Source organism: Chenopodium quinoa, unplaced genomic scaffold, assembly GCF_001683475.1.
Source record: "Chenopodium quinoa cultivar QQ74 unplaced genomic scaffold, ASM168347v1, whole genome shotgun sequence".
Lineage (NCBI taxonomy): Eukaryota > Viridiplantae > Streptophyta > Magnoliopsida > Caryophyllales > Amaranthaceae > Chenopodium > Chenopodium quinoa.
The window spans coordinates 3,700,493-3,772,152 of NW_018742630.1; the positions used below are offsets into that span (position 1 = coordinate 3,700,493).

The 71,660-nt window shown below is 34.5% G+C and overlaps 6 protein-coding genes and 1 pseudogene across 7 annotated transcripts; 5 read left to right on the top strand and 2 right to left on the bottom strand.

The window, feature by feature from the left end:
* The first annotated feature begins 1,683 nt into the window (after positions 1 to 1,683).
* Positions 1,684 to 6,171, top strand: LOC110721926 (protein FLX-like 4). Its single transcript, XM_021901161.1, has 4 exons — positions 1,684 to 1,823; positions 3,910 to 4,407; positions 5,230 to 5,369; positions 5,673 to 6,171. The coding sequence occupies exons 2-4, from the start codon at positions 3,947 to 3,949 to the stop codon at positions 5,894 to 5,896; spliced, it is 825 nt and encodes a 274-aa protein (XP_021756853.1). The 5' UTR covers positions 1,684 to 1,823; positions 3,910 to 3,946; the 3' UTR covers positions 5,897 to 6,171.
* A 14,196-nt stretch (positions 6,172 to 20,367) lies between these two features.
* On the top strand, positions 20,368 to 26,006 carry LOC110721927 (cyclin-dependent kinase C-2-like). Of its 2 annotated transcripts, XM_021901162.1 has the most exons (13): positions 20,368 to 20,585; positions 20,669 to 20,850; positions 21,718 to 21,799; positions 21,918 to 22,008; positions 22,094 to 22,123; positions 22,259 to 22,368; positions 22,471 to 22,543; positions 22,628 to 22,748; positions 22,881 to 22,998; positions 23,758 to 23,897; positions 23,997 to 24,054; positions 24,564 to 24,634; positions 24,759 to 26,006. In XM_021901162.1, exons 2-13 carry the CDS (start codon positions 20,741 to 20,743, stop codon positions 25,291 to 25,293), a joined length of 1,539 nt encoding a protein of 512 aa, XP_021756854.1. In that variant the 5' UTR covers positions 20,368 to 20,585; positions 20,669 to 20,740; the 3' UTR covers positions 25,294 to 26,006. The 2 variants fall into 2 exon arrangements, with proteins under 2 accessions (XP_021756854.1, XP_021756855.1); XM_021901163.1 differs by lacking the exon at positions 20,368 to 20,585 and having other exon boundaries at positions 20,602 to 20,850.
* A 1,260-nt stretch (positions 26,007 to 27,266) lies between these two features.
* Positions 27,267 to 33,756, top strand: LOC110721928 (cytochrome c oxidase subunit 6b-2). The gene is made up of 4 exons (XM_021901164.1): positions 27,267 to 27,423; positions 31,031 to 31,119; positions 31,262 to 31,343; positions 33,245 to 33,756. The coding sequence occupies exons 1-4, from the start codon at positions 27,415 to 27,417 to the stop codon at positions 33,296 to 33,298; spliced, it is 234 nt and encodes a 77-aa protein (XP_021756856.1). The 5' UTR covers positions 27,267 to 27,414; the 3' UTR covers positions 33,299 to 33,756.
* A 10,691-nt stretch (positions 33,757 to 44,447) lies between these two features.
* On the top strand, positions 44,448 to 46,958 carry LOC110721931 (tetraspanin-8-like). The gene is made up of 2 exons (XM_021901166.1): positions 44,448 to 45,190; positions 46,399 to 46,958. The coding sequence occupies exons 1-2, from the start codon at positions 44,690 to 44,692 to the stop codon at positions 46,705 to 46,707; spliced, it is 810 nt and encodes a 269-aa protein (XP_021756858.1). The 5' UTR covers positions 44,448 to 44,689; the 3' UTR covers positions 46,708 to 46,958.
* A 226-nt stretch (positions 46,959 to 47,184) lies between these two features.
* LOC110721929 (WAT1-related protein At4g30420-like) lies at positions 47,185 to 49,880 on the bottom strand. Its single transcript, XM_021901165.1, has 7 exons — positions 49,620 to 49,880; positions 49,109 to 49,180; positions 48,862 to 48,978; positions 48,162 to 48,399; positions 47,923 to 48,081; positions 47,652 to 47,803; positions 47,185 to 47,531 (listed from the first exon to the last, which is right to left on the bottom strand). Exons 1-7 carry the CDS (start codon positions 49,799 to 49,801, stop codon positions 47,330 to 47,332), a joined length of 1,122 nt encoding a protein of 373 aa, XP_021756857.1. The 5' UTR covers positions 49,802 to 49,880; the 3' UTR covers positions 47,185 to 47,329.
* Positions 49,881 to 52,980: 3,100 nt separating this feature from the next.
* LOC110721930 lies at positions 52,981 to 56,469 on the bottom strand (annotated as a pseudogene).
* An 11,517-nt stretch (positions 56,470 to 67,986) lies between these two features.
* On the top strand, positions 67,987 to 69,289 carry LOC110721944. The gene is made up of 2 exons (XM_021901180.1): positions 67,987 to 68,449; positions 68,556 to 69,289. Exons 1-2 carry the CDS (start codon positions 67,987 to 67,989, stop codon positions 69,287 to 69,289), a joined length of 1,197 nt encoding a protein of 398 aa, XP_021756872.1.
* Positions 69,290 to 71,660: the final 2,371 nt, after the last annotated feature.

A 71,660-nucleotide genomic window follows, 5' to 3' on the forward strand; every position in this document is an offset into this window, starting at 1 on the left:
GGGCTGCTATAGAGTGCGCGAAGTGCAGGGGTTGCGAATTGGTGTTGGTGGCTGCCGGGTGCGCGAGATGGTTAATTGTTGTGGTGGTTGGAATTGGTGGTTTGGTGGATGCTTTAACGGTGGAATAGGTGGTTGTGCGTTGCTTGGTGCGAGAGGCTGCAAGGAGTAGGTGCTTGGTGTGTTACTGGGGTTACTAGGTCGGTTAGGGTAACTAGGTCGATCAGTGTGTGTTAGTTGGCCACACGGGCTGGCCAGCCAGCCACACACAAAATATACTGATTATTTATATTTAAAAAATTATAATGATCCAAAATCAATATAATTTTTTCTAACTACATATAGAAAATTTAGTAGGTTATAAAATAATCATATTTTTTTTAATGAAATGAACTTTATTATATATTTTTATAAAGAGAATAGATTTGTAAAAAAAATTATTGAACTACATACAAATTATTGTAAATCTTTATAAATTTTGGTAAAACCGTATTTTGCACGGGATTTAAACTAGTTAGTATTTATAACGGAGTAACTATTACCAAAACAAAATATGCTTACATAATTAAAGGGTACATGTCAACTTTTTATGATTTTTTTTTTCACCAAAATTATTTTTGACATCATCATTTTTTTCTCTATTTTTTTCCTCATAAATTCTAAGACTAAATAAATACAAGTATTCTTTCAAAATTAATAATGAGATTATGATTACACTCTTTCAAATAAAGAATGTTGACAACTATTTTAAACAAATAATACTCCCTCTGTATTTCTTAAAAACTAGAATTAGGATTATGGCGAAATTTTATGAGATTTAATAAAATACTCACTAATATATTAGTGGGGACCATTGAAGGAGTGAGAAATGACAAAGTAAAAGAGAGTGGGATCATTAATAGGTAAAGATATATTATTAAATTGTAAGGGGTTTCCAAAAGAGGAAGTGTAATTTAAAAAAAAAAAAAAAATCGGACGAAAATAACAAGTGTAACTTTTTTTTCAAAAAAAAAGGAGAGAGTACCTCTTTAATCTGTGTGTTGCGCGGACTACCTCAACATTATCACATACATTTTTATTTTTATATTTTTATTCTCTTACATCTCTTTTTTTTCATAAACTATTTCTAGAGGTTCTAATCGAGTGAGTTGAGATCACGAGTTGCTCGTTTAAAGGTTTGGCATCTTGAATTTAAAACATTTGTTGATTATATTTTCTTCTCTTTATATAAATTTTTCCTAGTTAAGTGTATTATTTTGAAATTATTAAGTGTCAAGATAAAATTTATTTTTGAAGATATAAGAACAGAAAAATATTAAATTTTTTGTACATTTAACGAGTTTCAAGCTGATTCAAACGAGCACGAGCCAACTCGAGTCGAATTTGAGATGTTCGCGAGTTATGCTGCTCAATACTATCTATTATTTTTGGTGTTCTACCCGATTCATCTTTTGGGTTAATCCGAATTCGAGAATCAGTTCAGCACAGTTCTGGGTGATTATATTCTATTCTCCACCTAATTGATATTGCGAGAATCGAACACGCAATCCTCACTGGTCTTTACCGAGTGTTCCCAATCGTCACTACACCAACAGGCGATTGGGTGCTCAATACAGCCAACAAACCTCACCCCGTAACATTTGTCGTTGTATTTAGTAATTAAATATATTTTTTTTCTTTTTTGACACCAATTAAAGAAAATTAAAAGAAAAAAAGAAAAAAGACGTCACGCATTGGTCTCATTCCAAAGAGGCCGATTAAAGCTTTCGAGGCTCCGAGCAGGGCATCCCGGCTTCCGTCGACGGGAACATCTAACCCATTTATTCGTAAGTGCTCTTCTCTCCCCTATTCTTTTTTATCTGAATTTCTTGATTGTTTTAAGGGCTACTGAAAATTTGTCAATAATTTACATTTTGTGATATAAAGTTTGAATCTTTGAACGCTCTTTAGCATTTTATAGTTTGGGTGAATTACTGGAGATAATTGGGTGCATGTTAAATTTGAATGATAATTTATTTGATTCAATTCTTGTGTTTGTTTGTTTGTTGATGGGTTTGAACTGGATTTCGTTTAAGATGCTGGAAGGGTTAATAAATTAATGAACTAATTAACTTAATTTGATGGCTTTTTGCTCATCTTTATGATAATTTGTAAATGTGGATTGATTGATTGCTGTGGCACTTTCTTGATTGTGATCAAGAAATGTGAAATGATGGTTTTATGAAGATTTTATTATTTTGTTTTTTCACATTATATGTTAATTAAATGATAATTTTTGGAAAATGTCTATTACTGTTGCTAGTGATTAACACAAATTGGTGACTGATGAACCGGGGGTGTAAATGTCAATGGAAAATCGACCCGAGCTTAGATGTTTAATGTTTTAGTCGTGTTGAAATGAAAACATAATACAAGTATGTGCTTTAGTAAATGATATCTGGGGATAATATTTCCCCGTTCCTTAATGTTCTTGATGCTTACTACGGAGTATTTGCACAAGATTTAAGAAACGAAGAAAGAGAGTGAAAAATTTGGGTTGCAAGTGGCAAAACTAGGCTCTTTAGTTGTGGGTTATGGAGGTAAAAGATTGTTAAGTCACAAGTGTAAAGAACAAAAAGGAATGGACTTATGGTGAAAGCTTAAAGAGCAAAAAGGAGCGGAAGTAGTACTTTCTTTGTACATTATTGTTGCAAATGGTACATGCCAAATGTTTCTTATAAGATAAAGGCCTTTTGGAAGGCAGACAAATCCTTTGGACTCACATACAACCCTCAATTTTGATTGGAAAAAAAAAAAAGAAAAAAAAACATAATTTTGATTGATAATTAGTAGATTTTCTAACATGGGACGAGTGGAGGGTAATAACTTGTCATTGTAATAACTGACTGTTTAGATTTTTGGGAGGCTTTATCTCTTAGAGAGGAGTGTGTGAGGAAAGGATGATTTTCAAGGGTTATGCGAGGGTTAAGAGGCCTTTGTTGCTGTGACTCATATATACTTTAAATAGAGTCCTCTCCCTCCTCCTCAATTTGTTTGAGAGATAAGAGTTTAAGGTGCTAGGTTTAGGCTGTGAGCTTTCTCTGTCTCCAGTTATTGCCATTGTTTTTCAAGTAGCACAAAGATTGAACAGAATTCTTCTGTTTATTCATCTAAATGTAATGATGGTTTGCTACAGAAATTCTTTAAAGTCCAGGTTATATTTTTGTAGTTCAAAAATTCATTGATGGAATTTGATACTCATTATACTTCTTTGATAATAGCTGATTGGATATCATTAGTTGGAGAGATGAGAGTAATGAAAGGGCCTTTCATTCATAAGTCTGAAGGGCAGTTCTGATTAATTGATTATGGTATGAGGTTTTGTCGTATTGGTTGCCTGTTCAATATGTTTTCTTATGTAGATAAAAGAACTACGAATCAATAATAATTGGTTTCTTGGCTTTCTTCTTTTTGTATGATCCCAAGTTTATCGAAATTATATGATTTAATTCTTGTTTGAACCGGAGGTACTCCTGATCGATTGTTCTGTACACGGCCCATATTGTGTATGCAGTTGCTTTATCAGTTTAATTAGAAGACTGCAAGAATATTTGAGGTAGGAGGCTTATATTTTGAATCTGCCTTGGATTTAAGAAACAATGTGATATAAAGTGGGACTAAAACCTGTTATACATAAATGTGCTTAAGCCTTGTTCTCAGCTGCATGTTCTGAATATCTTTTGCTAATTCAAAATACGAAAAAGGTTCACTATACCTGGGATTTTGGCCACTTGCCAACTCTTTTTTTGAACACAGAACTGTGCATTGGTCAAATGTCATTTCTGAGTTTTGCTTTGACAGAAAACTCTCTAGAGGATTGATGATATTATTTCTTGTGTTGATGAATATGTGCTTTTTGTGCTGGCGCTGCAGGCAGGAGCACTTGTTTTAGCCTGAGTTTTACTTGGAGATGTCAGGAAGAGGTCATCTCACGGTGCCTGGGATGATGCAGCATGGACCACCACCTGGAAATGGCACACAGATTGATGAGATAGATCATCTTGTAATGGAAAATAAGAGATTGGCAACATCAATAGCAGCTATGAGACAAGATCGTGCCATGGTTGATGACGAAATACGTAGACTTAAGGCTCACATTAGAAGTATTGAGACGGAAAGTGATATTCAAATTCGGGTTTTGCTTGAGAAGATTGCAAGAATGGAGTTAGGCCTTAAAGCTGGAGAGAGTGTGAAGAAGGACCTCCAACAGGCCCACAAGGATGCACAGAGCTTAGTGGCAGCTAGACAAGAGCTGACATTGAAAATTAAGCAAGCAAGTCAAGATCTTGACAAGTGGCATACTGACATTAAGAGGATTCCTGAATTGCTCTCTAAATTGGACAGTATGAAGCTGGAACACCAACGTCTACGGTGAGTGTTGTCTGTGTTTGTGTTTTAACATTGCGAATCAATTTGTAATTTTCTTGACCAAGTAGTATCGGCAATGCAGTAAACCAATAAAGCCAGCAAGTTCTTCAAAACATGTGCATGCGTTTGTACGTTTATGAGTTTACAAGTGCAAGCAATGTCATTTAAAATCTGGCTTTCCTATTGGATATTAATTCATTTAATTGTTAGTTTATTTATTTATTGGAGGGTTGCTGGACTTGCTCCTGCAGTCTGTGGACTGTGGAATATGGCAATGGTTCTGCTTCGCTGAAGTATATTTTCCATATAGTTCTCTCTTTGCATCTTCTTTGTTCCTTTTTTTTTTAACTAGCAAAAGTTTTAGGTTAGATCTAACATTCTGGATTGGACTTCATGCAATAAAAGGTAAATAGCCATTACTTGGACATAGTCTAGTGAAAGTGAGTAGAATTATTAAACTCCCGAGGTTCTTTTAGATCTCTGTGAGCGGAGTAACTGAGATACTTCTATGATAGCATACTACAGTGATCGATTAGGAAAGTACAAGTTGATTTTCTCTTCAAAAAAAAAAAGTACAAGTTGATTTTAGCTTTGGACCATTTAGTTCAATCATATAATTTTTGGGTTGTTGGCTTTTTAGCTTGATGTTTGTTGTTTTAGAGGCTGAATTTGTTTGTTGTTGTACTCTGTGTATCAATTATCTCATTATCATCTTCTCTTTGAATTTATCTCCTCAATTTCATTGTAACTCTTATGTCATCTCTTGTTGTATTCACATTGACTTTGGAATTGATTCTAAACCTAGTGACTTTGTTTCTTTTGAAGTTTGGCCTTTGAACATGAAAAACACATGAATCTTGATCTTGTGGAACATATGCAAATGAAGGAGAAAAATCTGATCAGCATGGATAGGGAGGTAGAAACCCTACAAGCCAAAATACTGGATGTGGAGAAGAGAGTGCAAGGTTATTCTTTTTGGTTTTATATTGTATACTTTACATTTTTGGTGGAAATTTTGTTTCGGCTTTTTAGGAATGTCTTTCTTGGCTTATATGTATATATATGTACAAGTATCTAATTTAAGGAAACAAACAATGAATATCCTATCTCAATGAATCTTACTGGATATACAACATACCCTAAAAAAGAAGCAAAAAAAGGATGATTTAGGTTTCCACAGGGGTTAAAAGATATTATGTTGTTTTAGTTCTTTGGTGGGAAACTTCTGCATTTGCTGACAGTTCTCTCGTCTTTGTGTGTACTCCCAGAACCCTATGACAGCACACACCCAAATCAAGATGCACAATACCCTTCTCTATACCAGAGCAATGATCTGTATTATGATCCATATAGAAGAGCAGCAATGGAAGGAACGGTTTCTCATAGCAATTCTGGTGAACCATCACCTGCAGTTGGCGCCTTCTCCAATCCGCATAGGCATTGGGTGGCTTATGATCCAAAGTTCCAATCTTTGCCCGGCAATAGAGATTGAAGCTATGAAACTGAAGTTTTCACACGAATGTATTGTTTGAGCCAGGTTTAGTGTTCGCTGCATTTACAACCCCAGTATGTAGATCTAGGGACGTGGGGTTCTTAGCCAACAATGGTAGAGACAAAATGTCAGCTGTACTCAGCAACCACCATTTTTGAAACGGTAGATTGAATTAATGAGCAGCTGAGCTTATGCTGTTAGAGAAATCTTGCTAACAATTTGTGAGTTTGAGTGTTTGACTGTGTATGTGTATATATCTTTCACTTTATTTCTCATTCTCCCCTTAATTGCAGCATTTGCATGTCTTGTAATAGTATACACTATAGCATACACGAATCTCGCATTTTCACCTGTGAAGGTACTACTAACAAGAGCGACAGGGACAGATACGCCGATACGGGGACAAAGACAGAGTTCAGGGTCCTCTACAGAATTCTTATCCTCCTCGCCCCTCCCATCTCTCACCCCTCCCAGCCCCAGCCCCAACCCCAACCCCAACCCCAACCCGACACCCCACCCACACCCGCACTCCTATACCCCATCACTCCTCCCGGTCATCACAGTCCCCTGTCCTTTACCCAACCAGCTAACTTTTGGCACTAATTCAAGTCAGAATTGATAAGATGTAATTGCAGGCAAAATATGTTATATGTTTCAATTAGATCTAAGGGAAGCAAACATCTGGAAACTGGAATCTGAGTAATAGATACATCTGCCTGTTTACAAGGTTGAAAACTAATAATGGCCAACTACGTTGCCCTTCCTAACAATGAAAGGCCAAACACAAATAAAAAAAATTCTGTACACCCGAGAATATCTTGATTAGACCACCCGTTGTTGACTCTAACAGCGCCCCAGGTTCTGCATCAGAAGTAACTTTCCAGCATCAATTGCTTGGAGGCAGCCCCGAAGAGCAGCTCCCTTAGGCCCTTGCACAGTTACACTCCTATTGCTCCCGCAACTTACAAGTCTTATACTCCGTAGCAATTACTAAATTTACAGGCTCGATACCAAGGCACAGCCCATCATTCTTACGGTAGTCTAGGAGGATCTGAACTAGTATGTACACGTAGGAGCATCTTGCTCATTGAATATGATTAATCCTCAACAGAATGATATATAAATCAGTAAAAGTGAGAAAATTTTGAGATAATTGTGATCACTTTCACCCAATTAAAGGCTTAAAAAACAGTGTCACAGTGTCAATATTGATTACTCTCATACTAGCCTCCGCGATGGTTGCTAATGAGAGTGGCGACACCACACATTTACACACATTAGAAACGAGCAAAACCACACCGCCACACACAAACTAATTGTAAAACCTTTAAGAAAATGATGTTGTAGTGGAAAGAAACAAATCAACCAAACAACATTCTAAACAAATAAACTCACACAAAATTCATAACAAAACATAATTAATACTACTTCAATTCATAATAAAAAAATTTATTTACTTGTGGTAAACCTCTTCATGCATCATCTCTTTTATCTAATTCAGCTTCACCTACACCTTCATGGCTGGACATCCTCCATACACTGGAACAAGACTTCCGCGGGTCAATGCTAGAACCTTATGACGAAGAGGAGCCTCAGTGAATTTCAAAACCTCTTCATTGTTTCATTGTTTTATCTTCAATGTCATACCATACACTACTTTTAATGTCTAGTGTATGACCATCACGAGGCACGAATAATCTCTCTGTAGACTGCAAATTATTTTTCCTAAGCAAAATTTCTCCTCTTGTACCACAACCATTAGGAAAAACAACAAAACATCTACGTAAAGAGATACTTAGAAACATCATCCACGATTTCGTGTTTACCCTTAAACTTAAGGGCCGGGTAAAACACAAACACCCACCATAAACCCCTAGGTAAAATTTTGTACAATCAAGGTCGTCAACATGGTAAGGATATGGTAAACTTACATTGGGCAATGGTAATTCATCATCAACCCATTTTTCGGTGTCAAGATTGAGGACCCCTATACTCGTCTCTTTGTTGGTTGGATAGCAATACAACCAATGGACTAAATGGTTGTTTATAAGAACACCATTGTTACAAAGCTCGTAATAATAATCCGGATGTCTCATCAATGTAGCCGAGGTTTCCTCAACACATCACCAAGAATCGGCCTTTAAACTATGAATGACAAGAAAGTCCGTGTAGTTTAAGTGCGAGTGATGGAAATCTAGATCAAACCATTGGTGTTCGTCGTTGTAGTAATCCACAACAACAATCTTATAATCATCATTCACACGGTCGTACCCAAATCCAACACTTGTGCCGATCATATTTGTACGGTAACACAAGTCTGAGAATGTCAACGAGATGTTAGACTTAAACATATCAGTACATGGATTAAAAATCATCAAGTTTAACGCGATCTTACTATTATTGTTTTTTCATCCAACCAGTAATAATCATGGCGACGATAGGATCTAACCATTGGAACATCCCACAACATGAATGTCGGATTTGCCAATGAATGGTTTAGGAAGGTCGATACATTTGTCTCTATTTTGTTGACACATTTTGACCGGCCGTAATATGAAAATTGAGGTTATTTTATTTTTACTTTAGGTTGAGTTTTCAATCTAATCTAATATCATATTCACTAATAAATAAAGCCGGTCAGGCCACAAGACAGCGATACTTGGCATTTCAAGTGTCGCGCCATGTAGGTGATAAATAGATATTATTGTGACACATATGATGATAAGTAAGCGATTTTTGGATAGTTTTTTTAAGATAAAATTGTTGTATAGAGTTTTATTATCGATAAAATTTGTTGTATAGAGTTTTATTATCGATAAAATTCTAATATTTCAAATATACATAATTAATCCTAACTTTTAATAAATATCCTATAACTCAATTTTATTTCCATCATCAAATTCATTTTAAAAAGTTAAGATCATTTATAATATATTTAATTTATTATTTTAAAAAAATAGAGAATTAGTAAAAATAAGTTTTAATCCGTAAAAATAATTTCATTTTAGTAAAAATAATTTAAGTTTAGTAAAAATAATTTAAGTTTAATAAAAATAATATGATATTTATTTATAAACAAAACTACAAAAATACACTATTATATAAATATAAGAGATATGGAATCATAATCTTAAATATCCTGCATTATCAAAAGGGATTATATGATCGTATTTAACATTCAAGACAAAAAAATTTATCCGAAAGTTTTATCAAGCACAATTTGTATAAACTGTTGTATCGTGGACTTGCATTTATCATTTAAAATAATAATCTCATAATAAAAATAAAAATAAAAATAATTTTTCTTTAACAGCGACACTTGGCATTCCACTTTTTTCACCAAGTTTCGAACTACGTAGACGATAAATAGGTTTTATTGTGACACATGATACTAAGTAAGCGAAATTTGGATAATTTTTTTAAGATAAAATTGTTGTTTATAGTTTTATTATCGATATACTTCTAATATTTCATATGTACAAAATTAATAATAACTTTTAATAAATATCCTATAACCATCCTGATAATAATTTTAAAAAGTACTTTAAAATAAGATCCATTTAATATATTTAATTTATTTAAAAAAATAATATAGAATTAGTAAAAAAAACAATTTAAGTTTAATAAAAATAATTTCAAGTCAATAATAACATAGAAATCTATTCATAAACAAAACTACAAAAAGTACACTACTATTTAATTAAATAAGCAATATGGCATCATATGTATAAAATATCCTATATTATCAAAAGGGATTGTAGGACCGTATTTAACATTCAAGCCAAAAAGTTTATACTGAAATTTTATCAACAATTTGGGCATCCTCTTTTAGAATTAAATAATTCAAATGCCATGTAAGTAAAATTGGCGAATGAGATTTTTAAGTTTAATTTAATTAAATATAAAATATTATCTGATCTTTTGATATTAGGAAATTTATCTAAATATATAACAAATTTTAGCACATAAATACCAAAAAAAAAAATGTTTTAAAAAATTCAAACAAATCGTGCATCGCACGGGTTTCATCTAGTATTTATTATATAACAAAATGATTTTGTTCACATAAATGTTGTGTATAATCCTAAGATTTATATGAAGTATGCTACTGTTGATGATAATCAGTTAGAAGGCTCATGTGATGAAGACACGTGCCTATAATTCAGTTGTAACAGATTTCCTAAACTTGAGGATAGTTAGTTATTAGCTCAACAAACTGCTGTATAAATATTTTGTATTCTTCTTACAGAAATTTAATTCATTCAATATGCAATAATATCTTCTCCTTTCTCTCTACTCCATTTTCTCTATTTTCTCAAGTTCACTGCGAAAACTTCAATATGGTATCAAAGCGGGTTAATCAAAATACTTCGATCTTGTGATTTTTGCAGTGAAATCTAGTTCGTAACAAAATTCTATTTCATATTCTTGAATTGTTAATCTGAATTCAAAGGATTAACAGAATTATTTTCTTGAATTGTTAATCCGAATTCAAAGGATTAACAGAATTGTTTGTTTGATCCAAATTTCTGCGATTCTAATCAAGGTTTTTGAGAGTTTGGGTGAAATTCATTAATCTGAAGCTTCAAATTCTAGCTGAAAATGGCAGCGAATTTGATTGCAGTCACCTCTGATCCTACATCACCTTACTATGTAAATCCTTCTGAGAATACTGCATTACCTATAGTTTCTGAGAAATTTTCTGGAGAAGCTTATGGAGAATGGAAGAGAAGTGTGGTGATAGCTTTGGCCACGAAAAATAAGCTTGGATTTGTAGATGGAGTCTACCTAAACCAGCAGAAGATGATCCGAACTATGGTGCTTGGAAGAGATGTGATGCAATTATCATATCATATATTCTGAGGTCTCTTGATACTTCAATTACAAGAAGTGTGCTATTCTTGAGTACTTCTCAAGAAATCTGGAAAGATCTAGAAGAAAGATTTTCACAAACTTCTGGACCTCAACTGTATTCCTTACAACAGTCTTTAACAGACTTGAATCAAGGATCAGAAACTTTTATTACAGTGTTTTTTACTCAGATCAAGGCAATATGGGATCAAATCAATCAGATGAATCCTTTGCCTTCTTGTTCTAGTCCTGGTTGTACCTGTATACAAGTTTTTCTGAAGCAGCAACAGGAGGAGAGACTGGTGCAGCTATTAATGAAGCTAGACAACAAGTTTACAGCAGTAAGGACTAATATTCTTATGATGCAACCTTTGCCAACGATTTCTATGGCATATAAACTACTTATTCAAGAAGAGAAACAGAGACAAGCTAGTCAGATTGATGAAGATTTAAACAATAGATCTATGGTATTTGCAGCAGATTACAGAAAGAATTATAAGAATCATTTTTAGGGTTCCAAGATGACATTTCAGTCAGCAAATGACAATAAGTTGGTCATGGCTGGAAGAAGGCCTTATTGTGAGCATTGCAGGATTCCTGGTCATACTGTTGGGAAATGCTACAAGTTACATGGTTATCGATATGATTTTTCTAAAGAAAAAGGGAAGAAGATTGCAGCAGTGGCTCATATTGAAGAAGAAGAAGAATCTGCTGGGCATATTACTCACATTTCAGCTGATCAGTTTGATAGTATTCTCAAGGCATTACAGAATCAAGATGCTAACTCAGTTGCAGATTCACAGGCTCATGCAGCAGGTACATGTCTGTTAACTTGTTCAAATGCAAAGTGGATAGTTGATAGTGGTGCTACAGACCACATTTGTTCAAGTTTACAGTTATTTGAGTCATATAAGACCTTTGATAAGTGTCCTAACACTATAACAATTGCTGATGGTAAACATGTGGTGGTTGAACACATAGGGACTATAACCTTTGATAATGGTATAGTTTTGCCAAATGTGTTACATGTACCAGGGTTAAAATTCAATCTGATTTCTACTCATAAATTGTGTAGAGATCTGAACTGTGAAATAGTATTTACTCATGATAAATGCTTGATTTAGGGGTCAACTTTGAATCAGTCAGTGGTTCTTGGTAATCTGGTATCAGGATTGTATGCTGTTAATGAAAAAACAGCAGGGAAACAAGAGCAACAATTACAAGAAGTAGCAGTAGCTGACTCTGGATTAGCAAACAAGACTGTTGATGATGCAAAACTCTGGCATTTAAGGATGGGACACATGCCCTTCAATAAATTGTGTCTAATAGATTCTACTTTTGATAATAAGGCAGGCTGTGAAATAGTGTGTCAAATTTGTCATAAAGCTAGGCAGACTAGGAAACCTTTTCCTATTAGTGTGTCTAAGTCTGAAAGTTGTTTTGATTTACTACATATAGATACTTGGGGGCCATATAAAACTAAAACTCATGATGGTTTTAGTTACTTTTTCACTGTTGTAGATGATTTCTCAAGAAATACATGGACATTTCTTATGAAAAGTAAGAGTGATGCTGTTAAAATTTTTACTGATTTGCTTGTTTTTGTCAAAACACAATACAAAAGGAATGTTTTATGTGTAAGGACAGATAATGCCAAGGAATTGTGTGAAGGTGATATTGTTCATGTTTACAAGAAAAATGGGATAAATCATCAGAAGTCTTGTGCTGATACACCACAGCAAAATGGAATAGTGGAAAGAAAACACAGGCACTTGCTAGAAACTGCAAGAGCATTGTATTTTCAATCAAGGGTACCAGTGAGGTTTTGGGGAGAATGTTTACTGACAGCAACACATGTGATAAACAGAATGCCTTTGAGTTTTGTGAATTTCATGTCACCATATCAGCTGTTGAATGAAAAAAGCCTGATTTAACACATCTAAAAGTGTTTGGTTGTCTATGCTACATATCTTCTTTAAAATTTGGGCGATCAAAGTTTGATTCAAGATCTTCATCCTGTGTGCTAATGGGATATCCACCCAACCAGAAAGCTTACAAGGTGTTTGATCTAGAATCAAAGAAAATGATTATATCAAGAGATATAACATTCTATGAAAAACATTTACCCTTTCACTTTGAAACAAAGAATAAACCCACAGATCACCCTATTTTCTTACCTATAAACACTGAGTTTGACCTTGACACATAATTTATCATACCAGAACCTTTCCTTATAAACACTGAAACACAAAATATACCTGAAGACACCTCAAACACAAACCCTGAAGCTCCACAAAATATACCTCACAATGTTACAGTCCCTCAACCAAGACATTCAGACAGGCCTAGGAAGAAACCTAGCTACTTGAATAACTACATTTGTGTAGCTGATTCTTTTTCTGGTCATTGGTGCAATATTATACATTTTGATGAGCTTCCAGTTTCTCAGAGAGTGTTGATAAGCAAGGCTGATCAGGTCACTGAACCAACAAGTTTTTTTGAAGCATCTCATGATGCAGGATGGGTGGAAGCTATGCAAAAAGAAATAAAAGCATTGAATGATAATGGCACATGGGATTTGGTTTGTTTGCCTAAGGATAAAAAGGCTATAGGATGCAAATGGGTGTATAAGGGGAAACTTAAAGCAGATGGTAGTGTTGTAAGACTGAAAGCAAGATTAGTTGCTCAAGGTTTCACACAGAGATATGGAATAGACTACTTGGAGACTTTCTCACCAGTTGTTAAAATGACAACTGTAAGATGTTTGTTGGCTATAGCAGCACATAAAAAATGGAAATTATTTCAACTTGATATCAACAATGCTTTTTTGCATGGTGATCTCACAGAGGAAGTGTATATGAAGGTCCATCAAGGAATTCCAAATCCGGATAACTTGGTGTGCAAGCTGAAAAAATCCCTTTATGGTCTTAAACAAGCATCAAGACAATGGTTTGCAAAGCTGAACACTGAGCTGAAGCAGATGCAATACATTCAATCAAAGAATGATTATTCCTTGTTCATAAAGAAAGTGGATGGGAAGATTACAATTGTTGTGGTTTATGTTGATGATATAATTGTCACAGGGTCAGATGAGAAGGAAATTCACTGGTTCAAGGAGCATTTGCATTCAGTATTCAACATTAAAGACTTGGGAGTTCTGAATTACTTCTTGGGAAATGAAGTTTCTTATCTGCAGAATGGCATAATAATGACACAGAGGAAATTCACAAAAGAGCTCTTGCAAGAATGCAATATGGATGTATCCAAGGTTGCAAAAACACCATTGCCAGCAAACATAAAACTTCTAGATGATGGAGATTTGTATCCTGATCCAGAACATTATAGGAAGATGGTTGGGAAGCTGAATTTTTTATCTCATACCAGACCAGATTTATCCTTCTCTGTTCAGACTTTAAGTCAGTTTATGCAGCAACCAAGATCATCACATGCAAAGGCTCTACAACATGTCTTAAGATATGTAGCACATTCTGTGGGACAAGGTATTATGTTACATGTTACTGATCAGCTTTCTTTAGTGGCTTACTCAGATTCAAACTGGGCAGCTTGTCCAAATACAAGGAGGTCAGTCACAGGCTATGTTTTGCTGTTAGGCAATTCTCCAGTTTCTTGGAAGTCAAAGAAACAGTCAACAATATCAAAAATCTCTAGTGAAGCAGAGTATAGAGCTATGGCAGCAACAGCTTCAGAGACAACTTGGTTAGTGAGATTGTTAACTGAGTTAGAGGTTCTGAACCTACAGCTTGTTATACTGCATTGTGACAATCAGAGTGCAATTAATATAGGGAAGAACCCTGTGTTTCATGAGCGGACAAAGCACATTGAACTAGATTGTCATTTCACAAGGGATAAGGTGCTAGAAGGTTTGATTGTATTGACCTACACTCCTACTGCAGAACAACTGGCAGATATTATGACTAAGGCTTTAGGGTCACTCCAGTATGACAAACTCAAGTCCAAGCTAGGAATGTATATTGATACGATTCCCAGCTTGCGGGGGGATGTTGATGATAATCAGTTAGAAGGCTCATGTGATGAAGACACGTGCCTATAATTTAGTTGTAACAGATTTCCTAAACTCGAGGATAATTAGTTATTAGCTCAATAAACTGCTGTATAAATATTCTGTATTCTTCTTACAGAAAATTAATTCATTCAATATGCAATAATATCTTCTCCTTTCTCTCTACTCCATTTTCTCTATTTTCTCAAGTTCACTGCGAAAACTTCAATACTAACAAAATGAATTTTCTTTTTTGATTAAAATAAATTTTATAATCAATGATAAAAGTTGGAGAAAAAAAATGATATTATAATAAACTTGGATAAAAATATTATTCAAATACCTTTTTTAAAATCTTTATTACTCTGTAGTATTTTTTGTAACTAAAAGTTTCCTAATGTATATAGAAGATATGTAACAAAAAGTTTAGTATATTTGGATTAAATATGTTGTCAAAATGGAAATCTGTTGAGTATATTTGGATTATATATGTTTTCAAAATGAAAATTAATATTATTGTGGGTTATTAAATTGATGCCATTAAAATTTGGTCAAAAAAAAAGAAAGAAGAAAAGGGTGGGAAAATTTTAGCCAAAATATGATATATGTCATTTTTTTGGTTTCACCTTTAGTATATAGTCATGTTATTAATTAATATAATACTATATAGTTATAGATTTATGTGTTAAAGTCAATTTGATCCAATATAACGTAATGATTTTATTAATTTAGTACTATGAATTAAATCCATGTAATTGCAATATATCAGAATAATATCACAAATAATATTAATATTAGTAATAAGAATCTTTAATTTCTATTATAATATATAAACTAAAAAGATACAGAATATAATTTTATTGTCTTAAATAAGTTGTCAATCAAAAGATATAAAAAGAAAAATAAAGTTAGCATTTTTTTTTTGGAAAATGCTTTTTGGAGGAAAAAAAACGATACTAGAAAATGACATGTGTTATTCCTGGTGTCTGTTTTAAGTATAGTTATTGATTGATTGATTGATATTTGAAAAGGGTTTATTATTTTGTAGATGGAAAAATAAAATTCATTTTATTATCTCGATTATATAAGTAAGTGTAGCCGTTTAGGTGCCCCTCTATTTAACAAAAAAAAAAAAAAGGCCACCATGTGGCTAGGTTAGGTCGAGGTCAGGCCCAACTTTATGTCCATATATTTGGATTTCAATTATCATTTTTGTTTCAATAAATAAATAAATAAATAAAATCAATTACCATTAATTTTAAAAACCGATCATGGCTCAAAAATCATCTAGTTTACTCTATAAAAAGAAACACTATTTTGCTAAAGGTACTTTTTGCCGACGATAGTATACTTTTTGCTAAAGCTACTCTGCAGGAATGTTAAAAAATTGTTGGTATTATTAGTACGTACGAAAGTGCATTGGGTTAGAAAGTCAATCTATGTAAGACAGAGGTGGCTTTTAGCAAATGTGTTTCTGTTGATAGGAGGAACGAAATTATTGAGACCCTTGGTGTTAGAGAAGTGAAGAGACACGAGAAGTATCTAGGTTGCCTACGATGATTGGGAAGTCGAAAAAAGCCATTTTTGCGTGTTTAAAGGAGAGGATTTGGAAGAAATTGAATGGGTGGAAGGAAAGGTTATTGTCAAGGCCGGGGAAGGAGGTTCTTATTAAAGCCGTAGCACAAGCGATTCCAACATATATGATGAACATATTTAAAATTCCTCAAGGCCTAGCTCATTGATGAAATTCACACTCTTTTATGTCGATTCTGGTAGGAGTCAAGGGAAGATGAGAGGAAAATGCATTGCCAGAGTTGGGGAAAGCAATGTGTTCCGAAGGCTAAGGGTGGCATGGGTTTTAGGGATTTAAAATGTTTCAATCAAGCTCTCTTAGCGAAACAAGTTTGGCGGCTGCATAATTACGAGTCCACTCGACTTCACAAAATTCTTAAAGCTAAATACTTTCAGAATTCGACTGTACTTGAGGCGAATAGAGGGTACGATCCGAGTTATTCATGGAAGAGTATGTGGGGAGCAAAAAATTTGTTGCGTGATGGACTTGTTTAGAGAGTAGGGAATGGCTCTAATTAGACCTGTTAATCGGGCCGAACGGGTCTGGTTCGAGTCCGGTCGCTCCAAGTCACGGGTCACTTTGGGTCACGGGTCGAGAAGTGCTCAACCCTAACCCAAAGTGTCGGGTTCGGTTCAACCCAACAGGTTTAGAACAATTTTTTATTTTTTTAGCTTATTTTTTAAATTTTTTTTTATGTTTCAAGCTTAATTTGCTATTTTTTTCCAATTTTTTAAACGAACATTTTCACCATATTATTTTTAGCCATTACATACTACATAATTTAAATCGTCACCATTTCATTGAAGCACATCGAATTCTAACTAATAAAAAAAATAATAAACTTAAAAATAAAAGTTTTAAACATTCCAAAATTAAAGGAAGAGACCAACATAATTATATATGTGGACTATAATATCTCTTGACATAATATCACTAGATCTGCCAATCGATCAATGGTATGACGGTGATGTGGGTTATACGGATGCAATTAGTGTAGGTCAATAATTGGTGTAGGAGGTGATTGATGTGGAATTGAGCAAGAGTTAAATGAGATAGATAAATGAGAAAGAGATGAAATAACAAACGTCCGATGGTAGACAATTAATCAAACTTAATCAATAAACTAATACTTCGTATTAATTTTCAAATAAACGAATTTATTTAAAAAAAAAACATAAAATTGGGTCGACGGGTCGGGTTTGACCTGCAAGTTAACGGGTTAAACGGGTTCGGGTTAAATCGGGTTACGGGTCAAAAAACTTTGTTCAATACCTACAAAAACGGGTCGGGTTCGGATCGGGTTGAAAATTGATAGGTCTAGCTCTAGTATCCTCGCGTGGAAGGTACCATGCTTGTGAAGGAGGAGAAGCCATTTGTTCTTCTTAGAACTGCTGGCTTTGAGAAGAATATGGTGATGCGTGATTTTCTGGCTAAAGGATGCAGGGAGTGGAATGTTGATATGGTACGAAGCTCCTTTAATTCAGAATTTTCTTATCTTATCCTTGCCACACCGTTGTCTCAAATTGAATGTGCTGATTCGATGTATTGGTTTGGAACAAAGTGTGGGGAATACACAGTTAGATCGGGGTATTGGTTGGCGAAGTTGGGACAGGGGAATGGAGTAGTATGGGAGCTGATGAGGAAGTGTGGAAGCTGGTCTGGAAGGCACGTGGTCCACCTTAGCTCAAGCACTTTCTATGGAGTGCGGTGCGTGGTAATTTTGCTGTGAAATATTTGATATATATCAGATAGGCTAATGCGTGCATCGCCACATTACTGGGGACGTTGTGTGCCAAATTTGTGGGGCAGAGAGGGAGACTATAACTCACTCGTTGTTTGAATGTGAGGCTACAAATGCTATTTGGAGTTGAAGTGAGCTAAAAACGAACCTGGTGGATACGCCAATGGAGTCTTTTGCTGCGTGTTGGGGCTGAATTAATAGGAAGTATAATGCTGATGTTGTTTGTTCAATGGCGGCATTGATGTGGGCATCATGGCGATGTAGAAATTTGCTTGTTCTGGGGATGAAAGGCCTGACTTTGTAATACTTGCAGCTGGTTTTAATCGGCTCGTTCAAGATTATATGAGCTACGCTTCGAAGGTGTTCTTGCTTGCGAGTATAACTCAGACGGGGGCTGCCTTTACCACATTAATTGCGTCATATTCCACCCAAACCTTCGCATACCCCATTCTCCTTGCCACCTGCAGCTCGTATCTCATCGCCATAGCCTCCACATAAGTAGGGGGAGCAAGATGAACCTTCTTTGTTGCTGCCATAGCCTCCACATAGGTTCATCTTGCTCCCCCCCCCCCCCCCCACGTGATCAAGATAAATGTTGATGCTCATGTGCCAAAGGAGGGAATGGCTGGGTTGGGGGCAGTGTGCAGAGACGCAAGTGGCAGCGTCATTTTGGCAGTAACAAAGAAGGTTCATCTTGCTCCCCTACTTATGTGGAGGCTATGGCGATAAGATACGGGCTGCAGGTGGCAAGGAGAATGGGGTATGCGAAGGTTTGGCTGGAATCTGACGTAATTAATGTGGTAAAGGCGATCTCGATTATGGAACAAGGTTTCTCTTCGATTTATTCTATCTATGATAATATTGTTAGAGATAGAGCTAGTTTCAATGTATGCAATTTTTCATATGTTAAAAGACATTGTAATACAGTAGCTCACCTCGTAGCTCGGTGGGATACTGGCATGAACGTGAAAAATGTATGATTTTCTCCGTTCCCCCAAAGCATTACAACTTTGGCGGAACTGGACATTACTTAATAATATAGCTCTATCTTGTGTTTCAAAAAAAAAAAGAAACACTATTTTTCTTTTGCAAACATTTTTCGCTCAAGTCTCAACTAAAGAAATTTAGTTCATGTTGCAAAGTGTAAGAAAATAAAACAAGAACTTTTTAGCCTTGAGTAACTCAATAACAATAGTGTTGCATTTTTATTTGTTTAATACTTCTAATGCTGTCCATTAATCAGTTGGATTTTTAGCCTTGGGTAACTCAGTTGGAGGGTGTATGTCAGTAGTGTGAATAGTATAAAAGTCAAAGTAGGTTAAGTAAAAAAAAAAAGTATATACTCTAAGCTTTGGAAAGCTAAATGTCGCCCTCGAATATCTAACTAAGGCCCGCAAATAAACTATATTTTACAAATTTACCCTTGTATTTAAAAAAAAAAATTACCCCCCTCAAACAATAATTTACCCACCCTCACTACCTCTTCTCTCTCCAAACCACCACCACCACCACCTCCTCTTTTAACCACCAACCACCACCTCCTTTAATCTTTGGTTTCTCGATCTACACAGCCGCAGATATGATGAGGAAGGACAAGGGGAAGGCGGTCGCCGAAGACAAGATTTGTCTTTTTTTTTATTTTTTTTATTTTCTGAAATCGGGTTCAAACACCCTGTTTTTTCGAACAACCTAGGCTCAAACGCCTAGTTCATTCGAACAACCGTATGGTTGTACGAAAGATCTGGGCGGTTGAGATGAATCGCTTAGAAAATTCAAACAACCACAACAATAAAAAAAAATCGAAACCCAGGCAAACGCCTAGGATTTTCGATAACCCTAGGCTGAAACGCCTAGTTTTTTCGAAACTTCCTAGGATGTTCGAAAAAACTAGGCGTTTCAGCCTAGGGTTTTCGAAAATCCTAGACGTTTGCCTGGGTTTCGAATTTTAATACTTTTTTATCAGCACACACCGAGTCCATATGGTCCGACGAGCCTTCAGCGAGTAACATAGGTTGTGTTTCCAGTATTTCGTCGTCATCCATAAGATCTAATAAATTTGATTTTGCAAAATTTAATAAATTTGTTTGATTTTGAAAATCACGGTGGTTGGTTCGATGATCGTTGGTGGTCATTGACCACTGGAGATAACGGTTAAAATTTTTGTGTACGGTAAAAGTGTGAAATTGAGGTAAAATTAATTATTTTAATAATTGTTATTATAAGGTTAAGTACGTAATTTTATGTTATTTTGCGGGTGTTAGTTAGATATTCGAGGGCGATATTTAACAACCCCTTTTTTTATTTGTTTTGAGGAAAAGTCGAAACTTGCATAAATTTCTAAAAATAATACGAGTAGATGTTCAAATTATTTTCTTTTATAGAGCACGAAATACAAACATTATTTAAGGAAACCATTCAATAAAATCTATTGATATTTAGAAATTTCTTACTGTACTTTGTTTGGATGAATTCCAACCCAATTCCAAAAATAAAGAGGGAAAAGGTATTTATACAAAGTGTTGAATTTCAATTTTTTTGTTGAAGCTATCTTTTTGTTCACTCTTTGTCAAACAATTTTAATTGCAGTGAATTCTTTAATTACAATAACGAAACCCTAGTTTCTCTCCTCTCTTCTTCCGCAAACCTTTAATTACTGCCATGGCGGTGGCAGCTCCCGGCCAACTCAACCTCCATGAATCACCCACTTGGGGTTCTAGAAGCGTCGATTGTTTTCAGAAATTGGAACAAATTGGTGAAGGAACTTATGGGTATTTTACTGAATTTCTTAATTTTATGTTTTTTGGCAAAATTTGTAAATTGATGTTATCTTGTTTGTTGATTGATGGGTTTTCTAAGTTGTTAAATTTTGAATTTTGGGTCTGTTTAGAAGTTTCCTCATTGGGCATTGCGTTCTACGAATTTGAATTGTGGGAAATTGTTGATTTTGATGTAATATGGAACAAGAATAGTGTGATTTTGTTTGAAAATTTACTCTTTTGATGCAATGTTTATACTGTTATCTAGTCTTGATGGTCTAATTTAACCAGGGTGGGGCGGGGTGGGATGGGGACAGGGGATTACATAAACTGATGTGAATTATACTGAGAATGAGGTTAGTTTTTTCTATGAAATGAAAGGTTATTTACTGGTGTTGGATATGGTTTGACAATTGATCAATGAGTTGTTATTGGGTAATTCAGCTTTGTGTGTTTTGACACTGGGCACATCTTGATCGAGTAAAATTCGAACGTTCACTTTGAGATTTTCGGTAATCTTGGGTTGTTTCTGGATTGGTTTTGTTAGTTTGTGTTGTATTTCTATGAGTCAATTCAGTTATGGAGGTGAGATTAACCTTAACTTAGTTAATTGATTCAATATAGGGTGAAATTCCATTGCTCGGTCATTGAATAATGATTATGAGCTTTTCGTCTGGCCATGAATTTTGCTTGATCTTTCCGTGATAGAAATGTATTGAATTTGTTTTGCCCCCAATAAAACTTACATTTATATGGTCCTTATCACGAGTAATATCCCTTTTTACATAAAAGGATATTTATTTCTTAGCCTTCTTTAACTGATGCATACAATATCGGAATGATCTGATTGATATTTTCTCTTTGTCTTTCTAACCTCAGGCAAGTTTTCATGGCTAAAGAAATTGAGACTGGAGAAATTGTTGCTTTGAAGAAAATAAGAATGGACAATGAAAAAGAAGGGGTATGTGTTCAGGGCAGCACGCTCTTTGTGTTGCTTTCCAAATTTAATATACTTGGTAGCTAAACAGTGTTTAAAACTTGGTTTACTAGATGTAAAATTAATTTGATTACTGTTTCAGTTTCCAATAACTGCCATTCGTGAAATCAAGATTCTGAAGAAGCTGCATCATGAAAATGTGATACAACTAAAGGAGATTGTAACATCCCCTGGTGAATTACTCTGACCTTTGGCCTGCTAATAACTCTACTATCTTCTTCAAAACTTTGTTTTTACTGTATGCATGCTCTATTTCAGGTCCTGAAAAGGATGAGCAAGGGAGGCCAGGTAATAGACTATGATCTTCTTTGCATATTATGTTGTTTCTATGCACATCTATATCTATATCTATATAACCTTTAATACATGTTATTTGTTTGTCAAGTTAGCTTAGACTGTGTGGCCTTTAAATACTTGCTGCAGATGGTAATAAATATAAAGGTGGAATCTACATGGTCTTTGAGTATATGGATCATGATTTAACTGGTCTTGCTGATCGTCCTGGGATGAGATTTTCCGTTCCACAGATCAAGGTACTGTAAGTCTGTAACAAGTGTACTGAATTCTTATCTCCTTATCGACCAGATTCCACTGTGTTTTTTAAAAACCTGAACGAGTAATATTTGCGGTTGCAGTGTTACATGAGACAACTTTTGACGGGACTTCACTATTGTCACGTAAACCAAGTACTGCATCGTGATATTAAAGGTCTTATAATCTCTAATCTTGGTGTTTGGTTTGTTTGCTGAGTTTAGGAGTATTAGGATCCAGTCTGATATATGTGTATGTCAGGTTCAAATCTTCTCATTGACAATGAGGGGATGCTAAAGCTTGCAGATTTTGGCCTTGCTCGCTCTTTTTCTAGTGATCATAATGGGAATCTCACCAACCGTGTTATTACATTGTGGTACAGGTGTGTGGTTGATTTGAGGAATTAAAATGTGGATATTATAATATCCTCCATTATGTTATTCAAAGCCCTTTATAGATCTTTATCAATTTTTCATTCTTGGTCAATATTTGATCCTTTTTTAATTTGAGGCAGACCTCCAGAGCTGCTGCTTGGTAGCACAAAGTATGGTCCTGCTGTTGACATGTGGTCAGTTGGATGTATCTTCGCGGAGCTGCTCCATGGAAAACCAGTATTTCCTGGCAAAGATGAGGTATAAATGAGGAATAGGAGGCTGGTTTAAGCCATGTTTCCCCCTCTTGGTAGAGGTTTTATTTTCCTGTATGTGTGCGTGAGAGGCGCTAGGAAGGAAGTTTATTTTTAAATAACAATAATCTTTCGACAAATGAGACAAACGAAACAAAAGTAAGAATTTGACAATTGACATGCTAATTTCTCTCTAATAGAAGCTCTACCTATCCCGATTGTAGGTGCTATGGCTAGATTTTAGAGTAGACGACTAGACGCTCAAACAATCACTTAGCCAATTGTAAGTGGCCAAACCACTACTTACTCCAATTGTAAGTGTTTACCAAGGTAGAATTTTGGGTATTAGATTACCTTTCATAGACAACTACTAAATCTAGATTTTGGGTGATTAAAGTGCTATAAATATTAGATCTGGAAGAGCAGTGGCTTCTTTAGCACATTTGTGGATATTGGACTTTAGCACAACTGTCAGCATGTTTGTCAGTATCTTGGAGTGGATGTTGTCTACTTTCTTGGGTTGGTCAGGCTAAACTTCTAAAGCTATGAATTGACGTCATCTGTTGAGTCTTGGATTTGGTCAGCCTAGTGTCATTTTGTCGTATCTTATGCAGTGATTCTTGTTGTGTTAGGTGTTACTATGTGATGCCCTTGGCTCTGAACTGCAATCCTTTCTTTAATAGTATGAAGAGCTGTGTTTTCCCTACTACTTACTCTGGCCTGTGTGATACATGGTTTGTTCTTATTGTGTATTGCGCTATTGTAGCCAGAGCAAATAAATAAGATTTTTGAGCTTTGTGGAGCTCCAGATGAGGCCAACTGGCCAGGGGTTACAAAACTCCCTTGGTATACCAACTTTAAGCCAAATAGGCCAATGAAGAGACGTCTACGGGAGTATTTTAGACAGTATGTTGATTTTCCTTTTTCATGCCTTGAAAAGCAAATAATCATTTCCAGTTTTGCAGATAGTCACCCTAATTTTATTTTGAAATTTTCCTGTGGCAGCTTTGATCGACATGCTTTGGAGTTGTTGGAGAGAATGCTGACACTTGATCCAGCACAGGTAAAAAGTGGCAGATTACCTATGCTTAAAATCTTTCTTGTTTGTTTCTTGCAAAATGTTGGAGAAATTAACTGAAGTAGGGAACAAATAATTGATTATTTGACTAATCATATTTAGTATTTTTCATTGTCCAAGTCCCATGTTAAACTCTCATTTGTAAATGGTTAAAGATTAATAGAAGTTAAATGGAGAGTAAAGAAAAATAAAAAGTGGATAAATTATTCAGTGAAAAAGTAGTATGAGAAAGTGTCGGGATGCAAAGAGAAAAAGGTTCTGATGGAGAGAGAAAAGTAGAAATTAATTCTAAATTAGTGACCAACTTTAAAGACAATGGCATGCTTATTTTAGGACATTCTAAAATAGGAAGTGAAATTTTCTATGGGATAGAGGGATCTTATTGCTTGTCATTTGCTTTGCTTCCATAATTTCTAGTCTTTGTTTTGTTTAGATGAGCTGATTTGTCTTTCTTTTGCATATTATGGACTCATACATATTTCATGTTGGTTCAGAGAATTTCTGCAAAGGATGCACTAGATGCTGAATACTTCTGGGCTGATCCATTGCCTTGTGATCCAAAGAGGTTCTTTTACTTCTTTTTCTTGGATGTACTATTTCGGTATTCATTTATAAAATGTATATAATAGACCAAATTTTTTCAAGCTAATCAGAGTTCCTTAGTAAAAACTTAATTCTTTTTAAATCAGTTTGCCAAAATATGAAGCATCACATGAATTCCAAACAAAGAAGAAACGCCAGCAGCAAAGACAACATGAAGAAGCAGCAAAACGTCAGAAACTTCAGCATCCCCCACCACATTCTCGTCTTCCACCTATTCAGCAATCTGGTCAATCACATGGTCAGATGCGGCCTGGACCTAACCAGCCCATGCATGGTTCTCATTCGTCAGTTCCTGCAGGGCCTGGCCATCACTATGGAAAACCTAGAGGGCCCTCTGCTGGAGGCCCCAACAGATATTCCCAGAGTGGAAATCCTAGTGGTGGATATAGTCACCCTAATCGTGCAAGCCAAGGTGGCGGCGGAGGGGGCTATGGCAATGCCCCCTACCCACAGCAAGGGCGTGTTCCGCCTTATGGTTCAAGTGGCCCACGTGGTAGTGGGGCAAGCGGTTATGGAGCAGGTGCACCAAATTTTCAGCAAGGTGGTCCTTATGGCGGTTCAGGTACTGGCCGAGGCTCAAATATGAATCGTAATCAGCAGCAGTATGGTTGGCAGCAATGACATTACGAATCCTAGATGAGGTAGAAAGGATCATGCTATAGGTTGAGCATTGAAAAACTTCACACCATATATATTTCAATTTGTCCAAATCGATCTGGTCATGGCCCTGAACCTGGAATTGTCAAATAAAATGAGTAAGGTTCAATTTAATCAAAGATTCTTCTGGCCATGGAGAACGTTGAAGAACCAAGATGCAACAAGTGTGTGGGTGATGCTCGGTGATGAATTTGTCAGTGTCTTACATTTAGGACGTTTTGTTGTGGTTGTATCTATATTTGCTGCATTTCAGATTTGATGATTGAGCTTAATATAAGAAGTTGCTGGAGGTGTGCTCTTTATGTGCTAATAATAATGCATCAGATAGCCTGCTGAGCTAAGCTGCTACCTTCCCCTTCCTTTTGCCCAGTTTTGTTGGGCTGATGTATGATTCTAATGTTCATGTTGTATGAAATTCAAATTACAATAAACTTACCTTGTTGGTTGATTGATATTTTTTTTTTTTTTTTTGGTGTATAGAGAGCCAGGGAAAATTGTCTAGAACTACTCGGAAGATAGGCCCATTTGTGAACAACTACCCATTTTTTTTATTTGTTTACAACTATCCGCAAGTTTGAAAAAGTTTGGGTAGAACTACCCATTAACGTTTTCCATCCAAAAAACCGTTAGTGGGCCCCACATTGTACACGTGTCATTTTTTTATTGGATAAAAAAATGAAAAAAAAAAACCCTAAACCCTAACCCAGCCCCACTACCGTCAACTATGAACTGCCGCTGGCAGCCCCAAAACCCTAACCCAGCCCCACCGTCGGCACCCCCAGCCACCGAAAAACCCACCGGAGTTGACCTTAAAGCAACCCAGCCACCGAAAAAACCCACCTAACCCATCCTTGAAACACCCCCCACTGAAAGACACCCCAAAACCCTAATATGGTCCCGTAACCCTAGCCACCAGCCTCCACCACCCCGAAACCCCACCCCCCTTCTCTCTCGCCGCCATTTCTCCGCCGATGCTGGCCCCCTCTCCTTCCTCTCCTTTTCCCAAACGCACAAAAACGTCATTGAAGCTCCATTGAAGCTTTCACATGAAAGCTTGAGGAACATCATTTCTTCACCAAATTTTATGAAACTTGTACCAAAATGTTCACAATTCAACATACAATCAATTAGAGCAAACAATTTTGTGAATTGCTTCACCAAACAAAAAAACCCCAATTCAATTTTTTTAGGGTTCTTCACAAAAATTGGTGGTGATTGGAGTTTAGGCTGGTGGTGATGGTGGTTGTTTGGTGTTGTGGGCTGTGGGTTTTCCAGTGGAGAGGGGAATGGGGTTGCTGGGTTCCGGTGGTGGGGATGGGGTGGTCAGGGAAGGAGGGTGGGGTTGGGTTGGATTTTCTGTTTTTTTTTTTTTTATAAATGGGTAGTTGTTCACAAATGACCCTATCTTACGGGTAGTTCTAGACAATTTTCCCAGAGAGCCACAAGGGCAGGTGATGAGAATCAATCCCAAGATCTCTTAGGATCGGGAGGGAAGCTTTAACCACTTGAGTTATCCCTTACTCTCATATCTTTGATTAGCATGTGTTGGATTTTTAATGTATATCGAACTAAATTTATTTTTGGTGAGTTTAAATAATATCGAAATTAAATTATTTTTAAAACCCTAAATATATCAAACTAAACTCAAATCATGTTTATATTTGGTAGTCAAAGTTGAACAAGACCTTAATTGATTACATCAATGTCATATACTTTTGTACTTCAAACAAAAATCTTCATTTCTCGAAACCAAGGACATGTCATAACCAGTTGAATTAACCCTTTTTGACAAGTTTAGTCCACGTATAGTTATTCCTACATTGTAACCGTTATATAGGAAATCTTAGTCTCGAATTCCATAATCCATCGAGTCAGTTAGTCACTCAAGCCCATCCACCTTATTTCTATCAGGTTGGGCCCAGTCAAATTAAACCAACAGATGTTTGTTTTTCTAAAAGGACTATTAACTTTTTTTTTTTTTTTTTTTTTTGAAGGGGAAGGACTATTAACTTCATTTTTCTGCAATTTTTTGTCTTTCCTCGTTTCATCGTTTCGCTTCTCACTTTCGTTTGATCTGATCGGAAAATGGACGAGGTAATTTTCCCTGTTCTTCATCGTTATCGATTTCTCTTTCCTACTCTCCTGAATCTCACGCATTTTATTTATAATTTGCAATTTTGATTAATTTTTGCAATTAATTTTACCAATTTGAATGTTGTTATTGGGTGAATGCATTATTTGATTTTGTTTGTAATTATCGATAAAATTGTATTGGTAGAATAAAAGAAAGTGCGACGATTTAATGATTTTGTGGTTAGCATTTTGCTTTGTTTTTGGATTGAATTATGAGTGAAATTTTAATTTTTGTGATGTTTGCGAATTTGGGAAAAATTTGTAATCTTTGAGTATGTTATACGACAGAAACAATATCAGAGCTTTAATCCTTGTTACAATAATCTAATTGATAGCATGAGTTTGTTTCCTTTGAGACAAATGATAATGAGATTACGCCCTTGTAATTTTGTAAAGCTTTATAGTGTGTTATTAATGGATTTCGAGGGTTTTCCAGAAAAGAAGTGATGAAAAAGTCTTCAAAAATACTCCTAAATATGTGTATAGTGAATAATTTACATACCATCATGTAATCTAAGATAAGCGCCTTTCGCATTTCATCTTAGAGGTACAATGGGATTACAAAAGCCTAATGCACATAACCTGTAGATATATTTTGAAAAGAATGAACAACTAAGCTAATTGCAGCTTTATTAAATGTGCACAATAGTGATTGGGCTTACCTCCCTTCCACCGACCAAGAACGAAACAAGGACCTTTTCTTTTGGGAGGGAGTTCATGGGAAGATACAAAATATGTATTAAATGGTATGGACGATGTAAAATATTTTCCATTCCTTATGGTTCCTCCTCTATTCTCAAAATTTTCTCCCTATATTTTGTTTGGACGAGTTCTTTTCGTTCAAAGACTATCTTCATGGGCTGCAAGTGGCTATGTAGAGATTTGATCAATTGATCAACTAGGAATTATTAAGATTTGCATATCTTGAAAGAGTTAAATTCTTTAAGTATCCTTGACTCCTTGTTGAAGGGAGGCTTAATCATCATGTATGTAAAAGAGCTGCTAAGTGCTAATTATAGCTCATTGACTTATATACAATAATATTGTATTATTGACCATTGTTTGGTTTTACACTGACTTATCAGATTAGTCTTGAGGAGCTCTGCTATTTGACTTTGTTATGTGATAAGAAATTTCTAATAAAGAGCATCATTGGAAGTTAAGGGGATACAATAATCTTGAATTATTGATCATTGTTTGGTTTAACTTTATCCTCTCCACTTATGACAGAAAATTTGGAAGATTTGATGAATTTGTGGGGGGACACTTTTTATGAAAATGACCTAAATTACATCGATTTTGAATAGACCCCAAGCACATAATGGAATTGGAATACTTTACTATTGCTGAAAAAACCATGGGTGATGAAAATAGAGTGTGAGAGATAGTTCATTCTGGTTTTTAAAACACTAGTTTACACCATGCTGCTAAAAATATGCTTACATATTTGGTCTTGTCATGAACTTGTTGTTGGGGTTGTTCATCCCAAGTCCCACATGGAAGAAATAAGGAAGAGATGACTTCCTTATAAGTCGAAGCACACTCCATTAGTATGAGGCCTTTTGGGAAGGTGTCCAAAAACAAATCCATGCGGGTTAGGCCCAAAGTAGACAATGTCATACTAATGTGGAGTGGAGTGTGCGTACGGCCCGACAAGGTGGTGACCCGGGCCAGCACTTGTCACTTTTCAGACATTTACACCCAAAAAAGGGAGGGGGGGGGGGGGAGCAGATGTCCCACAATTACTCCATAATTCTAATTTATATTGATCAAAGCAGACACAAAGTACTTCCGTAATAGGAATCATATTTGAAATCAAAAGCCTGGTGGTGGAGAAGGGGTCTATGAAAAAGTAGGAGTTAATAGTTTGGGATTTATATAATTGATTGGAAAAGAGAGACACTTTATACTGAGAAATTTGTTTTAAATGAAAATTTGAAGGCAATTATTTATTCATTCTATAGCTACAATTGTTATGCATTAAACTTAAAATCCTATCTCTTGGGTATCATATAATTAATGAGAGTATGGGATTGGGAGTTATTGCATGATAGTAAATTAGTAATTTTTCGAGCTATGTTTTGGTTGAAGAATTAAGAGAAATACATATTAAGAGTAGGAGATAAAATTGGGGATTATAAGGTGAGGTAATAATTCATTTGCACTTTACATAAGCAGTAAGATAGGAAGGAATTACCAGTACTCTTTGAAAGAAAATTTCAAGAGTCAGTATTCAATTAATCAATCAAAGTCTTAATCCCATAAGTAAAGTCAGCTACATGAATCAAATTTGATTATTCCGTGTAGTCATCGACAAAAATCTTCCTCCTCCATCCCTTACGATCCAATGTCTCATCCTCATGCAAATATATATACTACATATTCTTCCTAACTCCTTTCAACCATGTCATTTTCGGTCTCCCTCTCCCTCATTTAACCCCTCCATGGTCCCACTCTTCCACTCTTCGTACCGGTGCACCCTCGGGTCTCCGTCTTACATGTCCAAACCAACGCAAGCGATTTTCCCATATTTTGTCATTTTGTCTGCAATGCCTGCCACACCTACTTTCTTGCGAATAATCTCATTTTTGATTTTTTCTCTTAGAGTGTTTCCCCCGCATCCAGCTTAACATGCACATTTCTTTAACCTCCATCTTTTTAATGTGCTCCTTCTTAGAAGGCTAACATTATGTACCATAGAGCAATTCAACTGTAAGGGAATGCTTCGGTCACATAACACTCATGTGGCCACTTTCCATTTAAGCCGCCTCGACTTAGCCTTGTGGGCCACGTCTTGATCAATGTCACCATTTTTCTGGATGATCGACCCAAGATATTTAAAACATTCACTCATGGTCAAGTCCTTTTCGTCCATACTCACCACATCATTGTTTGTCCCCCTCTGAGTACCAAAGCGGCAAGCCAAATATTCAGTCTTACGCCGACTTAGCTTAAACCCTCTATATTCCAACCTTTGCCTCCATTGCTCCAACTTGGCATTAACCCCATCTATAGTTCATCCCCCAAAACGATATCATCTGCAAACAACATACACCATGGAACCTCATCTTGAATTGGTCTAGTTACTTCATCCAGAACCTTTGCAAAAAGAAAAGGGCTTAATGTAGACCCTTGATGCAATCCAATTGTAATTGGAAAATCTTTTGTCAACCCTCCACATGTCCTCACATTTGGTGACACATCCCAATACATATCCTTAGTCAGGTCCACGTACCTTCGTGGGATGCCTTTCTTCAACATTAACCACCAAAGTACCTCTCTTGGTACCTTGTCATATGCCTTCTCTAAATCAATAAAGATAAAATTATGTAAAAGGTGGTTCCGTACAAAAAAAGTCTTAAAAGGCGGTTTCTTCGGAAATAGAAATATGGAGTGTATACAAGTAGAAGTTATTGCTTCATAAAAGTATGTACCATGTCATATACACATTTAATGTTTTTGTAATCAACAGGACAGGTTCAGTTTGTTTACATGTAGTTCTGCTACCTTTTCTCTTTTTTTTTTTTTACAAAAAAAAATTATATTATATATGTTTATTGGCTTGCAGATCGAACTGAAGACTGCTCCAGCTGATTTTCGATTTCCTACAACAAATCAAACTCGACACTGTTTCACCAGATATATTGAATTCCACAGGTATGAATTCTGCTTTTTCTGGCATATCCTGCTTATGTGGATGTATGAATTCCTAATTTTTTAATTCATAAGTTAGTTAAGGATACAAACACTAGATGGATTTATTCCAACCTGGATATTGTTTAATGGATATATATCTCAGGTGCACAGCAGCTAAGGGTGAAGAGTCCGATGCTTGTGAAAAGTTTGCCAGATTCTATCGTGCACTTTGTCCTGGTGAATGGGTAAGTCCTATTAAAAATCCAATATTACAGGTTATACATGGTTTTTATTTATGAACTGCTTTACTGAGGTCAATATTATCTACAAGTTGGTCTTTAACGATCTTGTCATTAAGATCCTACTTATTTACCTTCCTTCCTAGTTCCTTCCCCTGAGGACACAAATATATCCTTTTTGTTATAACCTACTGGTGTATTAGATAGTCCTCACTCTAAGAAAGCGAATCTACTGAAGTGATTTTTCACAGCTGATTCTCTGTTGGTGCCATTCGCTGTTGTTGCCGCAAACCCATATTTTAAAAATGATCTTGAAAGTCCCTTTGGCATTTTCTTGGCAAAATTTCCACCAATTGATCAATGAACTTATCATTTCCTCCACATACGCTGTTGAAGATGGAGAAAAACATGGCGTCCATATATCTTTGTGATTACAGAAGATGGAAAACTTTCTGTCATCCATTAATTGCTTGCGCCTCATGGTATTATGGTTGTTGCAAGGATTTTTCTCTCCATGGTATTCTTATGGTTGAGAGTCGATTCCTAAGGAAAATGAAAGCTTTGCTTGTCTTATCTGTCCATTCATCATATGACTGTAGAATCGAAAGTGCCGATTTGAACTGCAGTTTAAATTACCAACTTTCAGTGTCTTGCTTTAACCTACCCACAAAAACAAAATTTACTTCCATTTCGACTTTCTTAATCCAAACGAACCAAACTGACACCTATTTTAAAATACCTCCTTTATTTTACTACGCATGTGGAGAATTAAAATCGAAGCGAGCACAGAATTGGAGGAGGGTCGTTCAGGATTCCAAGGATTCAAAGACAGGGTCAATACCTTTTCTTCTAAGTGCACCCTCTTTCTAATGGACCTGCTCCACTTTAATGACTAGGGTGAGGGAGGAATGATCAAAGTATCATAAATTCATAATGGGATGCTTTATCTATACTAGTCGAGCTAAAGTTCGTATTTATACAGTTCTCTGCGGTATTGCTGATATATATCGTATACAGAAGGTTTAACAGCACTATGCTATGGTAAATTAACCCAAACCTACTTTTTAGAACTTTCCACCATTCTCATGCTGAAACCAAGTTGATTAAAGAAAATTTGTCATTTTCTCTCTTTACCTCACTACTTAGCCAGTTAGCCCCCTCTCCTATCCTCGGAGATTCTTATATACACCCGGGTGCATGGTGCAACTAAGGTTATTTTTTCTCATTTCGATGATTATTGCTCATTCAATCATCAAATAAGCAAAATTTACCCTTGGGTGCACCTTGCACCCGGGCGTATATAAGCATTTTCACCTATAGTTCTCTAGTCTTTTTAGCCTTTGTTGGAACATAAAAATGGTGAGTATAATAAGTGTCTTGATTTTTGTTGCCTATAATAAATGGTTTGAAACCCCCACCCTAAATTTTATTTTGGTATACTCTATTCTCTTGATTTCAAATGGTGATACTGCAGTAAAAGTGGATCCACTTCTAGAAGTTGTAACAATGGAAGGGCAACAGTGGTGGTATTTGGGGTAGTTGGAATAGGATGGAGTGGTGGTCTGGTGGATATATGCTGAAGTTAATGGTGGTTGGATAGAAACCACTAAAAGGTGGCACAGTTGGTTGTTGGCCATATATGATTGTTTTAGTAATTACTGTAATGTTTTTCATTTTAGAGTAGTAGTGAGATTACTCCCTAATGGGTGGTTTCTTGTCCTTAATCCTTAAAGTGGAACCTAATAAACAAGCTTAGTAATGGCAAGATTGGCAACCAACAAAACTGGCTGCTATAAATATTTTATGTTATGCATTAGTGTTTTCTCTTGCAATTTTTCCCGGTATATGGAAGACATCTAATTGAGGCTAACATCACAAATTATTGAATTCCTTGTAACTGTTGGTAGGTTGATCGCTGGAATGAGCAGAGGGAGAATGGGACTTTTCCTGGGCCTCTGTAATCACCAAATGCTTGATAAAGATCAATCTTTCGGCACTTGGAAACTTTAAATTGCTCTTGATTTCCTTCAAATATTCACTTTTTTTTTTCCAAACCCGGCTGGATTGATAAAATTTCCATTGAAATACTCGAATTTAATCCTCATTGCTGTCCACATAATGTGTGACTAACTTCATTGTTAGTTTCAGATAATGGTTATCTTTAATTGCGTTGCTTGTGTATTGATTTGTTCAATTGTCAACCTGAGCTCATAGGTTGATCCAACTTTGGCCCAAAACTTCTAAGAAAGTTTTTCTTTTGGCTCATAGGGAGTATATTTCCACGCTTGGAGTATTTTCACATCTTTATTAACTTCGTAGAACTAGTCTTTTAGTTAAAGATTGGTGAAAGAAGTGTAAATTCGTACATAGTATAAACGTGTTAATAACTGCCTCATGTAGCCGTTGCATTTTGCCTCCATTTCATTTGCTAACATTGTTTCTTCCACAATTTTACTCGTTTTTCTTTAGAAAGTAGAATGTCGAACGTTGATTTTCATTCTGTTGACTCTAATAAATTAGCTCAAATTGACTTATGTTATTAGATCTTGTTTATTTTGAGATCTAACTTTATTTCCTATTGCCGCAGTGACGTAAGGTCTATACTAACCCATATAAATTTATTGAAATACTTACAAAGTATTATATTTTTACGTACATTATAATTCAATACTAAGAAAATTGTAACTAGAGATTAGATTAGATAAAAAAAAAATGTCTAAATCCTAATTACCATTAAAAAGTTGTGTCGAAATTTAATTCGTGATAGTTTGATCAATAATATGTAATATTATCGATTTATTTATGAAACTTTGGTTTCTTCTAATTTTAAATTATAATCCATTTTTAAATGCATACTGAACCTTTCTAATTGTTGCGATTAAATAACATAATTGTTTATGCTAATATATTATGGAGTATATTCTACCGTGATCCACCGATTTATAGATAGACATATACCGACAATATTTTAGTGTGGTTGAAATGTTCTTTTTCTTGCAAACAGAAAAATTGGTACCAATTGTTTTGAAATTGTTAAAGAATTGCTATTTTGTCAATTCAATTATTTTTTCCTTTCAACTAGTAATAAATTGTTAATATAGTTTTTGTCTTGCCCTCTTACAATCTTCACTTGTCGAAAAGAAGACTGCTAGTGCAGTAGTGCATTATGGCGAATAAGCCAGCTCTGAAAGATGAGGCAAACATTATAATAAGTGGCACCTTAGAATTTTAATTTGATGGGTCTTTAATTGCATTTGCTTCGACGACACCTCGTCAATTGTCCTCTTAGTGGGTTGCTAGCAGATAACTACAAACAACTACACCATTATTCCATTCATATCACCTTGTACTTTTTCAATTCCAGCGATTATGCATACCTGAATCTTTTGTCATGTAGAACTTATATGTAAGAAGTATGCCAATGGGTAGCTTTAGTGCCTATTATTTGGTCGTTTGGTTAACATATAAAGTAGTATTCCGTATTTCTCATGCCATTGAATTCATGGAAATTATTTCCTTAATCAAATTTAGGCTTTGATAGTCTAATCATACAAGTATATCGAGGTTCAATAATCATTCTCATAAATTAACATAAATTTTTTCACTGCATTTTGTCTATAATGTCCAAAATGATAGATCCTGTTGAAATGAGTAGTACATCATATTATTATAAGTCTTGTGTAAGGCATGTGTACGTTAACTTTATTGTAAGACGATCAGTTTGAGGGTAACTTTAACTATTTTTATGATAACTTTAACCTCTTAAAGGGTAAATTTTAATTTGTCATTGATTTGAATTTTCTTTTAATGTGCAATTTCTTATCGATTTATGATTACATACTATAAAGGCTAATATGATTAATTTAATACATTAAAAGCTTTTGTTAACTAAACTTTATTATTAGAAAAATAATAACTTTAGGTTTAAAAAAAGAAAAAAAAACAAAAAAGAATAACTTTAAATACTTTTAAGATAACTTTAACTCGTCTTACAATAAATTAACGTATGTACGCTCGCCTTTTTGAAAAATTTGTGTAAAATAATTATATATCTTAGCCTTTTTTTTTTTAATTTTATCTTTGTGGCATGTTATTTTATCTTATTATAAATATTTATTAGATCTTATTATAGCTTATTAGCCCTTATATATTGTGGCTTATCTGAACTTATCAAAATTTATTTCATGTTATTTTAACTTAATAGTTTTATTTTATCTTATATAGAATACTAACTTATTATTAATCCTAATGTGAATGATCAAGATCAACTATCATAGATGGTTATATTATTGAGACGTTTGAATTATACTGTCTTTGATTTTAAAAAACCAAAAATAAAAAATACTTCGCATAATTTTTTGAGAAGCCTAAACCAATTACGAAACATGCAAATAGTAGACCCTTACAAACTGATAATCAATTCGTCACCCAAACAGCGTTGCAGCAATGCAGCTGCATGCATAATTGCATGCCTTGAAACACAATACTTGCGCGTCACCCTTTCAAATTCTTACTCGTATCAAACCATCAGATTAAACTTACTAAATAAAGAATGCCGATTTTTTTATATAAAAAGAAAAAAGAAAAAGAAGAACCTAATATTACTAAAGCAATAAGGCAAAAATTCTCAAACAAAAAAATTAAAATAAAAAGGATCTTATTAACAAACGTCCCAAAAGTATAGGACGTTAGATAAGCACTTAAACTATTATCTAAAATGGTATGAATTTGAGGGAATACATGACAAAATCACACGTCAATCTGTGTAATATTGTTCATTTTAATTTAATAAATCTACTTTTAGTTATGTTATGTAACGTCCTTGGAACGTTCATTTCCTTAAAAATAATAGGTGGTTGGAAAGGTTTTCAAAAGCACCAAACCTTTTTAGTTAAACAAAGTCAATAAATTTGGTATTAAGTGATGTTAATTTCTTACCACCATCTCTATTAGCCTTTACTTACCACCGCACCATCTCCATTCACTTCATTTCTTTATATATTAAATCTACTTTCTACAATTATAGTTTCTATTAAACATTTTTTTTTGAGGATTGTTTTCTATTAAACATTATGAACAAAAATTGAATTTTATTTTTCGAGAATTTTCATTTACTATTGTAACATGCACATGTAAAATCAATCATTAGATTGTAACCAAACATTTTTTTTTTTTTTTTTTATATATACTAAGGTCCTGTTCAGTTCACCTTAAAAAAATAATATTCAGTAAAAATAATTTCAATTCAGTAAAAATTAGTTGAGTTCAGTAAAAATAATTTCAATTTAATAAAAATAATTTCAGTTCAGTAAAAATCAGTAACTCTAAAGAAGAAATATAACAGAGCATCAGTAAAAATAATTTCAATTCGGCAAAATTAATTTCAGTTTAGTAAAAATAATTTCAGTTCAGTAAAAATAATTTAAGTTCAACAAAAATAATATCAGTTCAGTAAAAATAATTTCAATTCAACAAAAATAAGGTGAAGTGAACGAGGCCTAAATAACACTTGTTTGACATTATTGTTTAGTCCATATTACACAAATATTTAAATAATTTACTCTCTTTAATACATCATTACATAGAACAAAACAATTAAACTTAAATATAGTATATTATAAACACCTTACTCCGTAGTTTATTCATCATAGTTTTGATATCAATATCATTCAACATTGTTTTAATGAATATTGACCAGTACTACAACATGTACTAAAAAAATATACTTTGTAATTTTTAAGTACAAGTAAAACAACTAAATAGCTAGCCATCACATGCCCTTTACAAAAAAAACAATTGGCCCATAATTCTATATATTAATCTCTCTTATTTACTAATAGAAAGTTGCAACTTGTATGTAAATTATTTTCACTACCAATGATGATGTATACTTCCTCCGTTTTTATTTAGTTGACACCGTTTGATTTTTCCATTATTTATAAACAATACTTTGACTAGCTTTTGTTATCTATAGCTACGATAAAACATAGTCAAGTGAGATCTTGTTTGAATCGTCTCAATGTATATTTTATTTATATCCACTTTTTATAATTTTATAATATCAAAAATTAGAGATATTAATCGTTAAAATAGTGCGTTGACAAGCGTGACAAAAGAAATGTGTCAACTAAATAAAAACGGAGGTAGTATATTTTATTATCAGAATATAAAATATACAACATACATGTGTATTGTATGGGTGGTCGTATATGGTCTCATTACCAAACGCATGCCTTCCATAGTTCCATGCATGCCATGTGCCGATGTGCGTATATACTAAAAACCACACTGCGTTATCTACGGTAGAATATAAGAAATCCAATAATCCAAGTCTTCTTTTCAGTTTTCATGCCATGTTCAAATTATGACCTTCAAATTCAAACCTATAATAATATATACTACGTATAATGTCATGTTTCTAATTATCAATCGTTAGGTACACTAGCTTTTTCTGGTATATATGATCTAATAATTGTACTCCGTAGCATTTTGTAAAAAAAAAGGGAAGGAGTATCACTGTACCGGCTTATATTGTATACCTAGAAGCATGAGCAAATCTATACAAAGGAAGGGTTGTCTATCGTAGGGCTGAGCAAAGTAAAACTATTCGAAAATTTGATCTGTAACCGTTCTGAAAATTAGGGTATTCGATCCGATAACCATAACGGTTCGGGTACCCGTTTCGATAATTTGTTATCAGATGTGGTAATTGGGTATTGTTTCGGGGTTTTCTGATGTCCTGCGGGAGAGTTACAATTCCGAGACTGGAATTCGGGCGCCTGTACCTGCAAAACAACGGAGATTCCTTGTGGTGGGAGCTCCGCCTCCGACGGTGAAGTTAGTACTTGTTTGAGGAGTAGATAAATGCGAAAAAGTAAAGGTGAAAGATCTGGTTCCTCAAGGGAGGAGTGACCAGTGTGTTTAGTTTTCTCTAGGTGAGAGTAATTAATTGCTTAACCCCCTTTAATTAGGATTAATGAAGGTATTTATAGTCTTGGGAAGCGTGCCCAATCCTAGGTTTAGGTCAACCTAGAGCTGATTGGGCTTTTCCCCGAAAACTGGGCCTATGTGGCCATTTTCCTAGGTGGCAAATAGCAGGCCACTTGGCGTGGCATGATTGGTCCATGGTGGCAAATGGATGTATGCCACGTGGCAGGTCCTGAGAGGTCCAAATGGAGGACACTTGGCAGGACCTGATTGGGCGGGGAAAACCCCCTAATCAGGTATATTTTAAAATTAACGGTTACCCGATCCGATCCGATAAGCATTTTTTTGTTTTTTTTTTCCTTACTTAAATCTATTTTTTCAAAATCTAAACTCTTACTTTACTTCGTAATCACTTTATAATATCAATGATTATATAATATCAATGATTAGTAATATTATTAATAATTTGATCAAGATCATGTGGTATTGTTGTTAATTAGTGTTAAATGATACGGAGTATCATAATAACTACATTATTAAGTTTAATTATCATTATTAGATATCTTATTGGGTACCCGATAACCGATTCGAAAAAACCGGATACCCGAAGTCCAGGTACCCGAATTTATCGGTTCAGTTTATAGATATCACTTTTTAGTGATATTGGTTATCGGTTATCCGAACTATTAGTACTAACGGTACGGGTACCCGTCCCATGCTCACCCCTATCTATCGTCTACAAGTATTAATTAATTATTTTATTGAAGAAATGATAAAAACTAAGTTGTAGCTTGATGACATTTTCTTTACATGAATATTGTTTCAGTAAATAGATAGGAAGCTAGTATGCATGAAATAATCATGAATTGTATCATATCCGTCATGGATTTTATTTTCAAGACTAGACATCAAGGTCATCAATTGCCGTAGAATTTCCTTACTTATTTGTTTTAAATAAAATGTAGTTGTATAGACTCGAGAATGTAGGTAAAAACATAACACATGAAAAAATAAAAAATAAATAAAAATAAATTGAAGTTGAATTGCCTTAACTAACATGCATGAATTATTGTTTTTGAGCTATGACAAGCCGTCTAAATTAGATAACATATATGAATCAGGCAAAATAGACTCGGTGAATATAACATGCATGAATTATTTTATTATTGAGTTAAGACTATATTCGGGGACTATGTTCTTCAATAAAGAAGCAAAAGTGGACTAAGTTATTTTTTGGAAGCAAATGGGGACTCTAGGTGACTTTTTCGGTGAGATTAATTAAAGATGTTCAATAACTTAGGGACCGTTTGGTTCGCAGGGGGTAATCGGAATAGAATGAACAAAGGGAATGAAAGAGAAAGGAATGAAAATTCCTCAAATTTAGTGTGTTGTTTGTTTTAAAAATCAAAGGGAATCACATCACCACCACACCACCACCACCACTACACAAACCCCTCTTTCTTCACTATCTCACTTCTCCAACCACCCCACCCCTCGCCGCACTTGCCTCACCCCTCGCCACACTTCCTCTCCTCCCAAACAACTTTCCCCTCCCCCGAAAACCTTCCCCCACCCTCGAAAAAACCCTAGATCCTTCCCCAACCACCCAGCCACCCTCGAAACCCTTCCCAACCAACCTCGAAGCCGCACTTCCTCCTCTCCCAAAAACCGATTTGCTTTCTGGCGAGGGGTGGGGGAGTTGAGGGGATAGGCGGCGGCGAGGGGTGAGGGAGGTGCGGCGAAGGGTACGCGGTGGTGCGGTATCCGGTGATGTGGGTATGTTGGAGGATGGTGGTATGGTGGTGTGGTGGTGGCCAAGGAATGGAATGGAAATACCTTGTGGGGGGGGGGGGGGGGGTGAGGAATGAAGTTAGAGGGATTTGGGGGAATGAAGGGGGTAAAGGGGATTGTAAAAGTGGCCTAACAAACAACAACAAAGGGAATGATTCTCGTCGATTCCCATTCCCTTTGTTGAATACCCCCAACCAAACGGCCCCTTAGTCCCTTTGGTTAAATAACACAAGTTTAGAGGCACACGCAATGCGTGCACAACTATCCCCCTCCAAATTTACTAACACAATTCTTTATACTTCGTACATAAAGTTATTTATACTTTACTTATTTGCATAAATGATATATTGACATAATCTATCTATTAATCTATATATATATATATATATATTTTTTTCATAAGTAAATGTAAGATCCATTTAAGGGATGGACTGTAAGACACAATCATTTTTTTTGTTAAAAAAAAATCTATATTTAAGGCTTAATTATGAAGTATATATTTTTTTTGAAGCATTACACGGGCTTAAATAAATTTCATTGTATTTATATATCATTTAAATCATACATAATTATAAAATAAGTTTCATTGCATGTATTTATATCATTTAACTTATACATGTAAAATATGTGCACAATATTAATGTTCGTACTACTAATTAAATTATAGTACGTTGTGTTATACTTATAAATATTGAAAAAACCATATACAAACACCGATTTTTTTAACACCAAGTTTCAAATTTATATCATCAAATTAACATTCCCAAATCAAAGTACTTGTAATATGTAGTCGAACATAACTACACTTGAAGGAATTATTTAATTTTCGAAAAAATAACTACCATGAGAGGGGTTACTTTTCTAAATTTATGTAGTAGTTAAAAATAAAGTTATTTTTCAAGGTAAGATTTCAAGTAAATTTTAATTTTTTATTAGTTGTAATAAACTATTTGGAGAGGGTACAATGGTCTACTCAAAAATTCCCAACCAAAAACACCTCTTCTCTTTATACTTCGTATATTACATAGATAGATAGTCCCCTTGGTTAACCAATCCACGAGTTATGTTTGTATTGGTTTAATTTTATTTTTTTTAATTTAAAAAATAATGTTAATTATATATATATATATATATATATATATATATATATATATATATATATTTGTAATTTAAAAAATAATGTTATTTTAAAAAAATCTTTCTTCCTCCTCCTTTCTGTATTTCCTCTCCCTGCTTCTCTCATGGCATTAGTTCCCCAGCCACTATAACTTCCCCTTTTAAGCTCTCTTGCCACCACCACGCCCTTTTGTTCGTTTCTCTTCCCTCCCCCATCAGTCCACCGCCGCTACTTCCTCATTATTCCTTCTCATGACCAACACATTTAATTTTCGATCTTTAATTCAGTATTGTTTAAAGCTTTGCTGAAATGGGTAGCTTTAATTTTAATGGCTACCTTTTCATCTTCTCTCCCTTCTTCTTCTTCTCTATTTCTACTAAGTTAGAGGGGGTGAGTAAATATTCTTTTAGAAATTATTTTAAGGTATGAAAAATAAATTAATTAATGAAGGGACTATATATATTTCATTCACTATAATCAGTGCAATATTTTGCCAAAAAAAAAAAAAATAAAAAAAAAAATAATCAGTGCAATAAATAGGGGACTAACTTCTTCCATGGTTAAAGGGTAGTTAACTCACATGAAAGTGGTCAATTCCACCGGAAAAGTGAAGTCCCTAAAAATAACTTAATCCCCTTCTGCTACTTTATTGAAAAACTTAGTCCCCAAATCTAGTCTTAACTCCTTTATTATTCAACCTGAAATATCCGACTGAACTTTTCCCGAAATCAATTAACACAATTTGACCAGATCCTTATTGACCCGAAGTCCCGAACTAAACAACTTAATCACCACATCTTACATTTGGATAATACACGAGCATAAAATTTATAACGATTGTACTCTTGAATCGATAGGTTGGAAGTTTGCCCCAAGCCTGGCCCCCAACAAAAAAAACAAAAAAATATATAAATAAAAATGTAAAAGGTCCACAACATAAATACAGTACTTTATACAATTATTATATGGTACATTTAATTTGATTATTCTTATTTTAATTTAAACAAATTTGAGACATTTTATTGATATATTCTTTTCATATATGATTTGACCCAGCAAAAAATATTGATACTTTTGCACCGTGACATTTTAATTGTTGTTACTTCGTATTTTCTTTGGATTCCCTACATTTCTTTATGAGAGACAATTGCGGTTTTTTAAATATTATGAAAATTTAATACGGATTAATTAATAAATTAAGGCCTCTTGTTTCTTGACTTTGAAAATGAGACATCAAATCTGACGACGACTTGTGCTAATTTTGGTATGACTCACAGAAACAATACCTCACGTGCTAAATGATTACTTTTTCAGCCAATAAAAAGGGGTTGGATAATCTGATTATTTCTTACAACCAATTAAATAATTATGGAATAATTGTTTGAAGAATTAGTTTATCTCTTTATTGCAATTATCATTTTTGTTACCAATTGGTTATTGGTGTAGTGGTGATTGGGGTTACGCTTGGTAGGGGGACCGCGTGTTTGATCCCCCGCAACAATAAATGGGAGGGGACTTGAATCTAACCACACCCAAAATTGATCCTCGAATCCGGATTGGCCCGAAGAGTGAAGCAGGTGGAACACCCAAAAAAAATTATCATTTTTGTTTGGTTCTAATTTCTTTGGCTTTGTAATTCCAAAGTATCACGGCATTTGGTTTAGGTCGTTCTCAGCAGTCACACCATTGATACATACACCTTGTAATTATATAGTACAATAGAAAATTCTCACTACAAAAATACAATGAATAAGAAGATTTGACATGGCTAAACTTTATTCTTATAGGCTATTAGGCTAAAAATAATTGAGTCGTATGATTATGATGTAGCAATGTCCTATAAGCTAAGACACTAAAACAAATTTAAATGAACGTTTATGAAATTAATCGAGTTTGTAGTTTTATAGGTATATTAATTAGTGATGAAATGTACCCGAGCAAAGAAATTATAATATGTTAAGCTTGGTATTAAACTTGATGAACAAATAGAGATCGAGCGTTGTATCTTTTTTTTTTTTACATGAACTTGATATATATGTTTGGATCATAATGAATCAATCAAACCAGATTTTAACTTAACAAACCACATTATTGTTGCATATAAAGTGATAAATTGATATTGTTAAAACCTTCATGTAATACTAATTTTTTGCTTGTTGTATAGTTAGGTTTAACTTTCCGTTGGATCATTTACATCCTTTTTAGGTCAAATTGAACGTAAATAATGACTATATTATAACAACTACATATCAACATATGTATACTATGTCAATTTTGTTGTGTCATGGTTATATTACTCTTAAAAAAAATGAATAACCCTTAAAGGAGCTTAAGCCACTTGGGTCAACCCAAGTCTAACACTATGTGTTAATAGAAAACAAAAAACAAATAAACATTGTTCATCCTAAACCTAGAACTCTAGAAGCACCGTACTTTTTAACGCGTCATACCACTCATACATAATTACATTTTTTTAAACATTCTAATCATGTAAATCCTTAATTAAACCAATTACCACGAAATCAAATTCATTCATGGGCATGTGTTTGAACAACAAACCTCATAAGTTGGTAGGTCTAGATTATAGTGAGCCATAGAAAAATTATGTTGGATCAAAATCCACAAACATGAAATCCGTGACATGCCGCAACACGTGGTATATCAAACCACATCAAGTTTTATTCGACCTCATGCCTTATTGTGTGCATAGCGCCTTAGTACATGTCATGCACTCACACAATTTACACAAGTCACACGTACGAGTATACAACCCACCTTTCACATGTCGTGTTATATACATATCTATTTTAAGTGACTTCATGTTATGTCATATCTACTTAATTTTACTTCTTTACACCCATTCACCTCATAAGTCCTCATTCTTTAAAACCACCAACTCAACTCCATGTTTCGACAATTCTCCCTTCCATGTCAATATCATATCCAAGTTGACAATTCTCATTTTTATAAGATAAAACAATATTACCAATTCATTAATTTCCCTCACATTAGTCATCATCCTCTTTAACACAACTCAACCTACCTTCACCAACCAATCACCCCTACGACCCCACATTAACCCCCAAAAGAATTCCAAAATCCATTTTCTATCCGAGGTAACAATTCAGATAACTACGTTAAGTTGGGTCAAATCGAGTTCAATTCAAGTTTATATCACGTTAAGTTATTACGCGGCCCATACATATTAAACTCTAAATCGGATTAATTTTATATTAAGTCAGTTGGATCGAGTCAGTTTTTCACATCACTAAACCTCTAATAACCACATCAGTCAAGTCAACCTTCCGCGTGTTAGCGCGTCACCCCAAAATCCGTTACAACCTCCTCCTCTTCTTCTCTTCCATTTCACTTCACCTTCTTCGAAACCGTCACTTTCTCTCTCCTCCTCCTCATCTACAAATACCCTCTTCTTCCTCCCCAATTCTCTCTCCTAAACACCGCCATTAACAACCCCAATTTTCACTCTCCTCAAAACCTCCATTAACAAACAACCACCATGAAGTGCTCAAACAGCCTCGTCGGACTCCTCAACTTCATCACCTTCCTCCTCTCCATCCCCATCCTCGGCGGCGGCATCTGGCTCGCTCACAAAGCCACAACCGACTGCGAAAAATACCTCGAAAAACCCGTTATCGCACTCGGCGTCTTCCTCCTCGTCGTCTCTCTTGCCGGATTTATCGGCGCTTGTTGTCGCGTTAATTGGCTTCTCTGGGTTTACCTTGTTGTCATGTTTATTCTCATCGTAATTCTGTTTTGTTTCACCATTTTTGCGTTTGTTGTTACCAACAAAGGTGCTGGTGAAGTTGTTAGTAATCGTGGGTATAAGGAGTATAAGCTCGGTGATTACTCCAATTGGTTGCAGAAAAGGGTTGATAATTCTAAGAATTGGAATCGAATTAGGAGTTGTTTGATTGATGGTAAAGTTTGTCAGAAACTTGCTCAAGAACGTAATATTGGTGCTACTGATTTTTTCGCCAAACATTTGTCTCCAATTGAGGTATAATTCTTGGTTTCTATTTTTTGAAATTTTGATCTTAGTTTGAATTTTCCTGTAATTTGATCTGTTTGGTTTCTGGGTTTTTGCTTTTACTTAGATTTTCTGGGTTTGTGTAATTGTTGTGTTTGTTTTGAATATTTGATATGTTTATGTTCGAGTAATTTTCTGGGTTCTTGATTAGAATTATAGGTAGTAATTATTTAGTTATGATTCTTGTTCAAGAAGTGGACTTATGATAATTTACTCATTTTCTTTTGGGTCTGAAATCTGATTGAATTTGTACTATGATTTTTTGGTGAATTTAGGAGTAATATTAGGTAATTATGAGAACATGATGATTCAGTTTCTGAACTAAATTGAGAAGTTTTGTCTTGTGGAATATGTGCTGTAGTATGCTTTTGCATGAGTTCTGTATGCTCTTTTTGCAGATCTTCTGAAAAAGTTGAGAACCTTTTTACAGAATTTTCTACCTTTTTCATACTCTATACCTTTATTTTTAAAACTCTCTTTTTTGTTCCCTTTAGTCTAAAATTCAGAAATTGGTAGGAAAATGTTAGAAAATTTCAATTATTACTTGTTTACTCTAATTTGATCGTTGGTTAGACTTATTTTATGAGTGTTGAGTCAGATTTATTAGATTAATTTGAAGTTGTCTTTGATTTTTCTATGTTAATCATTGATTAAAACTGTAGCCTTTTTGTTTGTTATCATGAAATGGTCTTTTGCTTTGTAGGACTTTTTCTCTTTGTTAGATAAAATTGAAAATTCTTTTTGTGTTTCTTGGTCATTCCTATTTGAATCATTAGTTTTTACAACTCTTGATAAGGTTAGACGTTTTTGTGTCACATCAATCGCAATTTGCAAGTGTTTAGATATTTACTCTTTAGGTACTGTCTATTTCAAAGTTTTGTCTAGTTTGATGTTATTTTTATTTTATAACAAGTTGAGCCAAACTGAGCCGAGCTAAGCCCTAAAATTGGATTTAGTTTGTATTGCTTGAGTTTTCGCCGCAACACAAAATTCAACTAATAATTGAGTTTGAGATTACTAATTATATGCTTGAATTGATGAGTCCTTTTTAGTTATTTTTTCAATCTAGTATGTCTCCTCTGCCTTTTGTTAAGTAATTGATTTACTCTGTATTATAATCAAACTGTTTATGAGATTTTCTTGCTTTGTACTGAACATCTTTCTATTGCATTATGCAGTCTGGTTGCTGTAAGCCCCCCGAAGACTGCCAATTTGCATATGAAAGCCCAACCAGCTGGAATAAGAATGGAAATGTCACTTCCAACAATCCTGACTGTGGTGCCTGGAACAACAACTCAACCACTCTCTGCTATGACTGCACTTCGTGCAAAGCCGGGTTTCTGCAGAACCTCAAGAGTGACTGGAAGAGGGTTGCTGTTATCAACATCGTTTTCCTTGTCTTCCTCATCATCGTATACTCTATTGGTTGCTGTGCTTTCCGCAACAATAGGTGGGACAGTGCTGATCCATGGAAGCCATATCGCTGAAGATGACCTTTAGATGATCAGTCCGTAGTCAGTATTATTACTTAGAATGTTATCTGTACAGATGTTAGATCTGTTTTGATTCTATCTGGTTCAATTTTTTTTTAATCTCTGCATAGCTTATGTTTGTCTATTATTTTCATACACTAGTAGTAGTGTATATGGACATACGGTTTATATGTTAGTCATGTTGCTGTGTATATTGATCACTTTGTTCTATACTATGACAGAGCTTCTCATTTGGCGTGTTCATAGATCATTGTTTATGCTGTGTTTGATTTATCTCGCTCTTGATACCTACTGATACTGTTTCGTAAGTTTTACCTGTATAACTGTATTGTCCAAAGAAGTGGTGAATTAATCGCTTACCTTTGCTACATTGATAGAGTTATGAGCCAGACCCGTAGCATGAAACCGCAAGCTTGTTTAAAGCACAGCATGCCTGAATGCTATGTGTTCAAACATCATAACAACGATATATGAAGATAGCAAAATTAATTGACTAATAATACACTATCAAAATGCATCCATTACACATACATTCTATGGAGATATGTACTAATGAACACCACCTAGCTAGTACAATTTTGATCACAAAATTGAATGTGATTTTACAACTCTACAATCAACTAACATAATCCTTATCGGTAGTATTATTATCAGCTGTCAAAAGTGGTTGCTCCAAATCAATTTTACCACATATCTTTTCTTGGGCTATTATAGTTGGACATTTTTCTGATGCAAGAACCAGATTTTCCCTTAGCTCTTCTGATTTGCCCCACAACACGACGTATAAGCCAATGATCACAGCGATAGCACCTAGTAAACTGAGAGGAAATGAAGTTAATATTGTGTTAATTGCATTACAGCCACCAAAAACCTGAAGAAATATGTACCAAAAATATTGACATCGATAGTAAAAACTGATCTTTTGTTTATGTAGTTACCTGCCAAGGTAAATTTCTTCGCGGAGAAAAATACAGGCTAGTACAGTAGTTATAACAGTGGCTAGAGGAGTGAACATAGCAGAGTAAAATGGACCTCTACGCGAGATACACCAGGATTGAATGAAGAATTGTACCCCTGATCCCATAACTCCCTACAGATTAAACCATCCATGCCACATTTGTCAGTAGATAAATCATGTACACAATGTATTGCTAAAGATTTAAGGCTGATACTATAAAATGGGTCTAGATAATAATCTTATATTCATACCGAGAAAATGCAACAAGTGAGTTCAAGGCCCGAACTTAAATTCCAAGAAACAGGATCAGGCTCTAAGAACAAGGCGACAGCACCAGTTTGCAGCATTGATAGGAAACACATCCATGCTGAGAGGGATATGTGATCAGGGTAACGCGCATTAACTGGCACCTGATTTACAAATAGACGATTGTAAGTAGTGGTATTAATGGAAAACAAATCATTGTAACCACAAAAAAGTGGAAATGTACCTGCAAAATGAGCCAAAAGGACCAGCAACAACTACTAGCAAGGAGACATAGAACACCCAAGAACCAGGTGTTGTCAACCGCATACAACTGCAGCAATGCAGAATTGAGTGGTGGAAGTTGAGTATTAAGTAGCTTAGGACCTCTCAACAACGCCATAGAAATCGCTCCTACCACGCAGAAGGTTGTTCCTAGTATCTTTGCTGCACTGCTTAATGTCCTTATGTTCACTTGCTCCAACCTAATATTTCAAGCAAAGTTCATCAATTTTAAAAGTTGTGGAAAGATTTTATTTCTCATTTGAACATTAACACTTTTATACAACAGAAATAGTCTCACAATTTCATAAATATTACGCTGAAGATCACTACACCTTTATGTGAGATGAGATGTTTGAAATTTGGGATGACTGAACATGTTGCATACACTTTTAGATTGTGGATGCTATTAGTAGATCACAAGTTGAATTGTTAGCCAACATCATGCGACACCTCAAAATTTCAACTTTGATAAGGAAAGGATTATCATACAATTAGTCTAATTTAGCACAAAAAATAATGATTGTAACTCATCTCATAGATTTTCCTAATCGCACCATTAGTCTATTTAGTAAGTTTAGATAAGTAAAATTCAGTTGAATAGAATACACCCTTAGTTAGATAAGAGATAAGATATAAGTTGAATATCTCTCTTACAGTCTTACCCGACAACCGCCGCAGTCATAAAGGTGACGGCAGGGATCAAGTTGTATGTTGCACTTGCAATTGATGAGGAAGCCAAATATAACCCTTCAAAATACATGTTCTGATTCAGAGTAACCCTGTTTTTACATTTTTATCAAATTAGTAGTCGGAAACAAAATCAAAAAGATTTAGTAACACAATATTTGATTTGGTCAATCATTAAGATGCTAATTAAATATCATAGTACTCCGTATTAAGACAACATACCCAATGAAAGCTGTGATGAACACCAAAAGAAAGCTCTTAAAACCCATACTTGGCATAGTACTAGATCTTCCCCTGCCAATAAAACACTAACATTAATCTCAAAAATTGATTAAATTACTCGAGCTAACGCGAATCATTACAAATCGTATCTAATGTATTATACAACACTAACCATTCACAAGTAATTATTTAGGCATTTTGAACATAGTAACTTAGCACAAAGAAACAATCGGAGGTGTTTATAGTACATCCACCATATTGTACACCACACGTGTTAACGTACCTCACCATTGGTATGTGTAGCGATTAAAAAAAAAAAAAAAAATCCATATACTAAGGGCATAGTAAAAACACTTTACTTTGCGTGTTAAATAAGATGTACTCTAGCTTAAACAATCATTGACAGAATCTATCAAATTATTAATTTTACACCGAAATCAAAGAATGTAAAATACTAATTCACGAATATGAACACATATATATGTTGATCGTGTCAATTATAGGTACTAACCTTCTTGTAAAGTAAGCAATGGGAGAAATCACCAAAGTCGCGATAGTTTGCCTATAGAAAATAAAAACCCTAGGACTCATGCCCTTAACAAGGGCAGCCCTATTAAGAAGAGCCATAGCAGCATACAAAACTTGCATGGAAACCACTCCAATGGCAGGCAATTGATGTTCCCATGCCCCCATTTTTTCTTCTTTGGCTCTCCTTAATTATTTCGCAAAATTGAATTTCTCTCTCAATTTCTTTGGCCTCTTACCAACATAATATATTTATACACCTATTTTTTTAAAGTAAAGTTGTATATACTATAATATTATAGTAATTTATTTTGCAATAAATATCAATGATAACATATAATAATATGAATATAGAAGTAAAAATAATTGTATTCAGAAAGATGAGATTGAACCTATAAAGAGTACAGTTGTTAAAGATATTATTTTTATAAGTGTTGTGTACGTTGCATGTGGCTATGGTAGTGGAGTGAAGCATTATTATGATGATTCACGGGGGCGAGTCTCCTCATTGGACTATAGATTTGTTTCTATCAGATAATGACTAGGATTTCTGTCATAGTTGCTCTATTTTTCTCTTATTTTTCATCAAACTATATAGTCATGAGCTCATGACCTAACTACAAAGGTATGTAAATTTTCATCTAAATTGAGATGAATCAAAAATTCAAGATTACTATACTCCTTACTTGTTACTAGAGGTGCAATTCAGGTGTCCGGGTTAAGTTCAGTGTGGTCTATTTCAAAAGTCGAACTCTGAATTGGGTAATTTATCGGGTAGGGTCGGGTCAGGTTTTAACACCTCTACTTGTTACTCCGAAGGTATGAAATAAAATTTTCTAAATTGTCACACAAAGGGATCAAGCTCACTTAGGTTTGATTATGTTCACTCTATTTTTTACTTATTTAGATTTCATAAGTTCAAAAAGATAAGTATAGGAAAAATAGTAAAGTTTTGATAAGAGTTATCCTAATTCAAATTACATCTAGATAAATCTTTTATGAATTATGATAAGTGTTGGAAAATTCAGAAAGGATCGGATATGATATTTTACAAAAATCAAGATTATTGATGAATGTTTTATGGGTATTTTCTTTCAATTAGTAGTTTAAAATTTCTATTATGTAAGCCTTAATTAAAACTTAAGCAATATGTACTTACCTTATATTTATCTTTCATTCATTTTGTTAATGCTTAATGCATTAAGGCTTTGACCTTAAATTATCATTATTACAAATTATTATTATCTGCAATTTTGTATTTTAATTTATCTATACATGTACTTTTAATTTTTTTTTTTTTTATATAATTTACACTCATAAGTAAAAACAAAAAGAACGGGTCAAGATTGTATCATTATACAATTGTCACAAGTGATTTTTTTTTCCCCTACCTTCCTTAATTGACTACCTTGTCCTTGCTACCACTTGCCAGCTTGCCTTCCACGAAAATATGACTAAGCAGATTTCCTTCCACCTAAAAATGACTTAAGATTGTTAGGAATTACTTTCCATTTTGGTTAATATAGCCATTGTTTCTATTTACAGAAAATTAAAATGTAAGATAATCCAGCCAAATAAGCTCACATGCAAATTTGATTGCAAAGATCTATTTGATGTTCAATTGCATGTACAAATTACACCTTAAAAGAACAACTCATAATGGCTGTTGGTGGGGACTAGAGATAATAATTGTGGGACCTAAATGTCCTTCAAATTCGCCGATTTATTTCCTCTGTCTCCTTTTGTTTGCCCAATATTTTGATTCTTAAATAATTGTAATAAAAAATAATCTGTGCACTCTTTTACTATTTTGAGAAAGTGTACACTAATAAGTTGTATAATTTAACATGGAAAGGGCAATTGAAGATGTTAGTAATGCAAACGACTAAACGAGTACTTAACTATGGGAGTATGGGTACTTACTATGCTGCTCAAAATGAGAAGCTGCCAGCATTGTGTTTAGGCCGTGTGTAGCTAGGAAGGCTAACTCAATAACTTATCACAAAACACCTTAATATTAATTATGCTATTCCGAATTAGAGCATGGGTTAGCTTCCCTTATATTGCTTGAGTCACAGCTAGGATACATGCCATGAGCCATATTGCAAATTTGGTCGGCATGGCACGGCCTGAAACAAGCTCAATAGGTTTACTCATGACTCCGTATGACCGATAGAGTACAAGTCCATTAGGGCTTAGGAGTTAGGAGTACCAAATATTTCTTAGGCTTCCCTAAATTCTTTTGCAAATAAACTGAACTAGAGTGATCTATGAACTTATGAAGAACATCACTTTGACTTTCTATACATATTTATGGTCACATGGGTGTTATATATTAAGCTGATACTCATTTGGGTTGGGCTTAGAGGCTACTGAGATCCATAGAGAAAAGTGTTTCCGCAAGGCCCTTGTAACGTTGGCTGCTTAGTTGGGCTGGGTTTATACTAAGAGGCTGGCCAACAGCCCAAACACGTTTTGTTACATAATGTGGTTATGCCACAATTGCCCTCAAGATTCAAGGTCTCAAAGATGCATGGTGTGTCACGTGTGTGTCTGAACAGTTTAATAACATCATATCCGGTGTGTTTTGTGTGCAAAAGCCATATTATGTGGCTGCTTATAAAAAAACAAAATAACCCTTATAATATTGATCAAGTAATTCTTATAACACTGACAAAGGACCCCTTGTAACACCGACCGAGTAACGCTGACACTAATAAAGTAACTATCATGACGGTTGGCCAGACGATTTGGCCAACCACATATAAAAGTTGGTGAATTCCCTAAGGTCTATAACTTTTTACGAGTAATTTTTTTTTCCTTGATGTTATTTTTTAGATTGCTAAGAAGAAATTTAAATAATGCATCACTAATTTTACAAATCGATCTATCACTTGGCATGATCGCTAAAAGTATATATTTAGTTTATTTTAGTTGAATTATGTTATTATCAACCGTCATTTATTCGAATACTCCATATATAAATCAAAATACAACGTACTCGTACTTATTATTTAGGCACAGAAGCTAGCATAAATACAAACTGAAAGATAATGCTGAAACATCTTATTTTTAATATCATCTTATATATCAAACTATTCATATTATTAATCTCATCTAGCAGAGAAACAAAAATTATAACCCAATACAATGGCATGTATCAACAACATACTAATCAACAAAATTGACACATGTATCCTCTATATTCGATGGCAGCTAAGTAATGTGCTCTGTATTACATACAAGCCAAATAGAGCTTGGTCAAAAAAATGGAATATAAGTACATTTTAAAGAAATAAAGAATAATATTATAAATACTTCGTATAAGTTACAGCTAAAAAATCTAATTATACTTGTTCCTTACAATTATCTGTCAATAATAATGGCTGTTCCAGATCATTAACAATCTTAAAGCTTGGTGCTTTTGATGGATCACTTTCAAAATCTTCACATTCTAATAAATTTTCTTTCTTTTCCTTTGCTTTGCCCCATAGCACAATGTACAAGCCAATGATCACCCCAACACCACCTAATAAACTGAAAAAGTAACCAACAAAAACAACTCACTTTGTTAGGATTAACGGGAATTTATGATAAAATCACGTACAATTTATATTATTCAGTGTTATCATAAATTTATACACATAGTCGTTGTTATATTAGGGTTATTTTTACCGTTTCTCAATTTACATATATTTATGGGTGTTTGAAAACTAATTAAAAGTTTCTTGTATTAATACTTGTAATATATAATTAAGAAACAGACGATGATATTATTAAGTACGTCGTAGTACCTGCCAACGTAGAGTTCTTCGTGGAGAACAATGCATGCCAAGACAGTTGTGATAACGGTGCATAGAGGGTTGAACATGGCTGAGTAGAGTGGACCTCTCTTCGAGATACACCAGGCTTGTGCAAAGAATTGAACTCCGGATCCAAATATTCCCTAGTACATCAGATAAGAGAATATGACCTTCAAGGTTAGGTTTTTTTTTTTTTTTTTTTTTTTTTTTTTTTTTTTTTTGTGTGTGTGTATGTATCTCAATTCAAAATTCAAATACGGGATACTCCGTAAAAGATACATAGTATTCCATATATATGTAGATATAAGTTTGGATTATTCATACAATCATACGAATATTCTTCTTTTTTTTTTTTTTTTTTTTTTTTTTCGTTTTAAGATATTGTACTTACTTCTTACATAGATGGCACTAGAATATGTTAATTATACATACCGAAAAGAAGCAACAAGTGAGTTCAAGATTTGAGGTCATATTCCAATCTTCTGGATCGTGGTCTAAGAACAAGGCGATTGCCCCGGATTGTAACATAGAGAAGAAACACATCCAAGCAGAGAGAGATAAGTGGCTAGGGTAGCATGCGATCAATGGTACCTGTTCATAAAATTTAATATAAAATAAATAAATAAATCTTACTAAACACAGTTATGTTTTGATCTAATTAAAAAAGAAAAAAAATTGCAGCTAGCATATCATTTAAGGACAGAAAAAGTACGTCATACTCAAAAAGTACCTGCAAAATGAGCCAGAATGACCAGCAACACATGCTAGCAAAGATAAAGAGACAACCAATCAACCAAGTGTCATCACCTCCAAAAGAGTTAAGCAAAAGAGAGATGGGTGATGGTGGGAGTTCGACGTTGTTTAGTAATTTAGAGCCTCTGAGAAAAGCCATGCAGGCTGCTCCAACTACGCAAAAGATAGTCCCTAACATCTTCGCCATGCTGCTCAACTTCTTCATATGCACTTGTTCTAGCCTACATTATTTCATGCATCATATTTCATGTAATAACAGTCAGGTTTAATTATTTTCTCAAAAACTAATGAATGTTGTAAAGTAAAATAAATTCCAAATGATGATAAAAATTTATACATATGTGACACTGTTGGTTTATGTTAGATCGACATTTCACTAGAACTTGTTTTGTTCACCTTATTTACACTTATTTTAGATCTAATAAGTTCAGATAAGTTCACTTAAGTTTTGATAAGTGATATTCACATGAATAGAACACACTCTAATGGTTTCACATTTTGTATTATTCTTCCTTTAAAAGTTATACTAATCCTTAATTTAGCTTCTTATTAGCATACTAATGTTTTGTAATGCAAGTTATGAGATCTAATTATATAAGAATTGCTACCTTTTTTCTTTTTTTTCTTTCTTTTTTTTTATTTTTTTTATTTTTTTTTTATTTTTTTTATTTTTTTATTTAAAGTTTAGTTTGTAACGTTACTAATATAAAATCGTGATTATAGATGACTTTTTTTTCTTCTTAAACAAGCATGTTTTATCTCTATCCGTTCATTTGAGCGTGTTTCCTCTCATATACTATATATGTAAAAGTAACTTTTAACAAAATATATAGATCAAATAGTTATGTGAGTATGTATGTTATGACCGTCATATTGATTATGTTTTATTAAAATGACATCAATGTGTTGATTTGACGAAATCCTGCAATTATGTACCCCTTAATTCAAATACAAAAAATGATTTTCATGTTTTATTGATTTTCACAATTGTATGATCATAAATAGTATCCCTTAAATAGTCATCATAAATTTTATTTTTCTTCACTTATCCTACCTTGCTATTGTTTTTGTGGGTGTGGTGACATCTATTTATATCTGCTTTTAAATTGAAATGTTTTCCAACCTTCTTGGAAAGGCTTATTCTAGGATCAGAATTATTTTTTAAGGAAATTCTTTTAATTTTCTATGTATTTTTTTTTTTTAGAGAATTTTCTATGTATTTAATTGCGGCAGATTCTTTAATAACTGAGTAAATTAAAAAATGACTATAATTGTGTGACAGGTCTTACAAGTTGGAATTTTGTGATGAAATAATAATGTTGGTCATTCATATATAACTTAATTAATTACCCCATAATAGCTGCTATCAAGAATGTAACGGCAGGGACCAAATTAGACATGGCGCTTGCTATTGATGATGAAGCCAGAAATAGTCCTTCGAAGTACATTGTTTGATTCAACACCACTCTGAAAAAAATATAATAACCACCCGATAATTATTAGACTGAAAACAAGCAAGAGCTAATAAATGACAATTATATATATGTACTCCCTCCGTTTGAATTTGTCTTTATTTGTCATTTAAGTTACAATGTAGACAACTAGACATGGAGTAGCATAAAATTTTTGAGCTTGTTCATTCATTTATTGAACACAACAAAATGCAAACAAGAAATTGACATACCCAACGAAAGCAGTGACAAAGATTAGAAGAAAGGTCCTAAATCCCATCCAAGAACCACTTGACTTTCCCCTGCAAATTAAACAATAATGCAACAAGAGTTTTCTTAAACATCAATATAAAAACCAATAACATTTTGAGTTAAAAATAGAAATCAAGAACATTACATAGTTTACGTTGCTGAAATGTTTTTTGCACGTTTATCAAAATTGATTGAAACATATAAAAATATCTCTGCCACCGTCTTACCAACTTTTAACTACAACTTGACAGGCGAATTGAATAGAATCTACCCTAAAGATAAACGAGTTAAACCCAAATCCATCGTATGCCTAATAGCACAACCATTTCTAACATAACACAAACAATTTGATCATGAACCATAGAAGAATTGAAAAGGGCATTAATGTTAGTGCTGACCTTGCAAAGAAAGCAACAGGACACATGAAGAAAGTGGCAATAGCTTGCCTATAAAACATAAACACCCTAGGATTCATGCCCTAAAAAAGGGCAGCCCTACTTAAAAGTGCCATCACTGCAAATATACATTGCAATAACACCATCACTATTGCTGGTAATTGATCTTTCATCTTTCCCATCTTTATTATATCTTCTCTAATCAATTTTCTACTTCACTTTGTATGTAAATTATTATTTACAATAATATTTGAGGAGCTAGTGAGTTATAAATATTGTTTAAGGCTCTTTTTATACTAAGATTGTTATGCTTATTATTATGATAGATAGTACAACTAACTAAAGAAATAATTAAAAAGTATCAAGGAAATTATTTGAAAAGACAAAAGATGCTATGTTATGTTGTTTTAAATTATACTCCTTATTAATATGCATGATTCTAGAGTGATTTTGCCTTTATAATCATTTATAAATCGGTGGATCTTACAATTTGGCAATATTATTGATGAGGCAAAAAGCCCTAAATTTTTTATTCTAAAAAAGAGTTGAACTCTAATGAAGGTTGTTAAAGGAAGATAGAAATATTATAATTAGTGAATGTATGTGTTGGCTGCCATAAGGTGCACAGTCATTAGTGACTAAGCTAGCCAACTGAATTTGTTCAAGAATTTTGCAATTTCATGTGCTGTATGGGGGGCGCTAAATACTAGGAAACCATCCGGATATTTCTGGTAAAGTTATACTCCCTGTCTCAATTTTACAAGTACATCCAGTATGTGCATTCTATATGTCGGGTTTAGTCATAATAGTCTCATAAAAACATTGGCTTTCATAATATGTGTTTTGGAAATTTGGAGTAACTAATTAAATTTGTTGTTTTATAATGAGGAATTAAATTTGCAACCACATCCAATTATTAGCTTGATTGTTTCGTTCTATCGTTTCACAGTTTCACTTAGCTTCTTGAAAGCTTATAAAAGGTGGATGCTTGGTAATTGCTACTTTGTACTCCCTCCATCTTAAATTTTTTTGCTCTCAAGTACATTTTAAATGAAGTAGAATACTTGTATTAAATTGATTGAGTGAAATAGATGAATAGGCATATAGTAAGACCGTATATTATTGAGTAAAATAGATGAATAGGTATATAGTAAGACCGTATATTATTAATAAAAGAATACATATTTAGCTAACTATTGAAAAATTGAAGCATTCTCTTAGAAATATCCAAATAAAGAAAATTGAGCATATAATATTTATGGTAAGAGGCCCTAAGATCAGAAGAGATCGAGTCCATATATGAGATAATTACACATATACATGGCCAAGTATAATTAAAGGAGAACCAAAGAATTTATGTTGATCCAAACAATTGTTATGTTCTGTCAAAAAAAAAGAAAAAAAAAATGTTATGATGATAATGAAGAGATTACAGAGAAGATTGTTGAAAGTACACAACAAATTCAAATATAATTGATGTTGATATTCATTATGTATCAATAATCGTTACTAAAATTATAATTTGTACTGTTCCTTGTAAGTAAATATGTATGAAAAATTAATAAAATACACTAAGGTTTGTAAGACAAATCTTCTCATCATGCATTAAAAAAAGAGAGTAACAATAAGTATCACTTTTGTGATTCAATATGCACCTAGCAGACCTTCCATGAAATAAGTACTTGTACATTATTAGTATTTTGTACTACTACATGGACACATAGTACATAAGCTAGGAAAAATTAATGAAGAACAAAAGAGCTTTAATTTAAATTCTGAGGATAACTTTATTTTTATTCCTGGCATTAAGTAGTGGAATAATTGTAATGACAATTATATGAAGCAATGGCCGGCAAATCTAACTTCAACTTATGTTCTTCAATAACATTCCGGCTAGGGTTGCATGTGTTCCGATCATGTTCGGCGGCTCCGATGATTGATGAATCATTCATTGCGGTTTCAATTGGGTGGATTCAGGCCAGGTCTCCTACGTATAATATTATCATATTTGAATTCACTAACAGTAGTATAGTCACAACATTATATTTTAGGTTAGAACTGGGTAATTATTGTACTAATGTTCGTTGTTTGTGGTATGATTCGAGCTAGATCGAGTCGGATGAATGGCTATATTCAAGTTAATGATACTCTACTTACTAAGAAAATGATGATTGCTGTTAAGCTAAGAAGATACCATACATTTGCTCTTATGACTTACAAGTATAAATTGTACTATTGCATACTGGCAATAACCTGAAGCGTGAAGGGCATTAAGAGCTGTGCGCCTACTCCCCTCGGCCCCTCTTATATACCGCAGCTGGTTAGGAAAGATGATTGCTATTTTGTTTCTTGATAATGCTATTATATAGTGATGAGTACCATTATTATATGTATACAAAATATAGTAGTCGCCTTAGTTTTAAATAATATCACTCCAAATCACATACTTATTATAGAGTTGGTGCATTTGATTATAAGGGATGTTGTTTCCATCAAAAACAATGACATCGGAAATTTTTTTCCAAAAACAAGTGAACGGACGAGACATCCCCTAAGGTCGTAAAAGTTGGTTTGAAAAATAAAAGTCCTATTATGGCTCTGCAAATTCTCGAGAATGAGTTGAGCGGAGTAGAATTAATTAATAGTTAAACAAGTGTTGGATTTAGTTTTGTGGACTATTTTAGCACTCCATCACGCACATTGATACTTAAGGGATAAAATAGATGATTTTAGCCACCTAAGTGGCCTCTCAGGATCTCATGGGACCCTTGGGAAGAAGCATGCATACCCTTTCTCATCGAGCCCAAAAAAGTCTAATATTATTCAAAAATGAAAGCTATAATTTACGTGTTTAGGCAAATTTCAGGATTTTTTTTTTTTTTTTGGAAGTGAACACACTAGGTAACCCTTGGGGCATACAATTTGGTTTAGAACAATAAAAGGCTTATTAGTGGTCCTGCAGATTATCGAGAATGATTTCAGTTTAGTTTTGTGGTTATTTTAAAATTTCGTTGCATTGGTAGCTGTGAGATGCAATTCAAGAGATGGATTTAGCTATCTAAATGGCCTCTCAATGTCTCAGCTCATGGATTCCATGAAAGTCATCTCGACCTATTTTCCTTTCATGTTGTAGAAATTTGCACTGATAGGGCTTGCCTTCTCATTCATGGCTCAATCAATATATTTGTGATACAATATTCCTAACCCTAGAATCAAAAGCTAGACTATGATATTAGGAAGCTAAGTTAACTAAAATACACAAGATAATATTTCCTAACAAAAATAATTAATATATGATACTATCTCAATATATCTCAATACCCCCCTCAAGTTGGAGCATGCGGGTCAAAAATGCCCAACTTGGGAAGAAGTAAATCAAACTGTGATTTTCTGAGAGCCTTTGTAAAAATGCCCGCAAGTTGAGATGAAGTCAAAACATGAGAAGGAGAAATCAAGCCTTCATTAATTAATTGCATCACGAACAAAGTGATAGTCAACCTCAACGTGCTTTGTTCGTTCATGAAAAACCGGATTCTTGCTATGTGTAATGCCGACTCATAGTCACAAAACAAATTAATTGCCTTCGGATGTTGAACACCCAAACTTAACAACAGAGCTTTAAGCCACTTTAGCTCACAAGTGACCGTAGCCATGCATAGACATGTACGTATTCGGCTTCTGCAGAAGACCGAGACACAGTATGTTGCTCCTTTGTTTCCACAAAATAGGCAATATGCCTAGAAACACAAGCCAACCAGATAAAGAGCGACGAGTGAGAGGACAAGCTGCCCAATCTGAGTCGCACCAACCTTGCCGATTCAAATCACAATCAACATGTAACAGAATACTCTGACCCAAAGTGCCTTTTTAATAGTGAACCACCCTCAAAGTTGCATCCTAATGCTCACTCCGTGGCTCTTGCATAAATTGGGACTACACATGAACATAATATGCTAAATAAAGGCGAGTGACCGCAAGATAGATCAAACTCCCCCACAAGTCTACGATACGACTCCAGATCCGTAATAAGATCACCATTAGCTAAGCCAAGCTTGTGGTTTTGCTCTATTGGAAAACCACTTGGCTTTGCCCCAATAAACCTGCTTTAGAGATGATATCCAACGTATATTTCTGTTGGCACAAAAATAAAACTGCTGAACTACGGGCCACCTCTATACCCAAAAAGTATTTCAAATGACCAAGATCCTTCATCTTGAAACAATCACTAAGATAGACTTTAAAGACGGTAAGTGTAGCGGAATCATTCCTAGAAATAATTAGATCATCGACATAAAATAAGACATTTATCTGAACATTGCCTTTAGTATATGTAAATAAAGAATAATTAGAATAAGATTGAATAGAACCATACAATTTTAAAGTTGTTACGAGCTTTGCAAACCAACATCTGGGAGCCTGTTTCAAACCATGCATACAGGGACTTACACAATCTGCCAACCAATGAAGGATCCGAGCTTTCAAAACTCGGTGGCAACTTCATGTAGACTTCCTCATCAAGATCACCGTGTAAGAAGGCATTATGAATATCCATTTGATGAAGCACCCAACTTTTTAAAGCTGTAATACCAAGAAAAGTTCAAACCGTTGTCATTTTTGCAACCGGAGCAAAAGTTTCATCATAATCAACACCTACCTTCTAATGATTCCCAAACCCTACCAAACAGGATTTGATCGAGTCATTCAACATCCTCGTTTGACAAAAATTTGGTCTTATAGACCCATTGACTACCAAGAGCTCTTTTTCCAAGTGGAAGACGTTCCAAGGTCCATGTCCCGTTATCTTCTAAAGCCTGAATTTCTTCTTTCAATTCATAGATTTTCTCCAACCGTCAAACTTCAATTCATAACCTCCTTACAAGTCCTTGGATCATTACTCTTATCAACGGCTGCAAGAAAATTCCGATAATTAACAGAAAAAGTGTCACAATCTAGCTATATAATGTGCTAAAGGATACGGAGTACCTGAAGGGTGATTGGAAGCCGGAACAGAGCGATACGGACTATTAGCAAAAACTGTATGTGTCAAGAAATCACGAAGTAAGACCGAGAGAAATTTTTCCCATAAACCTCTTTCCATTTATTCCCCTTGCACGGCCTGCTAATGTGCATCAGTAGTGTCCGAGCTGCTATCGTCGACTTGTGGCCGCAAGTTTTCCTGCGAGCTGACTTGCGGTCGCAGGTTTTTCGGCGGGCTAGCAGTAGCTTCGGGTTGCTGAACACACTCGACCTGCGAGCGTAGGTTTTCCTTCGGGCGCAGGTTTCCCTATGGGCTGATTTGCGGGCCTAGGTTTTCCTGTGGGCTGGCAGTAGCTATGGGCTGCTGAGCTTCTTCTTGGCCAACATCCAAAGCCTGAACTATCCCCCTTGCATCCTCAACAATTCCATCATTATATAAATCATCCAGTCCCAACTCATACTCGGTAAAATCATGTACACTACAAAAAAAAAGGCTATTTTAGACGAAGATTGCACCGTTGTTGTTGTACGTCGGTGTTGTTGATGTTGGTGAGATAGAAAGAGCGGAAAGAAGGGGAGAGAAGAAAGAGGCCAGGAAGAGGAGAGAAGAGAACAAAAGAGGAAAGAGAGAAGAGGAGAGAGAAGGAGAAAAGAGAGAAGGGGAAAGAGAAGAGAAGGACGCGGAGAAAGAAAGAGAAAGGGGAAAGAGGCAGAAAGAAAAATAAATATAGGGGGCTACGGTTTAAGGTTAAAGGGGTTTGTTTTTCTTTTTCTTTATAATTATATTCCGATGGAAATTCCGTCAGAAATTTTAATTTACAACGGAATATTCCATCGGAAATTAAAGTACATATATTTCGACGGATTTATCTTTTATCAGAAATTTCCGACGGATTGTTTGAATTCGTGGGAAATATCCGACGGAATATAAATCCGCCAAAAATTTTGATTTTTCCGACGGAATTACATGTCCACCAGAACCTGTCCGTCGGAAATCGGCTGTTTTCTTGTAGTGTCATGATGAATATTCATATGCATATCATATAAATTAGGCAAAATATTAACATCCTCGAGGTAACTAAATGGGAAGACGTCCTCAACAAACTTGACATCACGAGACACAAAAAAACTCTTTTGTATCTAGATCATACAACTTCCACCCTTTCTTTCCAAAAGGATAATCCAAGAACACACACTTACGACTTCGACTAGCAAACTTGTCCCCTTTCGTCTTTTGATTGTGAGCAAAACATAAGTATCCAAAGGTACGAAGAGCATCAAAGGAAGGAGATTCATTGAATAGATTTTCAAAGGGAGTTTGTAGGCGTCGTTCGAAGTGCGCCTACATACGTGAAGCATGTTATGAATATGCTTGGTAATCATAGGAAGTTGGATTTGACATATAACGATAGGGATAAAAAAGTAGGGAGCCGCCAACAAGTTTTTAAGGAACTTGTAAACCGTTCGTGGATCATTAAAGGCGACCACGAAAAGGGACAAACCGAAAGGCAACACCGATTTGATCCATGAAAGTTACACCCCATTCATATATGAGATTACTAACTCCATAGTGGTCCTGAACCATGACTGGATACTCGGGGATGATGGTACATATTGAGTCATGAACTCAATGCCGCCGTAATGGTCTCTACTCGATTCTTATAGAGACATGTATGAATTTCAATCCAAAAGACATACAAACAAGATTCAATTCGCTCCAAACTAATTAATCTAAGCCGATTGAATATTTAATGCACACATGAATCTAATTATTGTAATCACTTGAATTAAGCAACAAGATTAATAGGAACCTAAACCGGTTGTTCAAATTATCTTATTAAGCGTGATTTTCAATTACATATTCCCAATTAAACATGCAATATAGGTGATCAAAATATAATAAATCAAATTAATAAGCATGCATAAAAATATTTGAAACAACTTGATAATAATTAGAGAAACAAATTAAAAGCATCCTAAACATGATACTAAATAATTATTACTAAAATTCTAGGCATGATACTAACAAGATAAATATAACGCCTAAACATGATACTAATAATTAAAAATAATGATTCCTAAACATGATGTTAGTTATCAAAGAACTAAAAATAATTAGAGTAAATAAAATCGAGAGAATTTAATACTCACTCCGATTGTGCAACTTTGAATACTAAATCATGAATAAATCGTTAGTAACTTCAATAAAAATAAAAGTTCAAAAGAATTAAATTAAAGAGTTAGAAAAATTGATTTCACTCTCGGGATTATGCCTTCACACCTTAGTAAAAAAGGTAGAACCTTATCATTTTGTTTTGGGCTTTGAATTACTTGAATAGGATTAGAAATAAAGCTAATAACAATAGACATTGTACGTCGAAACTTTACGTCTAAGCCTTTTGGGTCATATGGGATTGAAAAATAGTTGTAGGGATGTCAAATTCCTCCTAAAAATCAGAAATAAAGGTGGTATTTATAGGATTAAAAACGAGTGAAGATAGAATTTTAGAAGAAGATAGAATTTGGAAAACGCGTCGCGCGGGTAAACAGTTTTGCGGTTTTGTTTTTAAGTAAAGGTTTATGGATTTTGGGCTTAAAAAGGGTTTGGGATATTGAATTGGCTAAAATGGGTTAGGAAATAATAGTGGATTAAAACAAAAAGACTATTCAAGTAATTCTTAGATCCATCTCACGAACCGGACCAAATTATGCAATGAAGCTTGTTTCATCATCGGTTTTATGCGGGGAGACATTTTTAGGTGTCTACAAAGTTTTATTTTGTAACAAAGGAGTAGGAGTGCAATTTATCAATTAAGCTACGGCAACAACACACTCCCCCAAAAATAGATAGGCAGTTTGGCTTGAAATCGTATTGCTCTCGTAACATTCAAAATGTGCTTGTGTTTTCTCTCAACTCTTCCATTTTGTTGTGGGGTACTCACACATGAGGTTTGAAACAAAAAACCAGATGCAGTAAAATAATCAATTAAGCAATTAAATTATGTACCATTATCACTTTGCACAATTTTAATTGTTTGAGGAAACTGCCTATCGACCATAGCAATAAATCCATAAACATTTGAAACACTTAGGCTTTATCAATCAACAAATAAACCCACATTGCTCAAGAAAAATCATCAACAATTGTTAGAAAATAACGAGCTCCACATGACAAAACATGACGATATGGACCCCACAAACCACAATGAATTTTCTCAAATATTCTAGAAATTTTATTATCACTCAAAGGAAATTTGTCCCTAGGATGTTTAGCACGAAAACACACTTCACACCTTTTATGTAAACTACCCTTAGTATTACTAACATGAGGAATTAACCTGACAACTTTCTCGGATGGATGCCCCATTCGTCTATGCCATAACTCCAAGCTTGCTGTTGATTCATCTACGGACACATGTTGCACCAATTTTGGTTTGCTAAAATAATACAGTCCGTCTTTTTGAACTTCCGTTCCAATCAGCTCCTTCATTTGGTCCTGTATAGCACACATATAAGAATTAAATTGGACAGTTATATTTAATACATCATTAAGTTGAGAGATAGAAAGCAAATTACAACTCAAGTTGGGAACATATAGAACTCGAGTTAGCACAATTTTATCTAACAAACGAACTGAGCTCTCTAAGGTAGCTAATACCGAATCACTGTTAGGTAAACCAACGGGACAATGAGAAATTTATGTATCAAATAACCATGATTTTTCACCTGTAACATGGTGTGTAGCTCCAGTGTCAATTATCCAAGAAGTTGTATCAAATTTACTATTCAAACGATTTTCAGAAACATTTGCATTACCAATCAAACCCGTAGCAGCCGAAGGACCTTTCCTCCCCTGGTTGCAACAATCGATCATCATTTTTTTTTTTTTGAAAAATAACCTAGCCTAATACCATGTAGAAATTTGCACTGATACGACTTGCCTTCTCATTCATGGCTCAATCAATATATATGTGATACAATATTCCTCCCTTAGAATCAAAAGATATACAAGGATATTAGGAAGTTAACTAAAATACACAAGATAATATTTCCTTACAAATATCATAAGAAAAATAGTATACGATATTAACTCAATATATCTCAATACATGTCTAGAAAAGTCTGAAAATTCTCCAAACAAAAGTTATAATCCATGTTGTTTTGACCAATTTTGAAAAATTTATCCAAAAATGAAGTGAAGGCTTGGAGTGGCGCTTGAGGTCATAAATGTTACTTGTAGTTTGGAACTATAGTAGACCTATTAATACCTTTGTGAAGTCTTGATTCGGTTTTGTACTCCATAACAGTTTTGGAATTTTATCGCATTTGGTATAGTAGTCAAGAGTCATAAGAAATGGTCTAGCCACCAAAGTGACCTATCGAAAATTGTGGGTTTTGTGGAATGAACCCTGACTTATTTTCCTTTTGGGCCCACAAATCAAAATATGTCCCCAATCGAAGGCATCCACATTGTGGGATAAATTTTATCTTTGAGAAAATTTTCCAAAAATGAAGTGAATGGATGGGTGGTCATCCTAGATCGTACAAAGTTTATTTGGAACCATAATTGTCAAAAGCTTTGGGCTCAAAAATAAGCTCAGCTCAAATTTGTGACTATTTTGAAATTTTGTTGCGTAGGTAATCACGAGCTATAAGACGGTAGATCTAGGGAAGCACTCCGACTCTTTTCTTTCCGGGATGGAATAGTTGAAAATTTTTCAATTTCGAAAGTTATAATCCACATATTTGGACCAATTTCGTCAATTTTTTCTGCTGCTCTTAAATTGGGCTTTGATTGTCTGGTTGTGCCTAACATCCTACAATTAGATGTAAGGTTAAAATTGCGCTCTTTATCCTTCCACTTCCAACCAAAGTATCTTAACCATTAACTCGGATTTGGTTAACATGTGAAGTGTTCTGACTCTACAGGTTCTTATATTTGTACCTATTAAAAATTAATGTCTTGATTCTACCGGGTCAACAAACTGCCGGGCCCAAAATACTCACTTGCAACTTAATAGCCCAATACCTGTCTATGGCATGCCAGTAGAGTAGGCTGATTTGATTTGACGGCCCAATTATGAAAAACGAGCAACGATAAACATGTACTACATAAAAGACAAAAGACAATCAAAGTGCTACACAAAAGAGAGTGATGGATCTATTTAAAACAAAATTGATGGATAGCTCAAGTGGTTAAAGTTTCTCTTTCGATTTCAGGGGATCCTAGGATCGATTTTCATCACTCGCCTTTATAGCTCTTTAAACACCAAAAAAAAAAAAGCGCTACACACAAGACAAGGAAAACGAGTAGATTTGGAAAGGAAAAACAATACATGAACGCCCTATGTCATGCTTAAGCATTTTTTGGAAGTAGAATAAGTAAATCGTAAATGTTTTGTGGAAAATAATTAAAGCATGTTTGGAAAGAGTGTTTTTTGGGTTGAAAACACATTTAAAATAACCATAATTATTACTAAATAATTGGTTGAATTAGAAGGTTTGGATAACAATTATCATTACATAGGGTAATGAATTTGTTACCTTATCGAGAGTACAACCTCTTAATAATTTATAATGATATGGGTACAAATACTTCAAAATTAGTATATCTTCTACTCCCTCTGTCCCATAATATAGTTCCTGTTTTCTTATTTTGGTGATCCAAAATGTTGTTCCTATTTCCATTTTTGGATAGTATGTAAAGACTATTATACCCTCATTTTTTTTAACTTTATTCATTGTACTTCCTAAATTATCCCTGAATTTTGCATATGCCTTGTACTTTTTTCCACTTTCTCTCTCTAACTTTTGTCTCTAACTAGGTTAAAATTCCGTGCAATGCACGATTGTTAAATATTTTTGACAAAAATAATATTACAAAATATAAAGTATATAAACGATATTCAGAAATATTTCATTTGCGTATATATAGAATATGATTGTCAAACTGGAAAGAAAATATCATAAGTTATAAATAGTTTACTTAAAGATTTTGCCAAAAAAAAAAAACGAAAAGGCGGGAAATTTTTTTACTAGGTAATGACAAGTGCCAGGATTTGCTTTTAGTATAGGTTAATAGATTGTACTTTTCACTTTTATTAATGTAGTCATCCAATTTCTCCTCCTATTTCTTAAATACCATAGAAAAAACACAAACATGAACTATATTATGAGATGGAGGGAGTATGATCTTTACACAGATAATCAATGGCCATATACACTGAATGACTCAAAAAGCCTCTAACATAAGTAGAATTAATTTTCCAGGACACTTAAAACTGGACTGTATTTGTTAATTGGTTCACACAACAAACAACAAAAAGTCAATAATATCATTTTAAAACAGACAAGATATACCTTTGCATCCCCTTCAAATAAATTTGTTTGTAAAATTAAACAACAGCTTTAGTTGACTATACATTAGGAGCAGTCAATTGGATCAGAAGTTGTATGTTCGATCTAATTGATACGACTAGTAATCATATAATATGAACTCTTTTATGAGGAAATTGATATGTTTTTGTACTATATCGAATTTTAGATGATATTTCTTTATTTTCAAAGATTTGTTTGAATATTTAATTTTTGTTGAAAGAAACAATTAGAAAATTGATATTTTACTTATAGGAAAGGTAATGTAAAAACCCTAGAGAGAGAAAGCTTCGTTTTCCTTCCATGGTGGCTTGATTAAGCTGGTTTTCTTCCCTATATCAGTTGCTATGGCTAGAAAGAAGAAGCAGGCAACTCCAGCCCCCTCTAAGATCACTAAAGAAGTTACAGAAATTACAGAATCACTCTTTATTCCTGCTTCAGCTGGTTTTCCTATTGTTCATGAGGTTTTTGATGAGGGTGATGAACTTGTGACCCCTGCTCCTGGGCTTGTTCATCCTTCTGCAGGAATGATTACTAGAAGAGATGCTGAGCTTTTGGCTTTGAGTTTTGGTTCAGTTTGTCCTAAATCCAATGGAACAGTGAAATCCCCAATTACTGTTCCATTGCATAATTCTAGCTCTGCTGCTGGACCAGCTGCTAATATTGCCTTGAAAAATTCTCATCCTCTTGAACCTATTGGAAGTATACTGAAGAAGGGTGATAATGAAGTTGCTGGTGATCGAGATTTTAATGGAAAGCTGACTGCAAAAGGGTTTGCTCTGAAATTTGTATCCCCGCAAATTAAAGAAGGTAAGTCAATTGCTGTCTTTATCTAATGCTGCAATTGAAGAAGGAAATAGGAAATGGAGTCATGTAATTGTGCTATATGTAGTTGGGTATTATCCTACAATTGCAGCCATTAAACGTTTTATTGCTAATGAATGGAGAATTGATAATAATCCCGATGTGTACTGGCATTATGAGGGGTATTTTATTATTAATCTTCGTTCTCTGGATAATTTGAATTCTGTCATGAGTGAAGGCCCTCATATGTTTTATGGCAAGCCAGTTAAACCTTGGACTGACAAATTTGATTTTAGTTCTGAAATTTTGCGCACTATTCCACTTTGGGTTAAAATTCCTAATCTTCCTTTGAATTGTTGGGGTGCTGAAACCTTAAGTAAAATTCGAAGTACCTTGGGTGTTCCAATATGTGCTGATGAATGTACTTCTAGACATCTAAGGGTCTCTTTTGCAAAGCTCCTTATAGAAATTGATATTACAAAACCCCTGGCAAAGTCGGTTTGGGTGGAAAGCCCTAAAGGAGAGATAGTTGAACTTAAGGTGATCTATGAATGGATACCTCCCTTCTGTACAAAATGCAATAAGCCTGGTCATAATTGTGATGAACTTCAAGCAAAGCCAGCTCCTATAATTCAAACACAGAAGAAAGTGTGGGTTCAAAAGCAAAATCAAGGTCCTGGAAAAACAGTGTCAGATACTTGGGAAACCATGAAAAAGAAAGGTAAAGAACCTGCTGTCTCTGTCAAGCCTGTCCTTACTTCTAACAAATTTGATATGTTGCATGAGTCTGATGTTGATGTTCTGGGACATAAACCTAGCGGGGGTAGGCCCCCTCCAGTACAATGATTATCACTGCTTGGAATATCAGGGGTCTTAATGATCCCTCAAAAGTGGCTGATGTTAAACAGCTGCTTGATAGAACTAGCTCTGATGTTATTTGTCTACTGGAAACTAGAGTTAAACAGCCTAAGTCTGGTGGAGTTTAGAAGAAAATTGCTCATGGTCTTGTTTGGGTTTCTAACTATTCTGAATCAAGGAAAAGGTAGAATTGGATTGGGTGGAGGAATGATAGGGTGCATCTTGATGTGCTTACTGTTCATGCTCAATTCATCCATTGCGTTGTAAGTACTATGGATTATAGTAATTAGATTACTGTGTCTTTTGTTTATGGTCTTCATAATATTCATGATAGGAAAGATCTTTGGAGAGGGATTACAGCTATTGGATCTGTGTCTATGCCTTGGTTGTGCACGGGTGATTTTAATTCTATCCTGCATCCTGAAGACAGAGTTAATGGGAATGCAGTTTCTAATTATGAAGTTAGAGATTTCTCTGAGTTATTGATCAAATGAGTTTCACTGAGATTAAGAGTAAAGGTTCTTATTTCTCTTGGTCTAATAAGGCTCACACAGGCCCTAGAACTCAAACGAGAATTGACAGGGGTCTGGTCAATTTTGAGTGGCTTTTGCATTTTCCAAATGTTGAAGTTGTGTATCTTCCTCCTTCTTTATCTGATCATGTTCCTCTATTGTATGAGATTCTTCCTCCTGTTCAGGGTTAAGGGAAGCCTTTTAGATTTCTGAACCATATTATTAATCACCCTGAGTTCATGGACATAGTGTCTGGAATTTGGAATGAAGGTTCTCAGGGAAATGCTATGAGTAGAGTTTGGAATAATTGTAAGAAGCTGAAGGTTAAGTTTAAAGAGCTTAACTCTAAAGTTTTTGGCAATGTTGATTTGAAAGTTGATATAGCTCAACAGGCTGTTCTAGATATTCAGAGGCAAATGGCTCTTGATCATTCTCTTTCTGATTTGTTGACTCAGGAGGCTTCTGCTATTCAAAAGTTTAAATACTGGAGATCTGTGCAGGAGAGTATCTACAGAAAGAAAGCTAGGGTTGATTGGATTAAACTTGGTGATTCTAACACTAAGTACTTTTTCAGATTGATGAAGACAAGACAAGCTAGAAACAGAATTGATTCCCTCTCAACTGATCAGCAAGTTCTTCTTAAAGTTCATGTTGACATAGAGAAAGAGATTGTGGCTTTTTATAAGCTCCTCCTGGGTTCGAGATCTTCTGCTCTGGATGCCATTGATCTGACTGTAATGAGATCAGGGAAACAGTTATCCATTGATGCTCAGAATTTTCTTATTAGCCCTGTGACCAATTCTGAGATTGATTGTGCTATCAAAAGTATCTCTGATGATAAGGCTCCTGGAATTGATGGATTTAATGCAAAATTCTTTAAGCATACTTGGGACATTGTCAAATTTGAGATTTATGAAGCTGTTCACAGTTTATTTACTAACAGTACTTTGAATTCTTTGTGGAATTACACAACTGTCACTTTGGTTCCTAAAGTTCAGAATCCTTCTTATGTGAAGGATTTCAGACCTATTGCTTGTTGCACTGTTTTATACAAGATCATTTCTAAGGTCTTGACTTCTAGACTTGGTCATGTGGTTGGAGATGTTGTTGATGAAGCTCAGGCTGGATTTATTCCTGGTAAGCACATTGGTGATAATATACTTTTAGCCACTGAACTTATTAAGGGATATAATCATAAGCTTGTTACTCCTAGATGTATGCTCAAGGTTGATTTGAAGAAAGCTTATGATTCCATTGAATGGAGCTTTATTCAAGCTGTGATGTTTGAGCTTGGCTTTCCTTCTGTGTTTGTGAACTGGATTATGGTGTGCATCTCCACTGTTTCCTACTCTATCTTGATAAATGGCTCTCCTTCTGCCCCTTTTAAAGCACAGAAAGGTTTAAGGCAAGGTGACCCCATGTCTCTTTTTCTTTTTGCCATAGGAATGGAGTATTTATCTAGATGTTTACGTGAGCTTGCCAAGGAGCCTAATTTCAACTATCATCCTAGATGTGAAAGGCTGCTTATCACTCATTTGATGTTTGCAGATGATTTGTTACTCTTCACTCGAGCCGATGATTGTTCTGTTAAGCTCGTGTTTAAGGCTTTTCAGAAATTCTCTAAAGCCTCTGGTCTTGAGCCTAATTTGTCAAAGAGTGAGGTTTATTTTGGGGGTATTGACTCTGACTTGCAAAACTCTCTTCTGAGTAGCTTGGGTATGGTTGCTGGCTCTATTCCTTTTAAGTATCTTGGGGTTCCTCTCTCTTCTAAGAAGTTGACTATTCAGCAATGTAAGCCTCTAGTTAATAAAATCACTTGCAGAATTAAGGGGTGGGCCTCAAAATTT

Excerpts from the sequence above, each read along its gene's own strand:
- LOC110721929 (XM_021901165.1), bottom strand. The coding sequence starts at position 49,801 with ATGGGGGCATGGGAACATCAATTGCCTGCCATTGGAGTGGTTTCCATG. Across the intron at positions 48,082-48,161 it reads CCTTTTGGCTCATTTTGCAG|GTGCCAGTTAATGCGCGTTA; the intron begins GTACATTTCCAC and ends TTTGTAAATCAG. Across the intron at positions 47,804-47,922 it reads TCACTTGTTGCATTTTCTCG|GGAGTTATGGGATCAGGGGT; the intron begins GTATGAATATAA and ends TTTAATCTGTAG.
- LOC110721944 (XM_021901180.1), top strand. The coding sequence starts at position 67,987 with ATGGCTAGAAAGAAGAAGCAGGCAACTCCAGCCCCCTCTAAGATCACT. Across the intron at positions 68,450-68,555 it reads ATCCCCGCAAATTAAAGAAG|CCATTAAACGTTTTATTGCT; the intron begins GTAAGTCAATTG and ends CTACAATTGCAG.
- LOC110721926 (XM_021901161.1), top strand. The coding sequence starts at position 3,947 with ATGTCAGGAAGAGGTCATCTCACGGTGCCTGGGATGATGCAGCATGGA. Across the intron at positions 4,408-5,229 it reads CTGGAACACCAACGTCTACG|TTTGGCCTTTGAACATGAAA; the intron begins GTGAGTGTTGTC and ends TTTCTTTTGAAG. Across the intron at positions 5,370-5,672 it reads TGTGGAGAAGAGAGTGCAAG|AACCCTATGACAGCACACAC; the intron begins GTTATTCTTTTT and ends GTGTACTCCCAG.
- LOC110721931 (XM_021901166.1), top strand. The coding sequence starts at position 44,690 with ATGAAGTGCTCAAACAGCCTCGTCGGACTCCTCAACTTCATCACCTTC. Across the intron at positions 45,191-46,398 it reads AACATTTGTCTCCAATTGAG|TCTGGTTGCTGTAAGCCCCC; the intron begins GTATAATTCTTG and ends TGCATTATGCAG.
- LOC110721927 (XM_021901162.1), top strand. The coding sequence starts at position 20,741 with ATGGCGGTGGCAGCTCCCGGCCAACTCAACCTCCATGAATCACCCACT. Across the intron at positions 21,800-21,917 it reads TGGACAATGAAAAAGAAGGG|TTTCCAATAACTGCCATTCG; the intron begins GTATGTGTTCAG and ends TTACTGTTTCAG. Across the intron at positions 24,635-24,758 it reads TTGCCTTGTGATCCAAAGAG|TTTGCCAAAATATGAAGCAT; the intron begins GTTCTTTTACTT and ends TTTTTAAATCAG.
- LOC110721928 (XM_021901164.1), top strand. Across the intron at positions 31,120-31,261 it reads AGATATATTGAATTCCACAG|GTGCACAGCAGCTAAGGGTG; the intron begins GTATGAATTCTG and ends TATATATCTCAG. Across the intron at positions 31,344-33,244 it reads CACTTTGTCCTGGTGAATGG|GTTGATCGCTGGAATGAGCA; the intron begins GTAAGTCCTATT and ends AACTGTTGGTAG.